General features: G+C 40.8%; 1 protein-coding gene across 1 annotated transcript; it reads left to right on the top strand.

Moving 5' to 3' along the window:
* The first annotated feature begins 1,217 nt into the window (after positions 1-1,217).
* DOK2 (docking protein 2) lies at positions 1,218-45,348 on the top strand. Its single transcript, XM_089658721.1, has 5 exons — positions 1,218-1,706; positions 21,345-21,632; positions 31,325-31,427; positions 38,598-38,767; positions 42,497-45,348. Exons 1-5 carry the CDS (start codon positions 1,644-1,646, stop codon positions 43,157-43,159), a joined length of 1,287 nt encoding a protein of 428 aa, XP_089514847.1. The 5' UTR covers positions 1,218-1,643; the 3' UTR covers positions 43,160-45,348.
* Positions 45,349-72,089: the final 26,741 nt, after the last annotated feature.

A 72,089-nucleotide genomic window follows, 5' to 3' on the forward strand; every position in this document is an offset into this window, starting at 1 on the left:
GTGGCACCGCACCATGGATCATGCGTTAAAATGCATTAACATAACACATCAGTGTGAATGGGTCTTTAGCCACTTCCCATCCCTTCACCATTTATAAACAGCTGCAGGTTAAAGTGGTTTTACCGGGCTCATGACTGCAGCTACAGTCATGATCCTGGTATCTTTTTCAGCAGCTGATTCTCCTGACACTGCCTTTACCGGCTCTCCCATCTGATTGGGGAGCCCAGTAAGGATGCGATCGATGGCATCTGATTTTCTGGCAACTCGATCATGCAGCTCATATTTGTTCAAGTATCGTCGTATTGTGTTCCTTGAAACAACCAAACCATCTTTTTTCAGAACAGCCTGTATTTCCTGAGGTTACCTATGGGTTTTTCTTCTGGCAGTTGTGGCTGCAATCTTTCTTGGTCTGCCTGACTTTAGCATGGTATCAAGAGATCCCTGAATTTTCTACTTCTTAATAAGTGATTGAAAAATATTGACTAGCATATTCAAGGCTTTGGATATCTTTTTATATCCTTTTCATCTTTATAAAGTTCCATTACCTTGTTACACAGGTCTTTTGACAGTTCTTTTCTGCTCCCCATAGCTTAGTATCTAGTCTGCTCCGTGAATCCACGTGAGAACTAACAAACTCATTGACTATTTATACACCAACACTAATTGCAGTTTAAAAAGCCACAGATGTGGGAAATTAACCTTTAATTGCTATTTTAGCCTGTGTGTGTCACCTTGTGTGTCTGTACTAAGGCCAAACATTCCAGGGTATGTAAACTTTTTTGATCAGGGCCATTTGTGTAATTTTTGTTATTATGATTTAAAAAGCAGCCAAACAACTATGTGATAATAAAGGGCTTCACATGATCCCTATCGTTTGGCATGATCAGTCATATTTTCAATATTAATGGCAAAATTTCATGATTTCTGCCAGGGTATGCAAACTCATGAACATAACTGTCTATGTAAAAGAAAGGTCCCTGGAGTTCAGGCTTCGTGATGTAAGCCATATAGACAGTAGCTTCGCTACTATGCATTGTTCACACAATTGTCACCAGATCTACATAGGTGTACACATAAATCATGAGACAGATGTTTGCAACACAGCAGTGTACTCAAATAGACTTTTATCTCTTATGACATGGTAGGTTTCACAGCGGAAGCATGTTGAAGAGAGGGAGGAACTGAAAACTGCAAGACAGAGGCAGAACGAACAAAAGTAGTAGAGTAGAGGAAGGCTACAAATGACAGAATGCAACATAGGAGATTGCAAAGAGAAACATAGAAAAAGACAGACTCTGTAAGACTGAATGTTTCCAAGATCTATCATAGAGAGTAATAGAATCGCAGAATGGGTCCATCATAGGTTCAGACAGATATTTAAGAGGAAGTTGATGGCAGTGTGAAGAGAGTGTTTCTGGGTGATACAAAGCTGTTTTTTTTTTTTTTTAAAGAGATGATGGGTGAGGATGGTATTTGGAGCTGGGGGAGTTAACTTTTGCTTTAATACAGAAGAGTGTTCATGGTTCAAAGGCTGCAGAGGGTGTTTTTAGGGATAGTGCACGGCGTGCAGTCACTAGTACTGTAGCAGACTGAGTGCAGTATAAGGGGACAGCGTCATAAGTGGGGAGACACAGGAGAAGGTGATGGAAGGGGGATTAGTAAAACAGGGCTCTCTGTATGTCCAACATCAACAACGCTTTGGAAAGGTAAGTGCAAAATAACTTTGTCTGTCCAAAGATCTAAATGTCATTTCTATTGACATGAGCGCTGAAGCCTGTAGACCATGAATGGGCTATTTATGCAAGTATATGGGAAGGCACCAGGATCATTAACAAAGCTGCTTGTCCCAATTTGACAGGTGTGCAGTTGAGCGGCCCTGAACGCAGACATGTAAAAATTGGGACGAACAGCTGTTTTTCAAGTCTCATGAAAAAACAACCCATTTACAGTCTACGGGCCTCAGGACCCGTGTGAATGAGGCCTTAGCCAATATATTTTTTTTATCTTAAAGTCCAATTGAAGTCTTGCTTTTTATCATTGTTAAGTAGTCAGACTGCATAATAAGTAAAGTACAGTATATGGCGTTTTTTTTCCTTTTTTGTTATTATCTGTTATGGCCTAAAACTGTAGAAAGCAGCCCTATGGCAGCAGTACGTTGGATAGCCAGACTGCTGCTATCACACAAAGCGCAACAGTCCAGGTCGCCAGCTGTCCAGTATACCCCATGCACATTGCTCCATTCAACAACACTACTCAGCATGAGTGTTTTTGATTGGAGTATTGTGCAGGGGTCATGTATGACCATTGGGGACCCAAACTGCTGGGCATTGAGTGGGAGCAGTGGTCCAGCTCCCTTGCATGCTTCCACAAGAAGTACCAAAATTCTTAACTTGGGGAGGTAAAATACATGTGAATTTGATGATTAGCATTTTTGTGCCAATATCTGTCTATATTGCGCTACAGCAGCCAATCATATTCAAACTTTTGATCAAAGACAAAAAAAATGTGCATTTGAATTGGATCTGTGGCTATGTGATAAAACAAATAGCATTTACAGTACATTACACAGGTAGGTTAATGAGACCTGGTGTTCACCTCTCACTTTGTTTTGAAAGGCTTCTCCAGCAATCTCTATCAGTCTAAGCTTCTATGTGGTTAATTTAAGCTAGGTACACACTTTTAGTGTTTTTTTCATTTAACCAATGGCTTGAATAAAAAAAAAAACGGACAGATTGCTGCATCAACACAAGCAATGTTGGTGCGATGATCTCCTCCGTTATGTCTTTGAATTCTACCAGTGGGACTTCACCCCCCAGCCAAAATACACTGATTGGACGCTGGTTTTTCAGCTTGTTCTTTTGACAAAAGCTAGTTTTTAGACAGGCTTCTATCAGAGAGACAGCTGTACACACTGGCCAGTTTCTGCTGAACCGGTTGATTTTTGGCCGGTGTGTAACCAGCTTTAGTAAATGAGTATCGCTTGTTCACTCAGCTCCACTGACTTCCATCCAATCATGTGCAAGCTAAAATCTTGTTTTTTTTAGATTTTCTTGCATGCGATTGGTATTCTTTGCAAAGTGAACTATAACTACACTCATTAAAAAAGTAAAAGTTCATTGCAAAGTGAAATTTGACTTTGCAAAGTGAGACTTTTTTTTATTAGTAAATCAGCCACAATGTCTTCGGTACTTGAATTTAGAGTTGACTCTGAGTAGTGTCCACAGGGATTGAGGTACAGATCTCTAGGGTCTGGAAGAAATCTGTAATGGATTTCCAACTCCCAACAAAAAGACCAGGGAGTTGTGACCATATTTCACATAGGTGCCTTAACGTATCTTGTTCAGTATTCTTTAAAGCCAACATAAAGTCATGTTAATAAATCACCAGGAGTGTGTAATAGCAGGGGCTCCCACATGCTTGAACATCCTGAACTTCAGCTAATCTTTTCTATTAACCTTCCCGGGAGTCCTGAATTTTGCAAATTTCAAATAGCTCACCTGGTCAGGGCCCTACCACGGACAAACGAGCGGGTCAAAAATCTTATACTAAGGCAACAAAGAATTCAGGGCTCCAGGGTGAGCAATAGAAAAGATGTACTGACATGCAGGCATCGGGAGGTGCATATTATATATGACAAATGCATTGCTGTCAACCATATGTTGAACCTAATAGGGAATGATCAGGCAGCATACATGATTATTGTATTGTTAAAGTGCAATACTATAGGGAACACTTAGAAATGCTAATTGTGCCTAACCCTGAAAAAATTACCCTTTGCTGAGAAATAGTGATGCACTTGTATGTGAGGGGGCATAAGCGCTCCTGTGTCTACAGCATCTTAACTGTATATTTGCAGTGCGAGATGCCTCTGATTTCTAGCCTCAGGAAAAAGGAGTGAGATTTGGAGGTGTCACTGCTGTGCCACTCACTGTTCTCCTTGTTGGAAGTTCTTGGCGAAGGCCTGCCTCACTGGCAATGACCAATGAGGTACAGATACAGTATGAAAGAATGCATGGTAAGTTAGTGAGGGGTAAAGATCTGCTGCAGGGAAACTAAGGCAACATTGGTGGCCAGTCATTTGCCCCCTGCCTGCCTTTTCAGCCTGCTCCGATCCGGTCACATGATCCCATTTGTCAGCAAGTGGTGGCTGCAGGGGAGAGGAGATAGCACTGGAAAACGACTGATAAAGTCTGGAGCTCATATGACCCATCCATTGTTGGCACTCCCTCCTCTCCCCTGCAGCTGACACAGGAGAGCCGCATCATATGACTGGACCAGAGCAGGCAAGTGTAAGCAATAGGTAACCATATACTATAAATCTTTCTTACACGGTTTAGTTAACTTAGATGTTAGTACGGGGGGATTGATTATTTTAAAATGAATTACGCTTAGTCTGGAATTCTACTTTAAATAATAATTATTACTAAGTCATTTATATGTTGTACAGCTTTTCTAGACTTATTGGAAGTCAGCGTTTTTAAGCCCTTTCTGTATTTAATGGACCAGTCCAATTATAACATTTAAGCTCTCTGCCTCTATGCACTCAATAGTTGGCAGTCGTTATCTCATTTATTCTCAGCCTGGGTTCCATGGAACTTCAGGGTTCCTTCAGAGGTTGCTAGAAGTTCCTTAGGCTGTGGCTTATTGACCTCCCATTTGATGGTGTCTGCATAATTCCAGGACCACCGCTATATGGCAAAACAAGCAACATGACAAAATTAACTTTTTAATTATATATAAGGGTGACATTCTGATCATTAATATAAAGGTTGCATTTTCCTTACTGACCACCAATGAATGGGGCATTTTCCTCACTGACCCCCAATAAATTGGTTTAGGTAAGAGTTCCTTAAAACCTGAAAATTATTGTAGGGGTTTCTGTGGGGTTAAAACTGTTAACAAAGGCTGACTTATATGTAGTGAGATTGAGCTGAGTAAAAGCAGGTTATAGGGAATAAGTTAAAGAGGAAGTTAACCTATCTATGTTAAACTAAATTCTCTAATATATATCCATGGAGTCCAGCACTCTCTTCTTTGCAGCCAAAGTTCTCATTCCACTGGTCCATTTCTGTGGCGCCATTTTCAAATTTCTATTTTTGTTCATTCTTTGTTCCAGCGCAGACACACCATAACTCTTTGCCAATTATTGGGAACTGGCAGGGGTGGCACACCATATCCCGCACATGTGCAAACACTCCATTAGTCAAGTTATCTGCCTGTTTCCAAATACTTGGCAGAGAATGGGATCTTTCACATGCGCAGACATGCCGCAAGTCCCTGCCAGGTAATTGGGAACTGCCAGAATTATGTCTGTGAATGAGCAGGATCTAAATATTTCACCCCACTGAAACACTGCCTGTTGGAATATTTAATGTGGTAACCCCAGGAAGCAGGTAGGCCTATCCTATGGCAGCCTCACCTAGAGAAAGAATCAGTGCAGAGATTCATGGAAAAAAGTATTTAACATAAAAAAATCAACTGTTTGCAATCGAGTAACAAGGAGGGTAACGATGAAGAGGAAACCTATTAAATGGGTGAAGGTCCAATTTATATGAGCCAGGAGATAATTCAGATACAAAAAAATGAAAACCTATTTAGCATGAACAGGCCAGATGCTATGCCAAAAGTTCTGATGTTTCCATTTAGAGGCAGAGATAATAGCTAGAGACATTACAAAAGAGTATGGGGATATTTTTAAGGCAGATAAGTGGGTCCTTGCGGTGTAAGAAGCTGATTTCCAGGGGTGGAACTCATCAAGAGCTACACAGAAATTGGAGTATCCTTTATTGCTTCAACTACCTAATAAAAGATAAAGAATCTAAAGCAAGCCATAGATGATTCGCTTTTCTTTTGGTTGCAGGAAAGAAAATCACTTGATTACCCCATTAACATGGTCATTTGTTGATGGGGGAATCTTCCCGGCCAGGGAGCCTTCCTGGCCAGCAGAACACAATGATTACTGCTAGCTTGTATAGGCTATATAAAATCTGACATGCTGGTTGTACCCAAACCGATTGATGGATCGATTTGGATACAACCAGCCTGCCCTTAGATGGATCAATTCAATTCATCTATGGCCGGCTTTAGGTGGCTTTTCTCAATTAGGGATCCTCTAGAGGTTGCTAGAGTTTCCTTGAGCAACGTCTGCCTCTCTGATGAGTAGAACCGAGACAAGTTTGTACAGCGCCCTGAGCAAGGATGCTGAACTGTGCCCTCTCTCCAACTCCTAGTGCATGCTGTAGAATAGGTGTGCCCATTCACTACCCCCTTGCACCAGCTGTCCATGGTTGGCATGGAGTGAACACTGCACATTCGTTGCCATTTTTCTTGATTTTTACAGCAGTAGCTGTCAAAGTAGACATGAAGCTATGGCCTGGCTCTGTTTACCAACCACTGTTTTAGAGCTTGAGTGCAGTAAGGCTCCCCCTCACTGCTGCACCCTGAGCAGCTGCCACTTCTGCCCACCCCTTGCTCTTGCTGATCAGTAACCGCTGACAACAATGAACTTTTTACCTATCTGTAAGGGGGAGCATTCCCACAAATATAGGGAGCATTCTTCCCAATGACCATCACACTGTGAGCTGTAGACATGGTAAATATTAGCAAGGGTTCATTGAGCCCGGAACGTCAATTCAAGAGTTCCTCTGTGTTGAAAGGTTCAGAAAGCGCTGTGTGACAGTGTGATGCCCAAAATATACACATAACTTCCCTTTAGTGTTGTTTGCAGATATGAAGTAAGACTAGGAACAAAAAAAAAATCGTTCTAAGTTTCCAGGACTTTGATGTAATAAATTCACAGTTTTGTGAACTTGACTTTGATAGTTTTTTCTTATAGAGATTTACTGGGGAAACAGCTTGTAAGAGTCTTTGAAAAACATGATATTTCATTACATCTATTTTAAGCACTCTTATTAAGAAATGTCATCATCCTAGGATTACACATGATTGCTCCATATTATTTCTAATGTTGATGATTCTGACCACTAGGGTGCTGTTTGGCCGTGTGGAATTTAATTTCACTTCTCCATAGTGTTGCACACTGCACTTATTGGTAATGTAGTGTGGATGGATTGCTTTACTTGCTACTTTTAACTTTGCTAGTTGATGCAGACCATTCAGCTGTGTTCAAAGTCTGCTGGAAAGAATTAATGAAGATTTATAGAAGGGCCGTAATATACTGTATTTTTGTAAAAAAAAAAATGCTGCTTCCTTTCTGTACTATCCACGTTGGCTGAATATATATTTACTCCTTTTTGTGTCAATTTTAACCAAAAAAAGGCCTTCTTTTTTTTCAAAGATACATTAGAATACTGGGGAAGGGGGAGGATGCCTAATAGTATAGGCTAATTCTACCTTTCATATCATGCACCCATGTTTAGGATATCTCATGGTGCCATTCTGCAGCCCCCCTCTCCCAAATCTCATTACCCCACCCAAATCTCAACGTTCTTCCCAATTCAACATTCTGTATATTTTTTCATTCAGAGCGCAGCCGTGTCATCCATTGATAGATCCGTCTACAGGATCTGTTAATGGAAAAACTACAGGTTCCATTTGCTAATGTAGCGGAGTATTTCAATGGAACACAAGTGCAGTAATGTAACTGTAATCCTAGGTTTACTTCCTCCAGTTCCATTATAGAAGGTCTTTATCTCAGTAGAGTCTGCAGGAGCCTGTGTCTTTCATGCTTTTGCAGGCTGCTTTGAAAAAAAAAAATATTAAAGGTTATTTTTTTTTATTTTTGCAATATGGATGCATTTATTTTTTATTTTATTCTTTATTTATATTTTTTTACAAAAAGTGGAATATGTCTTCAAATAAAGTTTATTATAACTTATTTAGCTTTCATCTACCTGGGGTAGATTGGTTTGCATGCCTCCCCTCCCCAGTTCTTGAGCCTCCTCCAGGCTGTAAGGTACAGGGTTAAGTCCAGCACACATGATGGGAAAATCAGACAAACAATACTGCTTTCTGAGCGATCATCCGATAATCTGATCGTCAGTACAAAGTTTTCGAGAGCCAAACGCGACAGTTCATGCAAAATTATCCTAAGGGACAAGCTCAAAAACATTTCTTGTATGAAACCAGAACAATTTTTGTTTAATCAGTGCAGTATTCGGCCAAAATAAATTGAGTGATCAAGTGCTTGGAAATTAAAGAATACATTACAATACAATGCAATACATTACATCACTTCTGAAGTTGTATTCTGTTGTACGAGAATTTTTGGAACTTTAGTGACCTATTCATTTGCGATATAAGACTAGCATGCAAAAAAAACCAGACAAGCATTCATCCGATATTCTTATTGTGTGCTGGTACCAGCATAGCTTGGATACAGTCATAGCACTCTAGTATAAGACACAAACCTGTATACCTGTTTTTAAACAAAACAAATTATCACTCTGTTAACCCTTGGGTTTTATTAACTCCTTAATACTTAATATATTTCTTAAATTAATTATTTCATTGGTTTTTTTTCCTAATTGTTTGTATATAATATAAAATTTCATTTATTCATTAGTGCTGCTTTGTCCCAAAAACATAATGCCTTTTTAAAAAAAAGGACTAACTGCAGTGCAAAAAAAATGCACTTTTTGTGATTTCTAAACTACTTTAGTTGCCAGGTGGATGAAGGAATTTTCTTGCCATGATATTATTATTCTGTTTTAACATGCTGCTTATTACAAATTTACACACCCATCCTGTTCGTTGTGGTAACCCTAGGGCTGGTGTAGAGTGGCAGGTATTTTTGACCACTGGCAACTCTATCAATCTTGAGGGAGGTGTGGGGGGGATTGGGTGCTAGAGGACCTTGTTCCAGCATTGTATGCAAAGTTCACATTTTGTAACTTCCGTAGAGTTTCCATATAACAGTTTGCCTGAAAATATATTGCCACATTTTCTTAAGTGGCCATTGTTACTATGAAAGTCCACTTTTGATTTATTTCAGGTACTTATATAGCGCCGTCAATTTACACAGCACTTTACATTGTACATTCACATCAGTCCCTAACCCTCAAGGGGCATACAATCTAAGGTCCCTAACTTACATTCATACATACACATACTAGGGCCAATTTAGACAGGATCCTATTAACCTACCAGCATGTCTTTGGAGTGTGGGAGGAAACCCACACAGGCACAGGGAGAACATGCAAATGCCAGGCAGGAGGTGCTGTGGCTGGGATTCAAACCAACGACCCTAGTACTGCCAGGCGGGAGTGCTAACCATTTTGCCACTGTGCTGTCTGAAAACCTTCTTTCTTTTTCCCTACTTTTAGCTTTTGTTCATATTTCTCTTGATCTGTTCCTATTTCATATTCCTCCACTTTGTTCATCTATTCAATATTTCCATGTTAAAAAAAATATCCTTCATTGCTAAGTAACATACTTCATCATATTAGTCCTCTCTTCCGGTTTACAACAGTTGTCCAACTGACTATTCATTTGATTTCTTCGAATGAATAGTCAGTTGGTCAACTGTTGTAAAACCATTTTTCCCTTTTTCCACAACCTGTAAACCTGCTTTTCTACTTTGTATTTCTGCTTGTACTGGGTTCTCATTCCTTCTTCTTGTACATTTTCCAGTATGTTTTCTTTTTCTTTTACGCTCCAGGTTTTTTCTTTTTTTTTATTGGAATAATCTATTTATAATACAATAGATAAGTCTTCAGTTTTATTTGAGTTACATTTTATTTGTCCAGTGTTTGAATATGTTTTTACATATGTTCTTTATTCAAAGTAAGGCTCCATTCACACTAGGAGCTTTAAGAAATGAAGAAGAACACTGGATAAAAAATGCTCAATATTAGTGATTTTGCTGGCGCTTTTTGTTTTTGTGCTGGCGTTTTGCCAGTGTTTAGCAGTGATCAGTGGGTTGTTAAGGAACGGCTGACCGGCCACGTATTTAACGACTGATGAGTCATACCAGGCCACATGCCCGGAACAGCAGGGAATCCTGCTGACAGCTGATCAGTCATTGGTTGTTAAGGACATGTCAGCCGCTGGCTCCTTAGCAACCTGCTGCTTAGCAGCAGTTAGGAATCTGCAGGAGCATTTAATGTTTATTTCTGCTGGAAAATTGATCTCAAAAACACAAACCAGAGAGTTTTTTTTTCTGCTCCTAAACACTGAGCTTAAAAAATTCCTCTAGACTACAAAGTGTGCATGGACACATAGGATAACATTATTTGCTTCTAGAGGCAGATAAAAAAACTCTAAACGCTGCTGCTAGTGTGCATGGAGCCTTAGTGTTACTTATCATTCATGTTCTGACAGCAAATTTAAAGCCCATCTGCTAGCACAATAAATTTACCAGGGTTATAGCATATTATTTTGTGAATGGATAAGAGGAAAGTGAAGCAGAGACATGACCGCAGCATTAAGGGCTACAAAACTTGCCTCATTATTATCAGAATATATATTATTCTTGCTGTGATCACCATACTTAGTCTATTGACACTTCCTCAAGCTCCCTAACCTCGGTACAGACATAGAGCTGTAGGAAGAGCCAGCAGGAGCATGGCATTGCACCAGCAATTTAATGCTTTGCAGGTTTCCTTCCAAAAACATTGTGAAAATGTGCAAACGTTTACAAAAGGTAGATTTAGTCTTTAACATTTTTAGACAATAACAACAATTTCTCACTTCAAGAACTTAGGGCAACTTTCTTCATGGATGCCTTGGGTTCCTGTATATAGTCTGTGTATTGATTCCCATTAAAATGGCCAATATTTTTGTATATAATTTGTTTCAGCTGGTACATCTTTCCTGGTAATATCTTATCTTGTAGTCTTCATTTTGTATAGCTGCATGCATGCCTATCATGTTGGCATTAAAAATTGGAAAAATCTTCCAATGGAAACACTTGCTGCTGTTACAGCTAAGAGATGTCTCATTCAGGTTCTGTTAATCCTTGAGAAACATGGGGAACTGACTGATGTAAAACAAAATCTCCCCAGTTGGTCAAAGTAAAAAAACAAAAAACCTACTACTGTATACAAGCCAAGAAAAAGTTTAGACTTTAGATATACCTGAATTACCTAAATAATGACAGCGGCTAATCAATTTGTTCATCTCACTTCATGAGATTTCCACAGAAATGAAGGTGGTGAAGACAGGTTCATGTCTCCAGGTGGCTAAACACTTTCAGATTCTGTGCTGATAAAAATACTTTCATCTTGGCACTTAAAACACTTTTGTTAGCGAAGTATAGTTGCCCTTGAGTGCAGGTGTTTTTTACGGCACATTTCTATCATTGAAGTAATCCATAATGAAGGAAAGCTAAAGATCGTAGTACAATATGTAATAGGATACACTGAGAATTTAATAGTGTTTTATATGTACAGATATGGTTGGAGTTGAGGTGACATGCAGCAAAGAGTAAGGGATTTCTTTACTGTGAAAAAAGTAAGGAGTCCTGCTTTCTGATTGGATGATGCCATGTAATAAACTCAGCACATGGGCTCTTTTTAGGCTGGCCATTGGAAAACAAGAGTGCACATGATATAGGTGGACTCCCCTAAACTGGCATAACTTTTGTAGGTGTCATGGAGCTGGGCTGTTGAGTTAAGCAATGCAACAGAACAGGATATCCTGTTATCTGTTACTATTTATTCCCAGCAAGATCTGTATGAGAGATCTGGTATATGTGGAGGGGTTGCGGAGCACAAGATGGGTAACTAATGCTGCTGCACATAAAATGACAATATAAAAGTCCAATATAGTCTGTTAGTTACAAAAGGCACTGTCTGCAGCCATCCCCAGAGAATGCCAGCTCTGTATGCAAAAACAAAAAACAGGAGGAGGGAAGCGCCATCTAAGTGTAGTATTAAAATATAATTTATTGGCAAGTGAGGTACTAATAATATAGAATTATATAGAAAAAATACAGCTGTATGCCTCATCCTGCAGGACCCATCGGTGGACTTATCTCACTATAGATGGTCAGATGGAAGCTCACATGAGTGCTCCACGCTGGTCCTGGTGACTTCTTGGTGTCTATCCAGCGTCCCGACTTCCATTTGACCATCTACAGTGAGAGCAGTCCACTGACAGGTCTTGCAGGGTGAGGCAAACGGCAGTGTTTTTTCTTTATGATGGACGAGTACCTTCATTTATTGCGTGAGCTGTTATGACCTGTTTGCCAACAAATTATATTTGAATACTGCATGTAGGTTATGTCTATTTGTATGAGAGATCTGCCTCTCAGTTACACACTTTTTGGTGTTTGTTTCTACTGTAGCAAGAACAGTGCAGCCAGGGGCGGACTGACAACTCATGGGGCCCCTGGGCAATAAGGGGTCATGGGGCCCCTGTGTCCTTGCCCAAACTAAAAAAAGTCTATGAAAAAGGTACCAGGGGCATCTCATGGGGCCCCCTACTGACCCTGGGCCCTCGGACAGTGCCCGAGTTTCCAAATGGTCAGTCCGCCCCTGAGTGCAGCATAGAGATCCACTCTTAGAGCCCAGCTTGGCCACCTCTTGATGCCACTGCTGGCAGTATTTCATGATTTTATTTGCTTTCCTTTTTTAAAGTCGTATGAATTGCTGGATCCTCTTTCACCTCGATTCCCTCATCGCAATGAGCAGTTTTGGATAATGACATGATGACATCAGGAATACCTTTTGGAGATGATTTACTAAAAGCAAATAAGCCATTAACTTAGTAAGAGAATTTTAGCTTAGTAAATGAGGTAAAGCATCCAATCATGTGCAAGAAAAAATACAGTTTTTTTTTATTTTACTTGCACGTGATTGGGTATTATTTGCAAAGTGAATTTCATAACAAACCCTAAGCTAAGTGAAAATTCCCTTTCAATGTGAACATTTGGTAAATCAACTCCTATGCATCAATATACTGCAGCAATGAAAAAGATGTTAGCCAGGAATCCATGCAGAGGTAGAGAAGAGCTGAAAGAGGATCTTTGGAGCTTTGAAAACATTTTTTTAATAAGATGTTTTTATTGAAAAAGTTTTACAGTTTTGTACCACCCTCTTCTAGTATGGCTGCAAGGTAAATTTAGATTTTATCTCATTGCAGTGAGTGGAGCAGTGATTAATTGTGTTGGTCTGTTCAGGATTTCCTGAGCTTTGATTACTCCCATCTACCTTTTGAAAGAAATTTCCAGAACATAGGGCAGGGAGATTCAAATGATCAGTTGAATATTTATCATGCCCCAGCCAATCCCTGGAAGGAGGCACCTAGAAGGTGTCTGGGAAGGTGATAAATGTGCAGGACGCCTGAGCAGAGGGTTCTTTTCCCTTCAGAGAGGGTTCCAATTCTTTTGAGGCTGCTGCCCCTAGAAACAGCATTACTGAGACAAGAAATTAGAGTCTGGGCGCCAACAGCTGCTGGGCTTAGGGACTGGAGCAGATTGCCAAAGGAGCAAACTTGCTGGAGGGCACTGTCTTTGAGTCCTGATCTGGAGAAGGATCTTGTTATCTCCCTCATTGAGGATCTACCTCATTGTGGATACTGGGTGGCAGACAACTCCTTGGACACTGTGAGTAAAAAGACCATTAGTTGTGCAAGTTCCAGAAGGTAAGTAAGTGCCAGAGGTTACTATATGGATTGCTGTGGCAGGGTCCTACCACAGTCATTCCCTGTGACCATCACAAAAGCTGCTACTGGAATTAGTGAGAGATGTATGTCCTCCTATTGTTGCTACTGATCAGTTTGGATTATCCTGTTACCTGCCTCTCCTGTTAAAGTTCTTCAGCAATAAATACTAAAAAGACATCCGCTAGACCGAGCTTGAATAGTTGATGTGTGTTGGGCTATTCTTGTGTTACTGGCAGTCTCTGTACTAATTTGGGAGAACCTGTCTATTTCCTGCAGCCCCTCTCCGGGAATAGGCACTACTAATTTTTTTTGTTTTTGTATAGACAATATAAAAAGAAAAACAAACCTTCCCCAACAGAGGACCTTCTTTTCTCATGACATACACTAGGCAATATCCACCGAGACAAGTGACATTTAGAGAAACATTGTACAATGCATTATATAGATTTGGTATAACAACAATGAATACTATATAGAGATTGTATAGAACTATTGTATTTCAGCCCAAAATAATTGTCATGAGTTCATGATGGAACCACAACCTTGGTAATGTCACTGTTGCGCCATATTTTCTCCACTTGATGATGACTGTTTTCACTGTGTTCCATGGTATATCTAATGCTTTGGATATTCTTTTGTACCCTTCTCCTGAATGATACCTTTTAACAATGAGATCCCTCTGATGCTTTGGAAGCTCTCTGCAGACCATAGCTTTTGCTGTAGGATGCAACTAAGAAAATGTCAGGAAAGACCAATTAGAACAGCTGAACCTTATTTGGGGTTAATCAGAGGCACTTTAAATGATGGCAGGTGTGTACTGCTTCCTATCTACCATGACTTTGAACTTGATTGCCTAATTCTGAACACAGCTACATCCCCAGTTATAAGAGGGTGTGCACACATATGCAACCACATTATATTATTTTTTATTTAAGTTTTTTATTTTTACTTCTCTCCACCTAAAATGTTTCAGTTTGTTGTCCAACGGAATTGTACAGTTTATAGATTACATTAACGGTGGAAAAAGTTATGAAATGATTTATCTTTGTCTAATTTTGTATATCACAGAAACCTGACATTTTAACAGGGTTGTGTAGACTTTTTATATCCACTGTAGCTGTATATGGGGCAGGGTCATGACATGCTGCATTCACAGTCTTCCAGGTTGATCAACGCTGGATGTAATTCAACTTGGAAGACCCAGGACATCTAGTGTTGAAGAATAGATACTGCTGAGGACAACTCCAGTTTGAAGTTGAGTATTGCAGTCAGAGTAGTTTTTTTTTTTTTACCACTGCCCGAGGGTTATAGTAGAAAAAAAAAAAGACCAGAATTGGGCTTTAAGCTTGTGTGCTTAACTAGTTGGCTACTATCCTTTGGTGACAAAGGCTGCTGATGAATACATTCGTTAGGTAGCTGAAAAATACATTAAGCTACATGCTGGGTCCAAAATGTGTTCTTCAAATACTTTTTTCAACAGTGCTAGCCAAGCATGTTTTTTTATTTAACCTTATTCTATGTGGCCAAAATTTTTGATCAGATCTGGTGTTTTTCTTTTCAGCTCATGACTATTTTAGTGTCCTTTTTAATTCAATGAAACCTTTCATGAAAAGTCATTTTTACACCTCTTATTTTGTGTTCTATCAACTCAATGAAATCTTTTATCCAAAGTCATTTTTACACGTCTTATTGTGTGCCCTATCAATTCAATGAAATCTTCTGACCAAAGCCTTTTTTTACTCATCTTATTTTGTGTCTTTCAATTCAATGAAATCTTTTATCCAAAGACATTTTTTTTAACTTATGTCTTTTTTTGTGTTCTTTAAGTTCAACAAAATCTTTTCTCCAAAGTCAAGAGAAAATCAATTGATGTTTTTGAAAATCCTATTCAGTTACTATTGGGGCAACTTTTAGATTAGTTTTGAAATGATAAATAAAAGGATCAAGTAATGAAAATGTTGAATAAACCACAAACTTTAAATCCCTATAAAGCATAATTAGCCTTTTTTTCACACCTGTACAATCCTGTGCGCTTTTGCCAGGACCTGAGAAATTAAAAGTAATTATAAAGAAAGTTATTAGCTGATTTTTCTTAGATTTGATTGGAGTGCCAAATTATTGACTTGCAATGTGGTATGTTAAAAGGAATGGGAAATGTATACCACAAGCAAACGTGAATGCTTTCACATATCTTTGAGTTTTTACAGACCGTATGTTATTACAGTCTTGTTGACCATAGATGGATCCTTGGCTCTGGTTTGACAATCTATTGAAAGCTCAAAGGTGTTTTATTACTATCACATGGTTGTGGATTGAAAAAGTGAAGACTCCTTTTGTCTATTTGATATCATAAAGCGCATTTCCATGTGCTCTGAGGTGAGAGTTCTGTGAGCACTATGTTATGTGCACTATTTTACTTGATGGTGTTTGGGATATCAGCACAGGAAAAACAAATAAATTATGTGATCAATTTGTATATTATTACAAATTGATTGATTTTACATATATAGACTCATTATGGATGTTTTATTCAGCTATGTCACTCTTTTATTTTTTCTAGCTATTATTTAGCGGCGCTACATCCCTTATTTATTTTTAATTTGCTTTACTATTGTGGGAACACAATTTAATGTTAGCAGCAGCCACTATCATCACACCATTTTTATTTTCCTTTCTGCTTGTGTGAGGTTTTTTTTTTTTTTTTTTCATTTCCTCTCTCTCATTATTGAGGTAACGTAGGGGTTTCACTCCTATATTCACATACTGTAGATGGATCAAAATTTGGCTGGTCTCTGCTGAAACGGCCATATTTCGATCCATCTAGGGCCAGCCTTCAGGTAACAATACATCAAAAGCAGACAGCATCAGTGGCACACTTACTCAAGCAGCACAGACACACGTAGTGTGTCTTTCTACCAATTTTATAGCACTTTCAAAGTGCTATAAAATTATAGTTATGGCACAGTGGTCTATTTCACCAGTATAACTTACAATCTAATATCACATTTACATTGCTGCACAAACTGGGTGGTAGTTGATTAAAGTAGCTATGAAACATGTTTTTTTTTTTTTTTTTGCATTTAGAAATGATTCTGTTTTAATTAGTTTTGCATCTCAAATCTGTTTATCTTCTCCATCCTTTATGAAGCCACTTCATGTCATAATGTACATTCTCCAGCTGTGGCGTCATGTCATTTCTCAGGTGGGGGTTCCTGATGGTGTATATGCTTGTGCACAGGGGTGGACTGACAACTCATGGGGCCCCCAGGCAATAGGGAATCATGGGGCCCCTGTGTCCTTGCCCAAACTCAAAAAAGCCTATGAAAAAAGGTACCAGGGGCCCCTGGTTGGATATAGCTCAACCTTCAAGATTTGATCAGTCCCTTCTGTCGATATAAGAATGGATTCTGCTGTGATCGCCCCGGAGCCCTCCTTCCCCCCTTCTTCTTCCTTTTTTTTTTTTGATGTTGTTGTCTGTGTCTTTCCACTGTTTGTCCTCTTTTATCCTTCTGTCCAATCTGTCTTTAAACATATTTTACGGTTTGTGTTTGCTGTTTTCTGGGTTACATCTGCAATACTATCTTTGCAACCTAGATCTCTTTATGAATCCAAGTTTAGAACATGTATCATTCTTTGGAGGGGTCTTTTTCTGTGCCTCTCATGTTTTCTATAATGTTGATGCTGTAAAACAATTTCATTTAGAGTCTTCATTGTCGGTGAACCACAAAGGTTTGCTTATTGTTCTCTTCCCATTCCCTTCCCACATCCTTTTCTAAAAGACTCTTATGTAAACATTTCAGTTTATGCCTCTATCAATGTATACCTTGAAAAGGCTTCCACTTGCCCAGTACAATTTATATTTGCTGGTCATTGAACTTGTATTCCGAATGTCTGTTTTTTCTTTGCTTAACCCTCAATAAAACTCTTTGTAAAAGAAAAAAGGTACCAGGGGCATCTCATGGGGCCCCCTACTGACCCTGGGCCCTCGGGCAGTGCCCGAGTTTCCAAATGGTCAGTCCGCCCCTGCTTGTGCAATGAGCATCAGCACAGCTGATAATAGTTTTCACTAGAAGGGCTTGTCACAAGGCGACAACAAAGCTAGGGAGACAGAGATAGAGCATTGTCACCCCAACTGCCTGAACAAGGTCCTTCATGGCAGGATTACCAGCTAGTGTTTTAATGAAAGCTGCAGATTTAAATAGATTGGACATGACCTTTAAAACATGTTAAAGATTATAGAAAGTGTTAGTGATTACGTTTAGATTTTTTTAAAAAAAGTAGAACTTTAGATTATTTTAAAGCCCAGCACTGTAAAAAAAATCATACAAGAAAGCTTTTGCTGCAATACTCAACACCCAACCAGTGCTGTCACCAACAGACTCACTGCTTCTCTTCCAGGATAACTAACAACCAATGTAATTGAACACATTATCTTTAAGCCTAGTCATAGGCACACTCCCAGGGGGTTTGTAACCGCATCAACTGGTGCTACAGTACAATACTGTAGAGAGCAGTCCCACTTTCTGAAGTGTTAAAGCAGGTGAATGTTGGTGCATGGAAAAGATGACTCCGGGATGTCACATGACCAGCCAGAAGACACTTGTATGTAAGGTATGTATAAAGAAAAATGTAAAAACTTGCAGAGGGTAAGGGTTTAAAGGGATTCTAGAGGTAGCTTTTTAAAATTAAAATAAAAAAGATATGATACTTACCTGCTTTAATAGCATTGCACAGAGCAGTCTCTTACCTCCTTTTCTGGGGTACCCAACTAAAGCTGTCCACTCCTCTTTTCTGAGTGCCACCTGAGCAAAGTGTGTGCCGAGGGGACACTCGTGCAGGCGCTGTCCCTATCTAGATTGTGTGCATCCATAGACACACTCAGCGTGGCATGGCCACACCCCCTCCACTCCCTTCTCACAGGATTTGACTGTGAGACCAGGAAGAGACAGCTGCAGTTCTGTGGACAGTCGACTGTCTGGAGCGCTCAGGTAAGTGTTTGGGTGGGGGAAGTTAGTGGTTTGTTTTACCTTAATGCAGGGAATACATTAAGGTAAAAAAACAATTAGAATTTTAAACCACTCTAATTTACTTCATTTTTGTTTTAAAGAGACCTTGTCACCAACTTAAAACAATTACAGAAAAAGCACAGAAAAATCAAGTATTATAAGTGCTTCGTTGCAGTGTCTTTCCTTTTCATAAATCATTTTTGTATTCAGTTGCGATCTGGCTTTCAACTTGCTGGAAAATTTGACTATCCAGTTCCCTACATTGAGACATGTATAGACATAACGGCAGTTGTTTTACTTATTTTAGTCTGCTGCTTCCTGCAGAATCATTTCGGAGAGGAAGTCCCAGTCCTCTCATATTTAATATATTAGTACAATTTTCAGGAACTTTGCTTGTCACACATTGTGAACATCTGTGGTCACAGAAGATTATTTTGCATTATAAGTGTTGTTTAATGATGCCACAAAATTAGGTATTGAAAGTTACAACCACCATTTCTCACGAGATAGATGTCAAAGTGGTGTCCAGAAAACATCTCTCTGTCATGCAGCTAACATAATCTCATTTGGTAGCAATCAAGCAGCTTTGGATACAGGCAAGTACCCCTTGATAGAGTTAGAACCTCTGTCAGATGTTTATTATTGTCCGTGTCTCCATAGGGGAGATCCACAATCACAAATTATCATCATGACTTTTAGAGATGAAGTTTGGGTTTGCCGCTACCATGGGTTTGATTTGAACCCTGCAGGTTCAAGATTTGCCATCCCAGCTAACTTACATATGTGCTGCCCAGGAGATTTGTTTTCTAAACCACAATGAAAAAACAAGACTAGATCTAACCCAAAAGAATAACCGGACTTATATCGGCATAGCATGAGAGACACTGCTCATAAAAACATACATTTTATAACAAAATATAAAAACAAGTATACAGTGAAATATGAAATACAGAACAAATCCCCCAGAAAACCAGAGTGACGAGAAGTTCCCTGAATGCATAACTCTCAAAAATATTGTATAGCACTACCGTCTTAGGAGACGCTAGAAAATTTGGGTCCCCCTATAGCCCTGCACAGCCAGGCATCACACATCTTCACCAGGATTTGCATCCAGAGCCAGAAATCAGTCCTTGAGCTTTGGATTTGTTGTTTTATTTAGGGAATTTGTACTGGGATAGTGTCATAGGCAGGTGACTGCCACGGTCAGGGACGTAGTCAAGGTGAGCCAGTGAGACAGCAGTGTGGTCAGGAGGCAGGCTGCGGTCAGTACCAAGTTAGCAAGCAGAGCAACGTCCAGTGGCAAGCCAAGGTCAGCACCAGGAGATCAGCCAGAGAATAGTCAGAGCCAAGCCGAGGTCAGAATCCAGAATCCACAGAGCAAGGTCAGAAGAAGCTAGGTCAGCAATGGAAGATCAGCCAGTATAAACAGGAACACAGATCACAGGAAGCTGAAGAATTAGCATGAGCTGCACTACTTTCCTGACAGATAGGGTTAAGGGTGTACAGGATGCCCAAAGGAACTGATGAACTGAGGACAACTTCCTGGAACTATTTACAAGCCTTCACTGCAACACAGTCTTGGTTGGAGAGCTAGCCAGCATCTCCTAAATGTACCACCCCCGACCCTATATGAACTCCGCTTCTTCATCTAGAAATCTGGAGGTATCCCTGAACAGAATCCAATTCCTGTCATTTTAAGTGCTAGACAGTCCCAAGTAGGTAGCAAATCTGGTTTCCCACCAGAGTGCTCCTTCCCTTATCTTCCCAGGGGGTGCGGGGGTACTCACTCAGATCCTCTCCTGTACCATTGGTGGGTTGGCAGCTGCTTTCAGGCCTATCAGCTGGACCTCCTTTGTGCTTTCCTCCTTTACAGCTCCAGGCCTGCAAGTAGGCCTCCTCACAGCCTCCTATCTTCAGCCCCTGCCATACAGGTGGTCCTTGCTCTGAGGGGCCAGTGAGCTCTGTGCTTTCCTCCTTTACAGCTCCAGGCCTGAAAGTAGGCCTCCTCACAGCCTTCTATCTTCAGCCTCACATCTTCCTCGCTATCTTCCACACAAACTCTCCTGTAGGCTCCAACACCTTGCCACTTGTCAAGCCTCCTGTTGGGGATTGGTTAGGATCCCTCAAGTGTGCAAGCCAGACACTCCTTAGACCCACCCACTGCCTCTAGGCCTTACTCCAAAGCTCTAGAGTAGGGGGAAATTCCAAAGCGGCTGGCTTGCAGAGCCTCTCAGCTCCTGACCACAATTTGACCCTCTGACTAAATGTATCTGAACTTTTCTAAATACATATAGTAACTTTCCAATATACCCAAACAGTATACATAAATATCCCAAAGAAAAATGTGCCACAAAAATTGAACCAATATAAATGTCCAAAAAATATAAATGTCCAAAAAATATAATAAATGTCCCAAAAAAATGTCCCAAATGTCTCTGTACAAATATTTTTCAAACTCCAAAGTGGACTCGTATCACTCTTTGATCATCCAGTGTAGAAATTCCAAAAATCCTTGTGAACCTCAAAAATATAAACTTATGATAGTGTATTACCCTTTGACTAAATCCAAAAACAGTGAAAATAGTGTATCATGCACACTGCATAACGTGCATACTCTACTCACACGTGAGGAGAAGGAAAAAAAAATATATATAAATATATTTGGTCTGGCTACACAATCTGGTGTTGTATATACTATATCCTTTACCTTGTGTAATGCACTTTTGCCTTCTATGGAGTAGGGAAGTGAACCTTCTCTTTTTGTTATTACAGAAGTGGAAGAAAGTATGGGGAGTTTTGTATGGAGCTACACCCACAGGATTGGCCCGATTAGAGATGTACGAGGGTTTTCAGGCCCCCGAGATTGGCCGCAAGCAAGAGTGCTGGAAGTTACTTCAGCTCAGTGAATGTGTGAGCTTATCAGAGCGCCCTAATGAGAGCGGCCCAAAGGACACCCGGGTCTTCAGCATCGAGACTACTCAGAGGGTATACCTTATTGCCAGTGAGGCCTCCGAAGAGCCAAATTGGGTGAGGGCACTCTGCGGCTTGGCATTTCCTCAGGTAAGACCTAGACCCAGCAAGCATGTCAAAATGGCAGGGGTTAGGTAGCATGCATCTTTTTTCTTTCTACTTTGTATGTTTGTGTTGTCTGTTTGTACTTTGAATGTTCTTGTAGTGTCTTCTGAGAATGGAGTTCATTCTTTTAGGTGCTGTGTTATTAGCAAGTATTTTCTATTACTGGTTTGCTTTACTAAACCTCACTTCCATGCTTTACCATTAACCGCTTCCCAAATATTGCTACATGGCGGCACGGATGCACAAAATCACGTATATATACAGTACGTGAATGTGCATTTCCAGGAAGGGGGTACGCGCAAGTCACGCACACTACCCACACCACCATTCACGGCCACAGCTGTCAATCACCGGTTCCCAGACGGTGATTACCCACCAGAGCGATTACCGAGCATCTCCGATGGGGTGGAGGACTGTTTTGTTTACAGTTCTCCTCCCTGTCAGCTCAGGCACACTGCTCTGGATGGCTGTGCACAGAGCAGGGTGATTACAGTGAGGCACGCAGACACCGTCCCCTAGTAAAACACTCCATGCACACAGTTATCCCTTTGATCGCCCCAGATGTTAACCCTTTCCTGCCCAGTGCCATTAGTACAGTGTCAGTGCTTTTTTTTAGCACTGATCACTGTATTGGTGTCACTGGGGATGTCAGTGACACCAACTCAGTTCCCCCCAGTGTCAGAATGTCCGCTGCAGTCCCGCTATTAGTCGCTGATTGCCGCCATAAATAGCAGGAAAAAATTAAAAGGTTCCAGTTCCAGTAAAATTCCAGTATCACAGATGGGGGAAAGACCTGTATGTAAATAATACAGATCTCTCCCTTGTCATCTCCAGCACACTGCTTTGTATGGCTCTGCATTGCAGAGCCATACAAAGCAGTGTTCTTACAGTGTAAAGCACACACACAGCACACAGTTATCCCTTTGATCGCCCCCAGATGTTAACCTCTTCCTGCCCAGTGTCATTAGTACAGTGTCAGTGCTTTTTATTAGCACTGATCACTGTATTGGTGCCACTGGGGATGTCAGTGACAGTTAGTCAGTTCCCCCCCAGTGTCAGAATGCCTGCCGCAGTCCCGCAGTTGCTGATCGCCACCATTACTAATATAAAAAATATATTTTTTTAAATTTCAGGAAATATACTGCCATTTGTAAACACTATAACTTTCATGTAAACCAATTAATTTACACATATTGGGATTTTTTTTCTAGCAAAGACATGTAGCAGAATACATTTTGAACTAAATTTATGATGAAATTAGATTTTTAAAATTTTGTCATGTTTAAAAGCAAAAAGTCAAAAATATTTTTTTCTCAAAATTGTCGGTCTTTTTTTTTATAGCACAAAAAATAAACACACAGGCGATCAAATACCACCAAAAGAAAGCTCAATTCGTGGGAAAAAAAGGATGTAAATTTAATTTGGGTGCAGCATTGCATGACCGTGCAATTGTCAGTTAAAGTAGCGCAGTGCCGTAACGCATAAAAATGGCCTGGTCAGGAAGGGGGGTAAATCCTCAGGAGGGCAAGTGGTTAATCTAACCCCTAAACTTGATCCTTAAAGTGTTATTAAACCCAAAAAAAAATATTTAATTTATTGCAGCTTATCAATTCTTAAGCAGGCCATGCATATAGTTAAATACATAGTTACATAGTTAGTCTGGCTGAAAAAAGACAAAAGCCCATCCAGTTCAACCATTAAAAAAAAAAGTTATAATGCAATACCCACAGTTGATCCTGAGGAAGGAAAAAAAAACAGCAAAGCATGATCCAATTATGATGATGATCCAATAAAAATTCCTTCCTGATCCCCCGAGAGGCAATCGGATATTCCCTGGATCAACTTTCCCCATAAATGTTAGTATCCAGTTATATTCTGTGTATCTAAGAAGGAATCCAGGCCTTTTTTAAAGCAATCCACTGAGCTGTCCAGAACCAACTCTTGAGGGAGTCTATTCCACATTTTCACAGCTCTCACTGTGAAGAAACCTTTCCATGTTTGGAGATTACATTTCTTTTCCTCCAGACATAAAGAGTGCCCCCTTGTCCTTTGTGATGACCTCAGGGTGAATAGCTCTACACCGAGTTCACTATATGAACCACTGATGTATTTATACATGTTGATCATATCCCCCCTTAATCTCCTCTTCTCAAGAGAGAATAAATTCAGTTCCTCTAATCTTTCCTCATAGCTGAGCTCCTCCATGCCTCTTATCAGTTTGGTTGCCCTTCTCTGTACTTTCTCCAGTTCCCCAATGTTCTGAATTGGTGCCCAAAACTGAACTGCATATTCCAGATGAGGTCTTACTAATGATTTGTACAGGGGTAATATGATATCTCTCTCTCTGGAGTCTATACCTCTTTTAATACAAGAGAGGATTTTGCTCGCTTTAGAAACTGCAGCTTGGCATTGCATGCCATTATTAAGCTTGTGATCTGATAGAACCCCCAGATCCTTCTCCACCATTGATTCCCCCAGTTGTACTCCCCCTATTATGTATGTTGTATGCATATTCTTAGCCCCCGAGTTCATAACCTTATATTTATCAACATTAAACCTCATTGAATGCATGCATGATTCATTTTCTTTCATTCAACCATCTTGAATGTGTGGACGGGGGATGTTCAGTGTTTCCGGCTATATTATAAATATTATGCTTTTCCCATTTGTTTGTATTAGTTTCATGTGCATGTATTTACATATGCTTTTTCAGTTTATGTGAAGCTTATAGAGGAATTTGAGTTCCTTAGCATTGCTCTTGACAATTTAGGTGAATTTCACAATCGATTGGAGGTATTTATTGTAATTTTATTAATTTTTTCTTTCATGTGTTTTTATGCATTTATTGGTATATATAAGGTTGTGTTGGATGTCTCACACATTTATTGGATTATATAATTTTGCACATTTTTATTTAGTGCTACACACATTAGTAGTTATGCTGCACTTTTTGATATTGATTTCGATTGGTGTCTGAACACACATTGATTAGCTGCAACACAATAATAAATATTTTTTTCTGATAGTGTAGTACATGTAGCTTTCATTCAGGAAGGTCCATTTGTTCCAAAATCAAATGTTGAAAGCAAACAAAATTGTTAAGTACTTTGGAACAACATTAATCAAGTCATCGAATGTACTAAGAATTTTTATACAAATTTTTGTACAAACATTGTACAACAACCCTGTACAATACAACTGAACAACCCAAAAGAATAATTGGGACTTTATCAGCAAAGAGACATTCGTATGACTAAAATCAAGATATTTATTGTTACAATAGTTTAATAACAGCGTTTAAAAGATAAATTGGCTGACAAACATCAAACACTAAATCTCATCTCTTAAAGATACATCTCTGTTATCCCACAGACCCTACTGCATGACATAATATTCAAATGAAATGTCCAAACAGGGTGAGAGATATTTCCAACAAATCCTTCTTTAGGGGAGGGAGATTATTCCTGTCTATAAATGTGAATATCTGTTTTGGAATGCCAGTAAAGTCCTATTATTATTATTTTGGGTTGTTCTGTTGAATTCTTACATCAGTCTTTGGGCTATTTAAAAACATGTTTATTTGTCTATGTAGCCAAACATAATACACATAATATATATCCAAACATAATGCACTGTTACCTATTACACTTGACTATGGTGTGCAATAATGTTCTCACATGTGTAAAATTTAATTGTTTTATTTCCTGGACTCTATCAATATTTCACCATAAGACAGACAACAAAAGTAAATCTGGTCTGCATGTCTACATGCTTACATAGCAGATTTTTACAAACATTATTTGTATTTTACTGCTAAAATCAGCAGGAAATTCCCTCCAGCCTCATGACAATCCCCTGGAATGACAAGATTGGACTATACAGTTTAGTCTGAATCAATATAACCTTTTTTTTTTCTTTCCTGTAACAATAAGTGTTTACTGAGTTTTGAAAGCTTAAATGATGATCAAAGGGAAACAATCTAAAAAAATGCTGCAGTCTCTAAAGCAACGATAGTTAGATATGCCAATAAAGCTTTATTAAGGGGCTTTTAAAAATGTTCTTCTTTTTTTTTTTTAAACTTTATCAACAGGAGGTCTAGTTTTTCATTACTTGTATACAAAACCTCCTACAAATAAATATTATTTTATGTAAGTAATCAATATGTCAGGAGGGTTTCTAAAGTAAGTCCAGCTGTTCCTGCATGCTAGTTGGTAGCTTGTGTACAGAATTCTAGGTAGATCGAAAAGACATGGCGCACGCCTGGGCACGTAGGTTAAAGGAGGGGTTGTAGCATACATGGCAAAAAGTACAAAAGTTTGTAAGTCTTTTTCTATTCATATGATCTCTTCTCTCTCCTTTGTCCTGTCTGTCATCTGTTGTTGCTCTTTTTTTTTTCCTTTCCCATCATTCGTTGTTCTGCCCTTTCCTGTCAGGGACCCCAAACCAAAGAATCCAGACTCACAAGAAGCACCACAAAAGTTAATTGCACTGCCACTATTTACCCCACACCTTCTATTGTATCATGCCTTAATAAACAGTATAGAAATAAGCTGCTACTTGGGATTATCTTTCAGTGGTTTCTAATATAAAAATGAATTTTGTCTAGAACAGTCCTCCTAACTCTAATTTTATACACACAATGATGTGACACAAATAAAATGCATCATCATAGCTAAACCCTTTCAAGTCCTGGGGTAATCAAAAAACCAGTGACCGGACCAAATTTTGAAGCTTTGGTATTTTTTAAACAACTTTGCATGATTTTCACACCTTTGTTTAGCACATATGGGGTCCTCGGTTGGTAATATGTTTTTTTATTAACAGAAATATGGACAAAAGTGAAAAAATGTGCAATTTCAGTTTGCTTATTGGATAACATTAGGGACAGGTCAAGGCAGAGGCAGAAGAAGCATCTGCATTGGGTACCATTCTGCATGGGATGCATCTGAGATTGGAGCCTCTCCTGCCTCTGCATCACCCAGCTATGTCCTGCACTGTTCTAGGCTGAGCTCAGTCCTGCAGATTTCATCAGGAGAGGGTGTCTTTCCCTGTTTAACCAGCAGCACTCTGCTGTCAATGTGACAGCTGCCTGCTCTTTAAAGAGAGCTCTGAAGATTACGCAGGGAACGCTGTGCTCTCTCAACATGGAGCACTGTTACAGAATGTAGGCAGAAAAGAGGGAGAAAATGCCAAAGATTGGTGTGTTTGTCTTGGGTAAAAGCTTCAAATGCTACAAAAGAGACCTGAGGCACTTAGAAGAAGACCTGGGACACATGGGTGCCAGGGTCAAGGAACAACCCTCTTACCAAGCAGTCTCATTTTTACTAGTGGGGATGGTGATGTGTTCCTCCTCCAAGTCACTCAGCAGTCAGTGCAGCCCCATTTTTAGCAGTCTACACAATTTGTATACAAATTGTACACGTCCCTAAAACAGTTCAGAATTACAATCATACAAAATGTATAATAGACACAACTTTAGATAGTCAAATGCCAGAAGTACAACACAAGTTTGTGCAAAATATTTTGCCAGGTTACAATGACATATTTCCAGTGTGTGAGTATAACCTGCGCAGAGGACTGATCTATTAGACTGGCTGCTGCTAGCAAAATCACAAATGTGTACCGGTGAACAAATTTGTGAGTGCAAACATAAAAATTGCTGCGCTGCCTCTCCCAAAAACTACTTTAAATAATTCAATAAATGAATGAACTCCATACTACACAAAGGGTTCCCACAAATGTGCATGTGCTATAATGCCCTGTGGGCTGGCAATTACATCCCTCCTCTACAGTGACTAAATCTTAAATAAACCAATAAGTAAATACAAGGTGCTTAAATGACAATAGTGCACAAAAAAAATAGCACATATACAATGCAATGAAACTATGTATACAGTGAAATTGTATAAAACGATATATATATATATTAAAGTCCCAATAATTGTGCAAACATATAAAAGTTACAAAAAAATTGAAAGTTCCAAAAAAACCCCAATGAAATCCCCATCCTCACCCGGTGTGAATATTAAGTGATACAGTAGTAAATCTTCTTATCCATAGCAATTTTCTGTGTGTAGTGCTCCAATTAGTGCTCCCCCTCCAGAGCCCCACTCACCACAGATAATTGACCACCTGGAATGGTAGCTCAAATATCGCATGTGATGTTGCAGTGCTCTCCTGCAGGAAAGTTGGCCGTCTGTGTGGTCTTGACACCTCTATACACTGATGACAGACTCCATAGTGGAAACACCTCTAGATCAATTGTTTGCGACAAAACTCCTCCAGAACCTCCACAGTACTCCTCCACCACTGTAAAAACATCAAAGGGAAACTTCAATAGCTTAACACTGTATTTATTAGATAAAAAAACTATTAAAATTGCACTTACATAAAAACCATGTGTATGGCACTTTAAATCCCAGCAAAAAGCAATTCCTTTTCAGAGGACAAGTGTAGCGCTATCAAGCCCCGCTCTACATGTTTCATCATATGACGTCATCAGAAGCGCCTCACAACCAATGGACCCCAATACTCCCGTCTATGTTGTAAAGAGCCAACTATCAAAGCTCACTTATCAGTGTATGCAGCTTCACATGCAATATCCCCCTACTGTAGTTCTGCTTCAGCTCACTTGCAGTAATCTATCCAACTAGTTGTGGGGGAGCAAGGCCCAGTACATCCAGCCAGCGGTCTATTTTAAGAATCGCAGCTGGACCACCAGGCAGATCTTGGTTTTCGCATAGATTGCTAACCTACTGAAATATTCATCTACAATATTCCATTTTTCTAAACATTTAAAAAGCAAAGACTACTTTTAAAAACTGTTTTTTTTTAGTAATGAACATAGTAAATAGAATATAATAAAACTACTATATATCCATAAACAAAAAAAAAGTTTCAATTTCAGTAGCTGGAATATTGGCTAATTCAGATATTAGATGATCTCTTAAAGCATATACCCAGAAATTGTTGTTGGTTCCCATTCTGCTTTAAGATTGTTAGAACTCAGTAGGACCCATGCTGTAGCCAGTGTAGAGATTTAAAAGAGAAGTTCACCTTTCGTAACATGTTACATGTTATACTCATATTTAGGGTATAACATGTTGTGAAAGCACTGGCCCCCACTTCTAGGGTTGCCACCTCATCCCTTTAAAACAGAACACATATTTATTACATATTTATTACACAGGTTTATTACACAGTTTCTGAGGCTAGTTTAAGGTGGTAATTCAACTCACGTAGTGTCTTATCTGCATTAATCAGCCGCAGAACCTCTGTAATTAATATGTGTTCTTTTTTAAAGGGATGAGGTGGCAACCCTACCCGCTCCCCCTAGCTGTCAAATTTAAAAGGAATGTGGCCATGTGGGGCTCTGCCCGCCTGGCCATGTCACTCATTCACTGTGTTCTGTGAATGAGAAACTAGCGGCTGTGGGCTTGGTAGTTCATTGAATCTTCCTGTCAGTATATCTGCTTGCTCATACATCCAGTACGGTCAAGCAGATATACTGAGAGATCTGCAGGAGACCTTCATGGCACCAGTGACCTACTGATCACTGTGCAATGCTTTACAGGCTCCTGCAGCAAAAAAAAAAATAGTTTTTTTATCATTTTGTACCGAAAGGTGAACTTATCCTTTATTGTAACAGGCAGGACTTTTTTTCAGGGAACGCATGCACCTTCAGCACTAAATTTATGTAATGACAAGGGATGCCGGGGTGTGCTGGAGGGTCTAATGATGCTGACTGCTGGCGATCTATTGTTGCAGGGGGTCTATTGTGTTGGGGAGGTTTATTGATGCTGGTGGGAGATCTATTATTGCTGGGTAGCCATTTGTTGATGGGATGAATCTACTTTTGAGAGAGGGGTCTATTTATTGCTGATTTCTGGAGGATCTATTAATGCTGGCTGATGGGAGATCCACTGTTGCTAGGATGGATCTATTGTTGCTGGAGGGGGGGTGATAATAGGGATCTATTGTTGCTGGTGGGGGTATATTGTTTCTGGCTGCAGAGGATCTGTTTTACTGCTTTTCTTGCTATCATTAACAAATTCTGTACACATTACTTAGCACCCCAAAATGATACAGTACTTGGTTCTGTATTATCTGAAAGGGTGGTACTGGGAGGGGGTGGAACAAAGAATATTGCTCGGAGGTGGGTAGGGGGCAGGATGACTTGGAAAGGGAGTGTTCCCACATCTATTGTCTGAGAAAAAAAGCCCTTGTAACAGGTCTTAAGTTGGCTAAAGACGGATTGAAATTCCATTAGTATGTGGTGTCAGTCGTTAGTTTGACTTCTGTTGAACGAACAATTCAAAAAACTTCTGTTGATCAGCAGCTGCAGCCACTGATCTGTGTGTGCTGACTGTACTGGGTCCTGCTGTCAGAATACAATATCCTGGTGGGGAGAAGGGAGAAGGCTTCTGTAATTCATCTCACTTTTTTAATGGAGGAATGTGTTTTTTTTTTTCCTTCAGCCCGCTGGCTAAAAAAAAACAAAAAACTCATCTATGGCCAGTTTTAGTTTTGATACAAGGTGCTGTTAGAGTCAAACACAACTACTTGAACTTTTTGGAGAGTTTTACTAGTATAAACAGTTTAAACATTTGAAATACAATTAATCATCTGATAGTTTGCATCTGATTACATACCAACCAATCCTTTCTTTCCTTTTCTACATTTGGTAATTTTTGTCTATAGCACCTTTCTCCCTGGGGACTGAAAGTACTTAGAAGGTGAGATAGCCATCTTGGGCCCACTCAAAAAGTCAATGAAAAGACTAGCATGTCTTTGGAGTGAGGAAGGAAACCTACATAAGGATAGCATGCAAACTTCATGCAGGTAGTGTTCTGATTGGGATCCAAACCAAGGACCAGGGGCGGACTGGCAACTCATGGGGCCCCCGGGCAATAGGGGATCATGGGGCCCCTGTGTCCTTGCCCAAACTCAAAAAAGCCTATGAAAAAGATACCAGAGGCATCTCATGGGGCCCCCACTGACCCCGGGCCCTCGGGCAGTGCCCGAGTTTCCAAATGGTCAGTCCACCCCTGCCAAGGACCCTCATGCCTCATGCTTCAAGGCAGAAGTACTATCCACCGAGCCACTGTGCTGCTCCTTTAAAAAAAAAAGACAGTTTAGGACCCAATTCTAATTTGGGCAACATATAAAAAAAGCACCCCCCCAGCAGCAAATTCTGCCTGCTTAATTCACCCGCAGACTCATCCACCCAAAGGTACTGTACAACTATTCTTCTGGGTTGAATCATGCCCAGCCTCAATCAACCCGCTTCCTGTGAGCCCAAGGTGTCAAGGCTCTGAGCCTTCCCTTGAACCATTACTCTGTGCAGCAATTAGGATCTGCCCAGAAAAAGAAGGCGAGAGGAAAAAAGAGGGTGAAGAGGACCTGTGACATCACTGGTCTGAAGACACCAGAACAAAAGGTATGTATACAGATTTTTGAAAGGGGTGTGGGGGTACTCCAATGGGGAGTGGGGTGCAAGGAAAGGGGATTCCAAGTCAAGAGTTGGGTTTAAATTCTCATTGGTGGCTCGAGGCAACAGAGAAAGATCCTCAGTATTTGTAAGTTATTACCATTGTGGGAAAACTTTTGTTGTCAAGGTGCAGTTCTGGTTAAACAGACAAAATTCTGTGCAGTTACAAAGCTCTCTTTGATTCCAGGAACGGCGGACTCTTGAGAGGTTAGGCAGTCAGCCCTTGCCTTCAGAAAGTCTACAGCTGCAAGAAAACTCCCTCTACAGCACAAGCCAGGAGGCCGTACCAGGTAAGAATAATTCCTTCTTATAGAAATGAGAACTGGACACATCAAAGGAAAGCTTCACTTTCCTTACAAAATATCATTTATATTGCTACAAAAGTCATTTTATACTTTAATGTTAGCTTTCTGTTTCATTTGCAGCCTGGGATGTGAATTTCCTAAAACTGATGAAATGTATTTCAATTTTGTTTTTATTTTTGAATGTGGCAACAGTAAATTTTTAGTCTGGAGCTGGATCCACCTAATTGTGTAATTGGCACTCTTCCACAAAACTGCACAAAGCTTGAGGTCAAATTTCAGCATCCACAGCAATTCCTTTACATTTACTGCTATGAGATACTTGTCAAGAGTGCTATGCATTTAAAGTTATATGTTGTCGTCCCTGGTTCCTTCTTTCCCCCTTTTTCAACATGCTAATGAATTTTTCAAAGAAAACCATTATGTTTTTATTGTATACCTTAGTTTTATGCTAGTGATGTCATCACTGGGTCTCTGTGCTTCTCTCTGCAATGCAGGCAGATGATAGATGGTTGGGTCACTGGCAGGGTTCTGTACATAGCTTGCTGAAAACATGACAACACCCTGCCTCAGTGCTCCTTTGGTAATGTCCACATGTGATGATGAGCCTCAATGATTAAAGCCACTGAATTCCAAGCACAGGCAATGAGCAGTAAGGCCTGGTTCACACTATTGAAGCTCTGCGACACGTGTTTTTGGGCCAGCATCCATTTGAATGGGCTGCTGTGCTGCACCATATTTAAAACATAGCGGCAGGGAAATCACGTGGTGTTCTTGCACCATGCGATTTCCTGGCGATTCCCGCACCCGCAAATGTGCTGCATTTTTAAATGTGTAAATGAATAAAGTGCAGCGCTATAAACGCACAAATAATATGAAAATATATATATGATAATTCTAATAAAATATATAAATGCAGAATAATAAAGTGCTATTAAGTGCAATTGTGCATATAAGTGAATCAATAAATGTCCGTAATATGTCAAAGATCAAATCAGCAAAAAATAGTCCTCAGGTTGATTTGCAATACATTCAAGTGAAAAAAGTGAAGATGTGCATATATTCAAGGAGGGAATCCACCATCTCAGATGGGTGTACACTCACCAGAAATTATATGTTAGCAGGCATTAGACTATCACATCTGGGTGCAGGAACAGAGAAGCAGCTTAGGGGTTAATCCTCCAGCATCATCCATGTACAGGTGGGGCGAGTATCCCTTGTCCTGGGAAAGATAGCTCAACCACATGAGCCAGAAATGCTAATATACAGTGAGGAACAGAAGTATTTGAACACCCTGCGATTTTGCAAGTTCTCCCACTTAGAAATCATGGAGGGGTCTAAAATTCACGTTGTAGGTGCATTCCCACTCTGAGAGACAGAATTAAAAAAGAAATTCAGGAAATCACATTGTATGATTTTTAAAGAATTTATTTGTCTTGCACTGCTGAACATAAGTATTTGAACACCTGGGAAAATCATTGTTAATATTTGGCACATTTTTTGTTTGCAATTACAGAGGTCAAACGTTTCCTGTAGTTCTTGACCAGGTTTGCACACACTGCAACAGGGATTTTGGCCCACTCCTCCACACAGATCTCCTCTAGATCTGTCAGGTTTCGGGGCTGTCGCTGAGCAACACGGAGTTTCAGCTCCCTCCAAAGATGTTCTATTGGATTTAGGTCTGGAGACTGGCTAGGCCACTCCAGAACCTTGATATGCTTCTTACGGAGCCACTTCTTGGTTATCCTGGCTGTGTGCTTCGGGTGGTTGTCATGTTGGAAGACCCAGCCACGACCCATCTTCAATGCTCTGACTGAGGGAAGGAGGTTGTTGCTCTAAATCTCACAATAAATGGCCCCATTCATCCTCTCCTTAATACAGTGCAGCCGTCCTGTCCCCTTCACAGAAAAGCACCCCCAAAGCATGATGTTACCAACCCCATGCTTCACAGTAGGGATGGTGTTCTTGGGATGCAACTCACCCTTTTTCCTCCAAACACGACGAGTGAAGTTTAGACCAAAAAGTTCTACTTTGGTCTCATCTGACCACATGCCTTTCTCCCATGCCTCCTCTGGATCATCCAGATGGTCATTGGCAAACTTCAGACGGGCCGGACAGGTGATGACTTCAGCAGGGGAACCTTCCGTGCAATGCATGATTTGAAACCATGACGGCGTAGTGTTCTACCGACAGTGACCTTTGAAACTGTGGTCCCAGCTCTCTTCATGTCATTGACCAGCCCCTCCCTTGTTGTTCTGGGCTGATTCCTCACCTTTCTTATCATCAGTGATACCCCACGAGGTAAGATCTTGCATGGAGCCCCAGTCCGAGGGAGACTGACAGTCATCTTTAGCCTCTTCCATTTTCTAACAATTTCTCCAACAGTTGATCTATTTTCACCAAGCTGCTTGGCAATTGGCCCGTAGCCCTTTCCAGGCTTGTGGAGGTCCACAATTTTGTCTCTGGTGTCTTTTGACAGCTCCTTGATCTTGCCCATGGTAGTAGTTGGCGTCTGACTGTGGGGTGGACAGGTGTCTTTAAAGAGCTCAGACAGGAGCTACTAAGTTAGATTAATGAGTGGAGTAGAGGTGGACGTGTTAAAGGCACAGTAACAGGTCTTTGAGAGCCAGAATTCTTGCTGTTTCTCAGGTGTTCAAATACTTATGTTCAGCAGTGCAAGAAAAATAAATTCTTTAAAAATCATACAATGTGATTTCCTGAATTTTTTTTTTTAATTCTGTCTCTCAGAGTGGGAATGCACCTACAATGTGAATTTCAGACCCCTCCATGATTTCTAAGTGGGAGAACTTGCAAAATCGTAGGGTGTTCAAATACTTCTGTTCCTCACTGTAGTGTAGTATTTATTATTCATATATCGGTTTACATGTATTAAAAACGTTCCACGTGGAGTAAGGTAAAAAAAAACCAGGTACTAACAGGGGTGGACTGACAACTCATGGGGCCCCCGGGCAATAGGGGATCATGGGGCCCCTGTGTCCTCGCCCAAACTCAAACCACACCCAAAAAAGCCTAAGAAAAAAGGTACCAGGGGCATCTCATGGGGCCCCCTAGTGACCCTGGGCCCTCGGGCAGTGCCCGAGTTCCCAAATGGTCAGTCCGCCCCTGGGTACTAAGATGGCCGCCGCTCCGTTCCTCGGCAGCGTGACGTCAGCAATGCAGGCTCCACCCTTTTTTTTAAATGTGTGACAGTCCTATGCGTTTCTAAAAAGCAGTGCATTTTGCCTGTTGGTGAGGGAACAGGTGTGATTCCCGCAACCACCCACAATATTGTAAACCCAGCCCAATGCTTGCCATACACTGATAGATTTTTTAATTTATCATGCAGACTGGTTTAAAATAATCCTCCGGTGATGAATTCACAGTGCTGGCTACTGTAATCTGTCAGCCAGCACTGGCAGCTCTGAGAATACCTGATTAGCGGCTGCATCTGATTGGACAATATTCCAACAATATTCTGCCCAACTCTTTCTATTGAAAAATGTCAGTTTTTCAATCAAAGCATGTTGGGAGGGAGGGTGCAAACATGAAACGTATTTCATCTGGCTTATCAGGAAGGAAAATTTTGCTCAGTGTACGGACAGCTTAAAGGGAAACTTCATTCTTTCAATCAACATGGACTATTTTAACCATTTGCCCTCCAGAGGATTTGCCCCCCTTCCTGACCAGGCCATTTCTTGCAATACAGCGCTGCGTTACTTTAACTGACAATTGCGCGGTCATGCAATGCTGCACCCAAATTCAATTTACGTCCTTTTTTTCCCACAAAGAGCTTTCTTTTGGTGGTATTTGATCGCCTGTGCATTTTTTTAAATTTTTTGCACTATAAAAAAAAGTGCCAATTTCTGAGAAAAAAAAAACAATATTTGTGACTTTTTGCTATTAAACATGTCCAGTAAAAAATAAAAAAAAAAATCAAATTTCATCATAAATTTAGGCCAAAATGTATTCTGCTACACGTCTTTGCTGAAAAAAAAATCCCAATACATGTAAATTAATTGGTTTATGTGAAAGTTATAGCGTTTACAAATGGCGGTATATATACACTGGAATTCAAAATAAAATTTTTTATACTAGTAATGGTGGCAATCAGCGACTGCGGGACTACGGCGGGCATTCTGACACTGGGGGGGGGAACTGACTTACTGTCACTGACATCCCCAGTGACACCAATACAGTGATTAGTACTAATAAAAAGCACTGACACTGTACTAATGACACTGGGCAGGAAGGAGTTAATATCTGGGGCGATCAAAGGGTTAGTTGTGTGCTGTGGGTGTGCTTTACACTGTAAGCACACTGCTTTGTATGCCTCTGTTATGCAAAGGCATACAAAACAGTGTGCTGGAGCTGACGGGAGAGATCTGTATTGCTTACATACAGGTCTCTCCCCCATCCACGGTGATCACCGGGTGCTGGAGGGGAATGACAGCCGAGGCCATGCATGGCGGTGCGGGTAGGCCCCCCTACCTGAAACTGCGAGACTGCGGCGGGCATTCTGACACTGGGGGGGAACTGACTAACTGTCACTGACATCCCCAGTGACACCAATACAGTGATCAGTTCTAATAAATAGCACTGCCACTGTACTAATGACACTGGGCAGGAAGGGGTTAACATCTGGGGCGATCAAAGAGTAAACTGTGTGCTGTGGGTGTGCTTTACATTGTAAGCACACTGCTTTGTATGGCTCTGCTATGCAGAGCCATATAAAGCAGTGTGCTGGAGCTGACAGGGAAGAGATCTGTATTGTTTACATTCAGGTCTCTCCCCCATCCGTGATACACGGTGATTGCTGGGTGCTGGCGTGGAATGACAGCCGAGGCCGTGAATGGAGGTGCAGGTAGGGCCCCCTACCCGAAACTGCAAAATCGTGTATATATACGTGATTTTGCGCACCCCTGCCGCCCTGTAGCAGTATTTCTGCTTTAGGGCGGTGGGAAAGCGGTTAATCCTTACGCTGCTAACATTAGTAAATAGGAAAGTATATCATATTTACTTTTTTTTTACAATTCTTCAGTATATTCCTGGTTTCCATGCCTAGGCAAATGATGTCATACATCCCAGCAGTCTTCAAGAGGGGAGGGAGGGTCCTCAGCTCAGCCTATGCCTGAGCTAAGGGTAGATGAATTCCAGGAAGTAAATGCTACTAGGGGGAAGTTTTTAAAAATGATTTCTTCGCAAAATAATGTATGGAGACATAAATGTATGGGTGAGTTTTCTTTGAATATTAAAAATGAATTAAATAGCAATTTTGGTTTGTGGTGCTCAGATGCAGTGTAGTTCCACTTTAAAGTGATTGTTCACCCTCACTTTGTAAAACAACCCATTCAGTTTAAAATAGAAATAAAAGGCAAAACATTTGTGTATAGATATAAAAAAAATTTATAAATACCTTTTTTCCCTTTTATAAGTGATCACATTCCCTCTGTTCTCAGCTGCATAGAAGCTGGGAGAAGAGAAACAGTAGCACATCTTCGCAGTGAAAGGCTGTGCAGGGGTGTGTGTCAGGACAATTCTGATCATTGGAGGAAAGCAGACTGAGTTTCCAGCATAGCTAGAAAACTGACCACACTGTACTCTCGTGTCTAGTGCGGTCAGTTTTTTAGTAGGAAAGTAGAGGGACTGGCAGGAACACCAGGGATTTCACACAAAGGAAGCAATACAAAGAGAACAGGGTATTTTTTCAAACAAATACATAGCACAGCAGGCACATGTTAGAAATCTGAAATGTTGGGTTTACATATCCTTTAAAGCTGAGGAGGAAAGGACATCCTCCAGCCAGGCCCTACCTGAATTTCAGTGAAAGTACAATAAGCATTTTCAGTACAGGATTGCTGGCTGTACAACTGTGCCAGACTAAAGGTAAAGCTGGAGTTCAGTTTTAACCTCTTTCCATCCGGCCCATGTACATAAATAGCCGGACAGCAGTAGTGCAGGGGAAGGTTGCTGTTTATAAATGGTGCCCGCATTCACAGCCTGTGCGCACTCCCTGGGAGCACATGGCACCGTTATCTGGTGCCCACTGTTTCCAGAGGACACACGGAACACCGATCGCTGTACGGGACCTCTGTGTGAGGTCCCGATTCATGTGATCACTGGTTGGCCAATCAGTGATCACATGAATAGTAGTAAGCAAGATGTCACTTCTGACATCATTGCTTACTACTCTTGAAATCTGTGAATGATCACAGAGGTCACATGGTACAAGGCTATTCACAACAGCCTTGTACCATGTGACAAGCTGTGACCAATCACAGCTCTCACAGTATTTCTCAATGGCTGCAAGAATGCAGCCAGAGAGAAGGAGAAATGATTGCTTTTACAGCCTTTATGGATGTAAAAGCAATCAGTGTAAAAAATAAAAAAAAAATCTTCATCACTCCCCACAAGTAGTACAATGTCACCATGGTGACACTATACTGCTAGGGTGACAGTATGTTAAAAAAATAAACAAAAAAACATAAATAATAATATATAAAAAAAAAATTACATTTTTGTTTTAAAAATTATAATTTTTGGTTATAAACTAATTTGGGTTATTTTTTTTTACTAAAAATATAACTGAATAAATTTTGGTCAAGATTTATGAAGAAAGATTATTTATTTGCAAAGTTTTATTAAAAAAAAAAACACTTTTTTTTCCCAAATTTTTGGACTTATTCATTTATATAGCAAAAAAATAAAAATCTCAGTGATGAATAAATACCACCAAAATAAAGTTTTATCTGTCTCCAAAAATGCTAAAAAATTCATATGGGTACAGTGTTGCATGACCACAGAATTGTCATTCAAAGTGTGATAGCGCTGAAAGCTGAAAATTGGCCTGGGCAGGAAGGGGGTGAAAGTGTCCGGACTTGAAGTGGTTAAAGGGATGTTAGGATAAGGGGCGCAAAATGTGCACTGATCAAGATTCCATTAGACAAACCCTAATACTTAAAGCCATTGATCTTTAGAGACACTCAGGACTCTTGAACAGCATATCTTCACATTATGGTGCACTTACCTCCTAAAGTGTCCTCCTCCAGCGATATGACACCCAGCTTTCCCAAATCTTTAGTAATCATTATGAGTATGATAAGCGCTCTGAATGTTTTCTATAAGCTCTTGAAATCACCCGCATGCTGTCTGCATTCACAGGTCAATTTGCGGTGCGGGTGAGACAGACGGAAGCTTCGACTCGGTGTGGTCTCTCTGGTGTGTACACACTTGTAGCAGAAAGCAAATGCCTGTTGCTGCGAGACCGTCAGGTGGGCAATCTCCTATACAGCTGGCCTTATCCATATCTAAGAAGATTTGGGAGAGACAAGGTAAATAGTTCATTCTTTTTAAAGCAACTACATTATGGCAGAAGGGGAAGTTCCAGTTTAATTCCTTGTCCCCCGCTCTCCATTAAGGATTGGCACCTTTGGGGAGTGGGGGGTGAGTAGACACTTGAATTTGACAGGTACCCGCTCCCACATCCAGTGCGATCGCCTAAGGCAATCAGAAACGGAAGTTGTCCTCCCCCCTCCCTCCCTGTAGTCTTCTGGGACACATGACAGGTCCCAGAAGTCTACGGGGCCATTCACAAAGCGCAGTGCTACTTGTGCATTTGCAGTGGGAACCCAGCTGTGAAGCCGCAAGCTTTCACAGCCGGGTGTGCACACTAAGGATGCCAGCGCCGAGGACAGAAGACGGCCAGTGAAATCAGCTGTGGTGAGGACACCGCTGGACCGAGGGACAGGTAAGTGTCTGTACAGTTTTTGTAGCTGTTGACTTTTATTTTTTTTTAGTCAACTGGAACTCTGCTTTAAGTAAAACCAGCTTGTCTATACATGGATCGAAATTCATCCAGTCCCTGCCGAACCAGTCAAATTTTGATCCATGTTTGACTGGCTTTACAGTTAAATGATACCCATAGACATGTGCTTTTCCTTTAGTAACAAATCGATTTTCGGATAAAAATTTGATTTTCGAAGAATAGGAGTGCATAGTGAATACCAATAAATCTGAAAAAAGTTATAATGAAATTAATAAATGCATTTGTTTCATTTGGATGATGTTACATGATGTGTTAGTAGTGCGGGCCCATGGGGAACTGAATTCAATTTTCAAATTCGTTTGATAATTCAGATTTGAGTAAATTTGTGATTTTAATTGAATTTGTATTTGTCACAGTCAGTTCAGTTCCACAGTCTAATGCAATTCTTAGGTTTGAAAAAGTGTATTCCGTTGCATCCGAAATGATTGAATTCTTCCAAATAGTTTCGATATACTGTATGAATATCAAAACCACCCGAAATATATAGCAATCTTCTGAAAGATACTGCAAACTTTTTCAAATCCACCTGGATCTAACATATATAGTGAAACAAAATTCTTCAATGAACGAATGCAATGAAGCGAATAACCGGTGTGCACATGTCTAGATACCCAGCTCCACCAGTCTGGAAGAGTGAGAACATAGTGTGAGAACATAGTGAGAGCCTCTTGGGTTGGTCTCCTGTTAGAACATCACCACTGTGCCCTGCATTCACTGTTTAATGGTGTGCAGAGTGTTGCTGATGTCATCAGGTCAGTGTTACTGTTAAATATGATTTAAACTGATATCTTATAGACTTTGAGACATACCTTTTAAGGATGAAAGCATTTCCCTTCTTGCAAAAAATTAATGTGTTTAATAACAAAAACAAACTACCACAGATAAATAACAAAATGCAGATTATAAAATAATAATGTTAAGCAGTATAATTATTAAAAAACGTATTGTCCTTTCTAACTGACCAATAAAAAATGAGGATGGGGGAGGTACTGTTCCTCACTTTAACACATTAGAATTTAACTTTAGGATCAAATTAATCAAACAATATTTCATATACCAATATAGTTATACATAATGTAATGTTCTTGAATGCCCTCCTCAAAAAACTCCACTCTCTTGGCCTCTCTCCTGGTTCTCCTCCTACCTATCACAGCGCACTTCAGCATTACCTATAACTCTGTCTCCTCCTCTCCTCTTCCTCTAGGGATCCCTCAAGGTTCTGTCCTTGGACCCCTTCTCTTCTCCATCTACACCTCCTCCCTTGGTCACTTGATAAACTGCCATGGCTTTAAGTACCATCTCTATGCTAATGACACACAAATCTATCTTTCTATTCCTCACCTCACCCCTTCAATCTCCTCTCGCATTACTAACCTACTAAGTGACATATCAGCATGGATGTATCACATACCTGGTGATGGAGGCCAATGGAGAGAGGGCTTCCTTTGCGGCTAAGTTCCGGACTCCCCTGAGAGTGGGACAGCGGGAGTCAGGCCCAAAGTTGCACAGGTCGCCTGTAGGAGTGCTGGTTGGTGGTCCACTCAGAAGCACAGCTGGTACACGGAGATAGGTCTGCAGACAGGAGGTGCCTGTGTGTGGTATGCAAGCCCTTCTGGGATTTAGATGTTTACTGGGTAGTCGGTTCAAGCCAAGGTCAGGTACCAAATAGGAATCAGAGCAGACGTAGTCAGATGGGATAGCCGAGGTCACACAGGGGAGTGAGAGAGAAAGTATCCGTAAGCCAGGACGAGGTCAGATCAGGGGTAAGGCAGAGTAGACAGGTCCAGGAGCAAGCCGAGTCGGTAACAGGAAATCACGGGTCAAAGTCACAGGGAACAGGGCACGGGGAGCTAGAGATCATCCAGCAACTTGAGGAAGTGATGAGCCTCCTTATAAAGGCCGTCTGGCACCAAACTGAGGCTGATGTATCCTTCTGTGGCCATGCAGAGTACTGGCAGAAATGCCAGATCTTCCAGAACGTCTGCCTTGTACAGGACCCTGACATAATGTCTCTCCACTTCCTCAAACTCAATCTTTCCAAAATGGAGCTCATACTATTCCCTCCAGCCCTGCCCCATCCCCTGACTTCTCCATCAAGATCAATAATACAACCATCAGTCCCTCCCCTCATGCCAGGATACCAGGTGTAATCCTGGACTCCCATCTGTCCTTTCAGCTCCAAATCCAATCACTGTCCAAATCTTGTAGACTTCACCTCCTGAACATCTCCAAGATACGACCGTTCCTAACCTCTGAAACCACTAAGCAACTTATTCACTCCCTTGTTATCTCTCGACTTGACTATTGTAACTCCCTACTCATTGGCCTACCTCATCGCAGGCTATCCCCACTTCAGTCTATCACAAATGCTGCTGCCAGACTCATCCACCTTACTAAACTTTCCAGATCTGCCATCCCTCTCTGCCAATCCCTCCAATGGCTTCCCATTGCTCAACGAATAAAATTCAAAACATTAACCATAACATAGAAAGCCATTTATAACTCTGCCCCAAATTACATCATCAATCTTGCCTCCAAATACCACCCAAACCATCCTCTCCCCTCCTCCCATGACCTCCTGCTCTCTAGCACCCTTGTCTCCTCCTCTCATGCTCATCTCCAGGACTTCTCCAGAGCCACCCCAATCCTCTTGAACTCTCTACCCCAATCTATCCGACTATTGCCTACTCTTCCCACTTTTAGGCGATCTCTGAAAATCTCATCAGGGATGCCTAGCCTGCCTTCAACTAATAACAAAATCTTCTTTTTCTCCTATCAGGTCATCCTCCACAGTTATTACATTTTGTACCACCAGCCCCTCCCTATTAGATTGTAAGGTCCAAAAAGCAGGGCCCTCCTAACCCTCTTGTATTGAACTGTATTGTTGCTGTATTGTCTCCCTTTATATTGTAAAGCGCTGAGCAAACTGTTGGCGCTATATAAATCCTACATGATAATAATAATCAAGAAATTGAAAAAAAAAAATTAACAAGGAAAGCATTTATAAAGTATATGCTTTATAAACTTTTCATTTCCCAGCTTTTCACAGCCTGCATAGCTACTTACAATAAGAAGAAAAACCATCAACAACTCTGTGAATCCAGTTCAGGCTTTTGATATTTTAAGTTCCTTTTTCCTGACATTATAAAATAAGGACAATTTTATTTTGAAGTAGGAATGATGGTGATGGTTAAAGATCAAATTCACTAGCATATTCTTCTTTCTTCACCAACAGACTATGTTTTCATTTGAAGCTGGTCGTCGTTGTACTTCTGGAGAGGGAAACTTTGAATTTGAGACATCCTTTGGAAGTCAGATCTTCCAGGCCATTGAAAGTGCTATTAAAACTGGTCACAATGATGCCTCCTCACCAACTGGCCATGAACAACACCATGAGGAACTTTCCGCTGTGCCAAGGCAACCTGCCCGCTCTGCTTCTCTGATTGTAGCTCCTTCACCCCAACCCTTGTGTCCTCAGAACAAGGTGCCCACTAACCCCACCATTCCAGAGAGCGAGTATGCTGTTCCTTTTGATAAAGTGGCTCAAAACCTCTTAGCCACGGGATTTGGTGGTCTTCTTGGTCCATCAGCACAGAAGAAACCAAGAAAACCTCAGAAGCCTGAGCATATCTATGACGAACCAGAAGTTCCTGTTAATCCAGTGTATGATGAGCCAGAGGGCATTAGGGTGGATGCCTGGAAAATTCAAGCTACTGATGCCCATGAAATGGGCTATGAATATCCTTATTTACCAGGATGGGATGATTATGCAGTGCCCAGAAGTGGAGGAAAAATGGAAGGTGGAAGAGGCCAGGACGATGAAGATGAGTGGGGAACACAGGCAAGAGGGGAAAGGGAATATGACAACATTACATTACGTGGAGTTCTGGACAGCTAAGGGGAAAGACTTTTTTTTTTCCTGCTACAGAATGTTCCAGTCTCATATATGGAATATCTCATTATTGACTGAACAAAGACTGCTGGTCGCTGACTCTGATAATAGACCACAATACCACAATACAAACTGCATCTAAAGCAAAGTATTGTAGTCCTTAGATGTTGTTGCTACAATTATTTTCCTTTTACAGGCTTTTTCTTTTTTTTTTTTTAGCTGGTGATCCTGCCAGTAACACACTTCCTGACCTAGAGTGACTTTGATCTCCCACTCTACTGTACGTATGAAGGAGCAGTAGAGGACAGAACGTGTTTAGGACAAGAGAACACCTCCCACTTCTCTTCTACAGAACATAGGGAGACAATGTTATATGTCCACAGAGAGCTCAGAACAAGGTTAACCGATAACAGTCAGCAGAAACATAGCACACAGGAAGTGATCAGTTCACGGTATTTCTGGCAGGAATATGTTTTTTTGGCATATTAATGGCATATTTTACAGATCAAAAGACAGAAAATAAAGCTGACCATACACTGCAAATTTTGGTCTGTTCTTGAGGTACTGGCTGAAATTCGCTCAGTGGGTGGTCCTGCCTGCACCACTCTGACAAAAGTCAATCTAATGATCAAATTTTGTTGAACAAAGTAGCCAGCTGGAAATTTTTCCATCGAACAGCAACTGCATCTGATGTACAAGTACAGGTACAGATGCAGCTCTATGCCCCTACCTTAATATAGGCCCTGCCGACCAAAAAACAGGATGTGCACAGAAAGGAATGGGCCGACGGCAGGGACGTAGATAAGGGGGGGGGGGTGGTCTGAAACTCCCCAGAGTAGAGTTACTAACCAGCCCAGCTTACACTGGTCCGAGTGCACATTGTGCGGTAACATCATAGCACTTTGCAGCTTTTCCATCAATTTGAAGTATACTGCAAGGAGAGGGAGATGGATGAGAGGAGGATCCCATCTTGAGTGCCCTGGCCTGCACAAGACAATCTACTGTTACAAAGGTCAGTGCCTGACTTCTCCATGCCACAGAGAGAATGCCTCGCAATCTGCTGAACAAAGTCCGTAGAGGGTCACTGATGTAAAGGGAGAGTATGAACCCTAAGGTAAAAGGGGACACTGATATAAAGGTTCTCCCTTATATCAGTGTCCCTCCTTACCACAGTGTATTCACTTTGCGGATGCTAATGTAAGGGGGGGGGGCTGTGGTGACCAGAGACCCCCTTACCTCTGAATTCCCCTTTACACCTGAGTTTGCAGTGTTTCCCTTTACATCAGGGTCTGCAGAGTTCCCTCTTGCCCTGTAAGGGCAAGATGTAATGAGAAAACTCTGGAGACTCTGATGTAAGGGGGGATTCTAATATAAGGGGGGACACTGTAGACTCTCATGCAAGAGGAACTCTGCAGATCCTGATGTAAAGGGGAACGCTGTGGACTGTGATGTAAAGGGGAATTCTTCAGACTCTGATATAAGGTGGTACTCTGCAAACAATGATTTAAGGTGGGGGGAGGCTTTGGTGACCAGAGACCCCCTTACATCAGAGTTTCTCTTTACTCCAGAGTCTACAGTGTTTCCCCTTACATTATGGTCCACAGGGTTCTCCTTTACATCAGGGTCTGCAGAGTTCCCCCCTGCTGCACCATAAGGGGAAACCCTGCGGACTCTGATGTAAAGGGGAACTTTGGGGACTCTGATGTAAGGGGGGCTCTGAGAACTCTGATGTAAGGGGGAACTCTGTGGACTCTGATGTAAAGGGGAACTTTCCATAAAAAAGCCCACCAAAATCCTCAGCACCAGGCCCATGATGCTCTTAATCCAGCCCTGGGTACAATAGGGTACAATAGCCACAGTGGAAAATTCGACAATCCAAGCTGTATAGTGTGGTTTGAGTAGTTGGTTAGTTATACTGTGTATGGCCAGCTTAAGGGAAAATCATTGTTAGCATTTATACATACCCTGGAATGTTTCCAGACTTAAAAAGAAAGAGTTTACATGTGATAGCCCCAGTTACCCTCTAATATGATATGAGATATTATGAGCACATATGCTTACTATTATGCTGAATTACATGAGCACCTAAGACCACCACTTACGTTATCAATGAATGACAGTAATCATGCTTTACTGTAATTATGAATATTGTCTTATTATTTCATTTCACCATTAAAATCTTGTGCAAAACCACATTATGGTGGATAAACATGAATGTTTTTATTTTCTGTAATGGAAGAAAGTCTGAAAACTAGTTTGGTAGTATGGGAAAAGATGTTCTTCTCACTCAGGGCTTGTTCACACTGCGCACCTTTCAATGCTGTGTAGGCATTGCATTCTCTGATATCTCTCCTGCCTCAGCACTATAGCTGACCATACATTGTGCCAAATTTTGGCTGGTTCCTGATGAACTGGCCAAAATTTGTTCTGTGGGTGGCCTTGCCGACCTTGCTTTGTTTGATAAAAGGATCGCTGATCGGCTTTTGTCAAAGAAGCCTGCTGGAAAATTTTTGGATGTACAGTGGCTGCATCTAGCCACGGTATAGTGTGGATGAGTGAATCTGTTAGATCAGTGTATGGCCAGCTTAGGTTCTCTGGAAGCCCCCTCCTCTATGTCCACACCATGCTCCCTGGCAACTCCCCATCCTCTATGTTCTCTCAGGCCCGGATCTAGGGGGGTGCTGGGGTGGGCTATGCCCCCCCAGATTTTAGTTGTGCACCCCCACAGTTCTGAGAATGAATTCACAAATCCATGAGACCTGATGGGGACAGTTGATGTAAGGAGCACTCTGATGCGGACACCTGATGTAAGAGGACACTCTTATGGGGACAGTTGATGTAAGGGGGCACTCTGATGGGGACAGTTGATGTAAGGTTGACTCTGATGGGGACAGTTGATGTAAGGGGCACTCTGATGGGGATAGTTGATGTAAGGGGACGCTCTGATGGGGACAGTTGATGTAAGGGGCACTCTGATGGGGACAGTTGATGTAAGGGGACACTCTGATGGGGACACCTGATGTAAGGAGGGACTGTTATAAGAAGTTTGATTTAAGGAGGAATATTTTTAAAATATTGTTGCAATTTTCATGCGTCAAATTAAGAATGACAATGCACAAGTTCTATGTGTTGTGTCGCCTGTGCCACTTGAAAAGTGATATGCATCAGTATTTATTAATGTCCGATTGGGTGAGCCAAAATAATCAAGCACTTGCATCAATGTTCTCAGTCAAAATTTGTTCTACAATATACACCATTACCACAGTGGTATAAATACTGTAATAAGGAGAGTTAAACAGTACAGAGCAGGAATGGAGAGGAAAGGTGGATGCATATGAATGGACAGAGCACCACTATCATACAACAAACAAATTAATTTTTGTGAGACCGTTTTAATCTTTCGATGCATATTACTCAAAATAAGTGTGTATATAGAAATTGGTGCATGCATCTCCATGCGGCAATCTTTGTTCATCCTTCCATTTATTTTCTAGAGGCCCCTTCACCGCCACTGTTTGCATGATGTAGACACATCCTATTGGCTGTCCAGTACAAGGTTGAGAAAAATCCAGGAATCAGAAAAAAGTGTGCAGATAATGATGTTAGCAATAGGGCACCGTTGGGGACCTCCGATGTGGGCACATCTGCATTAGTGGTCCCCTGTACCCAGAAATAGAACCAGTGATGAACCCAGATGATGGACTTTAACAATGAGCCCTGTAGATGCTGTCTTGTTGCAACTTTTGAGACACAGTGTCTCTGGCATTATATCCTTCTCATTCTTCACAATGCTATCTTTTCCATAGTTTATTGTCCCTTGGCTACCATAGTAGAGACAAACTCCCAAGCAGATATTAAATACCACCTGACATTCCCTATATATATATGTAGAACACTTGCACTTGCTAAGTCTTGCCTTCCCACTAAGACTACTCCTTAGATTAACTCCCACCCCTTGTCATAAGTGCGTCATGTCTGCAGGGCTGCTGAAAAGGCAGTACAGCTGGCCTTCCCGTACTGGGCCTGGGCCCCATCAGTTCAAAAGTGGGGCCTGGGCACCTGCTGAGGAGGAGGGTCGGCTGTAAAGCCTTATTGAAGAAACTGATCCTCTTGTACCTGTGCTGCAGGGGGATCAGCTCTAGTATCTGTGCTCCCACCCCCTCATGGAGGGGCCTAGTTCGGTAGGTTGTACGATGGCCCTGTGATTTCTAACAGCGGCCCTGCATGCCTGCACCATGACTTCACACATCAAGACAAATGACAGGTTATACAAGACCACTAGCTCCATTACCTCCTTCTCTGCTTCCTCTCTCTTCACTGTCTTGTCCATGACCAGGTCCCCTTGATGGCGTGAACATGATCTGATCCCATCCATCACTCAGCATCCTCAATTCCCTGGCCATGATCAATTTTTGTTCTACTTCCTTTCCCTTGGCCCTTTGTCCCCAACCAATGCTCAACCAAAACCTACCTGTTCTCTCAATGGTCCGCAATCAGTTCATGTTCAGTCCCCTCTATCACCTGTCCTTGATCATATCCTACTGTCCTTTCTCTCTTCCTCTTGGCCACAATTGTGATGATCCCATGATCGCTGCCACCAATATGTGACGATCCCACGATTGCTGCCACCAATATGTGACGAAACGTGGCGTCAGACCCCAGCCCTTCTCACCAAACTCGTGACCGAAGGACTAGCCAATCTAAAACCACGATGTCATGTGCATAACAATGCCACACCCAGCTGCACCCTGCACAACGATGTTCCAGCTAATTGGACCACAATCTATGTACCGGCAGCCTGAATGCGATTGTTACTGGGTCAGGTTAATTTTGCAATTAACCCTTCACACTGCCACCACCTCCTTTTTGTACAGAGAAAGAGGAAACTCTGCGATATCAGCTATAACACTATAATGGTTGAGATAATCGTCTGTATAACACGGTCACCGCAGGCCGGTTATACAGAGGGTTAAACAAACACAGTAGCGCTCTTTTAGAGGCAGGAATTCGTAAATTGCAATAAAGAGCTATAGAAACAGTTCAGCACTTTCAGAAGGAAAGATTTATTACTAAAAGGTCAAACAGGTGCAATAAAAATATTTACAGAAAAAAGATGTAACCAATATATATATATATATATATATATATATATATATATATATATACAGAGAGCAACAGCACAGCAAAGAGATAACAGAGAGAAGGTAGAGGGTTAAAGTACTTGCCAAAGTCCTGGGTTAGCAGATCAAGTTTCAGAGCGAAAGGGTGGTCTCCCAAGTTGGTTCTGATGTTAAATGGGAGAATTCTTCAACTTAACTGTCTTAGGCCTGACAGCTCATTTTGAGGTTCCCCAGCAGGGGGTGTCTCTGAAGTCAAGGACCAATACCCCGTTTAGGGCGGGAAGGTCTGTGCGTAGACCTAAACTAGAGCCAATATCTCTTGTAGTTCATATTTTGGCTCATAACTTTCCATATGCACAAGTGACACTCCACACGCGGGTAGATTATTATGCAGACACGCCTGAGGATTGATTAGATATGAAATATGAAATTCTACACTCAATGGTTCACAAAATCTACTTTTCTGCTCTTCTATGTATTCCAGCTAAGGAGACTGACCTATCAAACTCTTCGTCTCCTCTTGGCCAATCTGACGATATGCCTGGTTTTTATGTAAGTCTCTCATATTCCAAGATATGAGACATAGAGGAAAAATGGATTTTAAAAGTGTTTATCTGGTTCTTGCTTTGTTGGAATGCCTTGAACTCCTGGAAAGGCTTGCGTTATCTCTTACGAGGTGTGATATTGCACAGCTCTCTCAGACAACCAGGCACCTCGAGGCTCCCTGCTGGGCTCTGGCCTGCCTGCAACACTTCCAACACACATATGTCCCTGTGGATTAACAGAGAGGGAAGGGGGAGAATGAGGGACAACATGGAGATTTCTTAACAAAATGGAGGACTGCGTCAGTCTCTGGGTGTACGATTGCGACAACGATCATCTACTTTTTTCTGTCTCACTCTCAATCTGCCTAATTAGTTCACACACTACCTCTTCTCTCTTTTGTTCCTGGTCAGCTTCTACTTTTGTCTTCTCTCCATCTTTCATGGACAGCTGTCTCTTCTTTTATCTTTCCACTCCATGTAATAAATGACTACTACACTGCCTACTCTATGCCCACTGGTCCTTAACCACTCATTGTTCTGCCTCCTCTATCTTCCTTCTCCACCCCTGTGTTCAGCTGCCGTTCTGCCTCCTATTTCCACCCTCATGGTTCACGATTGGCTCATGTCCCCTGTGATAAATGCAGTGAGATAACACACTCAAAGCAAATACTATGTGTCCAGTTATTGTCTGACAGGGCACTTATGCATACCAGTGCGTTGATTCATTTAGAGACCAAAAATGAAGAAGGCAAAAATGAGATTAATGACTGATGTGCTGTCTGTTAGGGATGACTAGATCACATGACTGTCTGGACGCAATTACAAACCTTTTGGCTGGTAGGACCGCTTAATTATTTATTTATCTGTTTGCCTCCATTTTAGCTTTAAGCCCTGGTTTATGCCGCTGCGACTTCAGGTGCAAAATGACATTTACAAATGCACCTAAAGTTGCATGTAATGTATTTCTATGGCACTGTCTTAACTCATTACTCAGTTACTCCGTTTGTTTTGAAGTAGCGCTATTTCAAAAAAAGTTCCTGCACTACTTTTTTATGATTTCATTGCGACTTGCATTGACTTCTGTTAAATGAAGTCTCATGCCGCATTGAAATCGGAGGTACAAATCACACTGATCTGCAGCTTTGAAATCACGCTACTTCAAGTGAAGTAATGTGATTTCAAAGTCGCATTTAGTGCGAACCGGGGTTAAAGGTTTGTTGAAAATGTATCACAGTTTTCTAGCAATAAATCAGACTTAACTATACAGGTTATGGTGAGAAAGGACTAATAAGCAACCTGTATATAAGGGTATAACCAGGGGCGGACTGACAACTCATGGGGCCCCCGGGCAATAGGGGATCATGGGGCCCCTGTGTCCTTGCCCAAACTCAAAAAAGCCTATGAAAAAGGTACCAGGGCTATCTCATGGGGCCCCCTACTGACCCCGGGCCCTCAGGCAGTGCCCGAGTTTCCAAATGGTCAGTCCGCCCCTGGGTATAACTACACTTGGCTTGACAGCCAGATTTGTTTTGACAATACACAAACTATTAAAGCGTAAGTACACTTTTGTTAAGAAAAAAACATTCCTTTCTGGGTGATCAATGTACATTTCAAGGATATTAACAAACCATGTTGCAGATTCCTACCTTTTGTTCTTCTGAAGAAGTAGCTGTTGTTTCTGTGTCCATGTACAGGATGAATCTATATGGGAGTGACTTATTAGTTATCTATCAGATGCTGCACCTGAAGGGCTCTAATGGGAAAACTGGCAAGGTCTGCCTCCCTTTAGACGCGATTTCCTTTTGGAAATATCTTAGCAAAAATGAAATTTGTGTTGCAAGGGATACCAAAACTGGTACTGCAGACTTTTGGGAAAATCAGTAAACCAATCACTCAAGCAGGAAATGACATTTTCAGGGGGTATTATGTACACCATCTGTGTACAGAATGTCTCCACGTAGCTATAGTGCATTACATTTTACAGACAATTAGAGTGCTGCAGAGTGAAAAGGAAATCTTAATTTTTAATAACATTCAATTACAATATGACTTGATTTGCAATTGTATATGCTACATTGGTTTTTTGTATTGTTTGCTCATTTTTGTTTCTCCCATGAAAGTGGAGCTACCCTTTAAACAAACCTGAGACAAAAAAAAAAGAAGAGACAGTGCAACCCTGCATTACTCCCCTGTAGAGCACCCAAAAACCTCTAAATCCTTGGCCACCCTTGAAAAGGACCAGCTTCTATTTTTGATGGCTCTGACATCCTACTCTCCCCCATATCCTACTGCATTATCATTAACCCATAATTGTGATGGGTGACCTCACTAGCCAATAAATAATGGAAAAAGCAGGAAGGGGCAGATCAGGACTAATAATCATGCTGGTCACTGGCTGCATCACGCAGGTGCACAACAGGGAAGAAAAGCTGGTCTGTGGGCTCCATGTGAAGAGTTACAGTTGTATTTTTGGGGGTTACAGATTCACTTTGTGTGCAAGGGTATAAAGATCTCTGAAACACAACAGCAAGATTTTTAAACTGCAAAAGAAGTTTAGTTTGTGGTTGTTAAAAAAAATTTGATGTGGGCCAATACATCATGTGGTTGGCCTGCAGAGGTTGAGTCTCTGAAGTTCTGTGAAGCAGGCTTCCTTATGTTGCTGCCTCCTGTGCTTTTATCTCTGGGGTTTAGAGAATTTCATCAGCATGTTCTACACTACACGTGGATTTTGAACCTTTAAAGAGGTTACAGCAAAATAAATAATTCAAGCAGTTACAAAATGCAAGTAAACATGCACCCTGCATTTTCTACACCTATCACTAGGGGGCTGTAGCTTCCTATCTTTACAAACAGCTGCAAAGGCTATGAGTTCCTCCAAAATAGCTGTGTGTATGTTCAATGGCATCAGATGAGAAGGGTTCTCTGGAAGTCCTAGTATGTGTGTATATATATATATATATATATATATTGCTCAGCATTAATGAGTACACTCCAACAAATTTGTCACAAAGCCTTTACTTTCCTTTCAGAATCAACATTTTCTATGGGACACTATACTACAAAATACTCCCACAAAAGCAGGCCATTGACTGCAAACAAGATTTGTTCATTTGCACACACGAAAAAGTATTTTTCCTAACAAATTCCTTCAAGACCATGTTGCAAAAATGAATACACCCCAATGAAAGTCTTAGGAGCAAAGCTAAATTTTAGACAACAAAATCCTAATTAACAAGATTTCAACTACAGGTGATTCTAATTATTCATTAAACAGGTGTCCAGCAGACAGTTGATTATAAAAGGCATTACTTAACAAAGAAAAACCCTTTTCATTTCATGCTGTCAGTAATAACACCACATGGAAGAGAAATGTCACTAGGTCTGAGAAAGAAAATAATTTCTTTACACAAGAAAGATGAAGGCTACAAGAAGATCAAACTAAAGCTTTACTTATCATTCAGAATACTGTAGCAAAAGTGATACAAAAATTTAACAAAGATGGAACTGCAACCATCTTACAGAGATGTCCGGGCCGTCCATTGAAGTTACCACCTCCACAGAAGCATCTTCTGATGATAATGGTTGAAGAAAATCGCCATGCAAGTTCACTGAAATTAGCTAAAGAAGCCAAACTTTGGTGATTTTTTTCTCGTGACACAATACACTGCAGAGCAATGGCATACATGGGTGACGTCCACGAAAAAGGCCTCTCTTAAACCCCATGTACAAAAAAATCATGCCTAGAATTTGCCAGGGCCCATGCTGATTAAGAAGAAGACTACTGGGACTCTGTACCCTGGATGAGACCAAGATAAATGTTTTTGGAACAGATCTCCTGATCTGAACCCAATTGAACACCCTATGGGGAATTCTGAAGAGACAAGTTAAGCATCACTCTCCATCCATCATCCAGGCTCTAAAAGAGGTTGTTCTTGAAGAATGGAAAAAGATAGATTTTGCAATATGTCACCAACTTGTTCATTCCATGCCTAGCAGACTTGGTGCTGTCCTTCAAATCATGGAGGTCATACAAAATACTAGATGCAGTAGTTTTTGTTGTGGGGTGTATTCATTTTTGGATCAACTAATTTGAGTAAAACTGAAGATTTTGTAATCTAAGTTATATTATTAAACTTACTTTCATGTAATGAGCAAAACAAATGTTCTGTAAAACTCAGTTTTGTCAAAATTTTGGAAATTGTTGTGTTCATTGAGATATTGATTAAAATCTTACTGTTCAAAAGGGGTGTACTCATTTATGCTGAGCACTCTATCTATCTATCTATCTATCTATCTATCTATCTATCTACTGTAGATAGATAGATGCTAGAACATACGCTGTATATGCAGTATATCAAATATTAGGATTTGGCAAAAGTAGTTTTACATGATAAAACCAGAAACAGCTGTAAAGGTCCTTTATATAATTAATTTTCTGATATGTGAGAATGGAAAACAGGTCCGTAGTACTGAGAGCTTGGAAAAAACAGTTAACACTTAAAGCAGCACATATGCATTATAAAATTAAAGTGGCAGTAAAGGCAGAACATTTGAAGGTTTTCCTTTTTAACCTTACTGCATTCTATGCATTAAGGTAATAAACCATCTGCATGCAGTTCCCGCTCCCCCCCGACCCCCTTTAATACATATCTGAGCATGATCTCGATCCAGCGATGGGCACAAGAGCTCATTGGCTCAGTGGCAGTCAATTACAGCCAGAGAGGAGGGAGCGGGAGGTGGGGCTGAACCCCACTTTGAGTGTTTTATGGACATACAGAGTGTGGCTCAAGAGAGAGCACTCAGGAGAGCCCCCATAGCAAGTGGCTTGCTATGGGGGCACTCGGCAGATAGAAGGAGCCTGGCACACTGGCAGGGGACCCAAAAAGAGCAGGATTTGGGCTGCTCTGTGCAAAACCATTACACAAAGCAGGTAAGTATGATATGTTTGTTATTTTAAAAAAGGAACCTTTATTATCACTTTAAATATAGTGAGAAAATTTGTGTTGTAACCAGGGGCGGACTGACAACTCATGGGGCCCCCGGGCAATAGGGGATCACGGGGCCCCTGTGTCCTTGCCCAAACTCAAAAAAGCCTATGAAAAAGGTACTAGGGGCATCTCATGGGGCCCCCTACTGACCCCGGGCCCTCGGGCAGTGCCCGAGTTTCCAAATGGTCAGTCCGCCCCTGGTTGTAACATGCTACATTATAAAGATACATAGTGAACTAATAGCATTTGTAGAGTACAAAAGCTGTCAATAGACACCCCTGCAGCGCATTTCAACTCACATGCTATATGCTGTAGTGTGCTGATTTTTTCCTACTGTTGCTCTGCTCTAAATGGATGGTCTGCCTTAACACAATGCATATCAATGTGAAAAATGTCTGGGGTGGAATTGGACATAGAAGACAATTAGGCCCCATTCACACTATAACAGGGGTGGACTGACCATTTGGAAACTCGGACACTGCTCGAGGGCCCGGGGTCAGTAGGGGGCCCCATGAGATGCCCCTGGTACCTTTTTCATAGGATTTTTTGAGTTTGGGCAAGGACACAGGGGCCCCATGATCCCCTATTGCCCAGGGGCCCCATGAGTTGTCAGTCCGCCCCTGCACTATAATGTTCCATTTCAGTGCAATACACCATGTAGAGGGGTTAGATAAAAAAAAGCGGAAGTGATATAACATTCTTTTGCTTCCACTGTGTGATAAGACCCCTAGCTAACCGTGGGGAAGCCTCACTTTCATCATTCACTTCGTGAGCTGCTAATAATACGGAGTTATTTCAGAGCTTACTGAGCGTCAAAGGGGGCAAATTGTTGGTGCCGTTTAGCTGCTGAAGACTGAGATTGAGCTTTGCAGTCACATTTGCAGCACTTGTTTTTTTATTCAGGATCATTCACACAGGACCATGCTTTGTAACAATAAATTAGGGTAGTGGGGTGGCAGGAGGATGTTGGGAGCAGCAAAATTCTCCTTTGCCTGAGTAGACAAAACTCCATGCACTTGTCTTGCAGGTACCCATTCCACTGCAAGGATGTGCAGTTAACACTGGAGCAAATGCATATAGACAGGAAGTGCCTGAAAAGATATGTAACAGATGAGTGTGAAAACACTATTGTACGGGGAAAATTGACAATTTCTAATGATGCAAAACATTTTAGCAAACAATGTTACAATTTAGAGAACAGTTTAGATTATAGTTGCAGTTTAGATCTTCCTTCAAGTAAAATATTTACTGTACATGCAGGAAAATATATAGTATAAACAATATACTCCTGCAAGAGATCTATTGTATTATTTTCTATTTTACTATTCACAAATTGTACTTTATGTCATCAATAAAAGATTGACATTAAAGAAGATATTTTAAAAAATGGTCAGTGTGCAGAAAATGACATTTCCAGGCATATAATAACAATAATAGTACTGGAGCTTCATGGACAATAAGGTCCCAAAAATGGATAGGGTATACAGTGCTACAAGGGAGAGGCAGCAGCCATGGGAAAAACACTGTTGTCTCAGAATACTGGGGAAGCCATATGAGGAAATATGCTATCAGAATAGCTCTTTGTAAGAAACTACCCACATGGAAAAAAAATATATTTGAAATATATGTTAAAACTATTCTTCCCAAATATATTGTCAAATATTTAAAATGCTACAATTTTGGCAATATTCAATATATTTCAAAATATATATATTTCAATATATATATATATATATATATATATATATATATATATATATATATATATATACTGCATGTTGAAATGCATTTTTATTACAAAATATATGAAGATATAAATAATATATGAAATATTTTTAATAATACATTTCAAATATACTGCATACTGTATTTTTTTTATATGTTAAAAAAATCTGAAGAATATATTTAACACATATATGTTTAAAAATGTAAAAAATTTTTTTAAATATATTCTTCATATTTTTTTTAACATATAAAAAAGTAATTTTAACATATATTTTTAAATTTATGCATTCCAAATATGTAGATGTGTTTTTTAAAAGACATACAGTATATTTGAAATGTATTTTTAAAAATATTTTTCATATATTTTGTAATATAAACGCATTTCAACATGCAGTATATATATATATAAATATATTGAATATGGCCTAAATTGTAGCATTTCAAATATATGGCAATATGTTTGTGAAGAATATTTAAAAAATATATTTCAAATATATTTTTCTTTCATATGGGTAGGCAGCAGCAAGGATGCACACATATATTCATAGGAATAAATAGATCAAGTTTGCAAGGCCATGTACAAAATAATACTGGGTATTTTGGAAACTTTCCTTCTTAATTTTACACTGAATGGTCATGAGCAATCGACTATCCACAGTTCCTTTTGATCTTGGGGTTTTAGCAACAGAATGATGAAATTTGGGTGAGAATCAATTGAAAATACCTTTGAATTGGCATTGTTGTGGTTTTGGACTGGTTTCCACTATTGTTTTGATTATTCAATTCCCCAAAACTGGGAACATTTGAAATAGTGGGTGATTGATTGAAAGCTGGTGGAAAGCTTCCAAAACCTCTACGTGTATTTTAGAATTACAGCTGTGATGTAGGTTTTTTTGTTAAGATTAGGAATAAACCACGATTGTTATTTATGCTGATCACTGTTAGTACAGATTAATACTGACTTAATAACTGGAAATATGGAGATCTCCTCTTCACAGGTGAAGCCCAGGCAAACATAAAAGACACAAATGAATGCAGCTATATTTGTGTAGCACCCTCTTATGGTCCTGTAGGCTGACATTTCACCCCATGGTTGAGTCCTTGACTTATAGTAAGGTTGTGATCAGGGGCAGACTGAGAACTCATGGGGCCCCCGGGCAATAGGGGATCATGGGGCCCCTGTCTCCTTGCCCAAACTCAAAAAAGCCTATGAAAAAGGTACCAGGGGCATCTCATGGGGCCCCCTACTGACCCCGGGCCCTTGGGCACTGCCCGAGTTTCCAAATGGTCAGTCCGCCCCTGGTTGTGCTCAAATGGGAACCAGTCACTTTAGAGTTAACATTCAGAGTTTATTTGCCACAATGAACTCGGGCAGAGAAGGTTAGGATACAGGACATCCAAAGATCATGAAAGACACCAAGAAAATCACAACATTCACAGGTAAGAGGACCTTCAAGTCACACCAGGATCTTTTAATTCTTGAGAACTTGACTGTAGAGCAGATGCAACATTGGCTTACAGAGACACCAGACTCCCTGTGAGTTCCAGGCCAAGCTCCAGCTTCTTGGGCACTTTCAGCCAAAGTTCCTTCCCAGTATTGGCTCCACTCCTTCAGAGAAAACCACCTACACCAAGGCAGTGCAAGCCGTTGCCCAAGACTGTGTCTCATGAACACATGAGTGTCCTCCCTTGGCAGAAAGCTTACAAGAAGAAGACTTCCAGCAAGCACCCTTACCCAAGTAGGAAGCCTGGGGGGAAGGGAGCTTCATAAGGTCACACCCAAATATTCATATCCTCTGTCAGCATGCACCACTGGCAATAAACCTCCTAGTGGTTGGCCAGGGAGATGTAAGTATTTATTACCCAGCCTTAAGCAGGCCATAGACGGGTCGAACATTGGCTGTTCGATCAGCCGACGTTACCACCAATGTTAAAAAAATCAGCCGATTTTCGTCCCATCTACGGCCGGCATTAACCCCATAACTTCTGTCCCTTGCAGAGACAGGGGAGCACACCATACAATGTGACAGCAATACATAAGAATGAAGAAGAAGAAGCAGAAGAATTCCAGTCCGCTATTATATTTTATATGAAAATGTTTTGCAGTTGCAACAAATGTATCCTTTTGTATCCAAATAAAAACATTGTAATACATTATTTGGATTACAATGTTCTTCTTTTTCTTCTTCTCTGAGTTGCCCATCATTGCCCGGAAAATTGGGCGATCGTCAAAATCGGGCGCAAATTTTCCAACATGCCCGATAAAAAAAAATGTGCAAAAACCCCGAAAAACGGCTGACCAATTAACCCACTATCGGTGCGAAAATCGGCCGATTTTTTTATCGGACGATTTTCGACCCGTCTATGGCCGACATTACTGAATCATCTTGCACTATTTGCTGGGGCACACCCCAGCAGCAGGCAGAAGCAAAAAATAACACTGGGCTTAGGGGAGACCAAATGAATATCAAACTATCAATTCAGTTTAGGCTGATTAGAGCCTAGCAATGGTGAATTTAAACGTAGGCTTACAGCAAGGTGGCTACATATGCAAACAGTGTAAATACCTAAATCTGACCTGAAATCAGCTTCTTATAGTTCCTTAGATTGGCAATGGGATAAGCAACACAAGAAGCCAGTCAGTTAGTTGTGCTGTAGTGCTCACGTGCTATGAATATACTGATAGGAGGTGACAGCAAGATGAGCTTATCAGTGTACTGCTTCTTATTTCACTTTTGGGTTCAAACTGGGGATGGACAAGACCTGCAACTAGTAATGAACTGTAGTAGAGAAAAAGTCTTCTGCCTTGCCAAACAGGGCTGCTCTGTGTGGGAGAACAGTGTAAATCTCAGAAATGGATGGAAACAAAATCCAAATCCTTTAACAGGTAAAACATGTATTTTATATGTATATTTAGATGTTTGCCAGAGGTTCAGCTTTAAAACAAGACATCTTTTTGATTTCTTCTATATCATAGAGATATGAGTTCCTATTTTTTGTCAGGCTCTTGGTACCCCCCCCTCCCCCCCCCCCACATCCTGGTGGATCTTTGGCCCATTTATTAAAGTAGCACTTAGACAAGCAGTATCGGCATACAATGCCAAGTGATTATTAATCGTGGCAAGAAATACTAATTCGTGTCTAAGCTTTACACGATGCCCAGCATTTATTGTCAGCGAATGGACTTGTTCAATGACATTGAACAGCAGGGCAGTATGTTCATTATCAGTGTATGGTGATAGTGTGCATTATACAGTGACAAGTTCATTATTACAGTTAGTATCACACAGTATGATGACACAGGGCAGTGTGTTCATTATCGCTACAAAGAGCTTCTGCTCCTCACTATACAGCTCATTACCATTATCAGCTCAGCATCACACAGCTTTACTAGCAGCTCCTGTAGATACTCAACACAATGTACAGCCTGGGGGTGAGGATAAGACACTGTCCTCAGGAAAGGGAGCAGAACAGACTGCTGGATGGTGAATATTTTACACCTTGTGAATATTTCAAGTGTTTTTTTTCCTCTTGCATGTAAATAATTGACATTCAGGGGTTATGGTCCAACCAGCGAACCCTAGAGGCCAAACATACATGCAATGTATTGCGTAATATGCTGACTTGTGCGTCATGTCAGAGATAGAAGTGACTTGAGAAAAGGGGCTGATCTGGCTGTGTAATATTGACTTAGGGAAATGCTCCGCAAGCTGTATCGTTTGTAGGCTATGGTGGATGTAGCAATACTCTGCAGGCCCAGTTCGCAGTCTGTATTAAGTCATGTGTTAAATCAAGAGGAAAGAAAAAGCATATTTGTAGCACAGGGAAACCAATTAGGTGTAATTGTAGGTAGCAAAAATTAGGAAGAAAGCTGGACCTGTAAGATGAGATGGGCCTCATAAATACCTTCTGATCTCACAAAAGGATAACTTTCTGATGTTGCTTTATGTTGAAGTCATAATTAGTGTTTTTTTTATATGTTTCTGCACACTTTCCTATGACGACCCAGTGCTCTTGGGTATAGGCAGATATCTGCAACAAACAGGAGGATTTGGACCACCAGCAACTTCTTGCGTCATCTGGTCTCACAGTCTGCTAGTTTTGACGATCCTCCAGTTAGATTATACCAATGCCCCATTTACCAACTCTTACAATGTTCCTCTGTACTACTAGCCTAGCAAACACATTATGCACTTCTGTTGACTGCTCTCTAAGGTAGTGGTGCACAGAAATGAAAATTCTGGTGCCGAAACCAAAAATTCAAAATGCACTTGGCTGAAAACTGAAACCGAAATGCGCAGTTTTTAAAAATTAATATTTAAAAAAAATATATATATACTTTGTTAAAAAAAGAAAAATATATACCCCAATTGTTTTGTAAAATATGAAAGATGATGTTAAGGTGAGTAAATAGATACCCAACATGTCACGCTTTAAAATTGCGCACGCTGGTGGAATGGCGTGAAACTGCGGTACTTAAAAATCTCCATGGGTGATGCTTTAAAAATTTCTACAGGTTAGCAGTGTAAAGTTACAGAGGAGGTCTAGTGTAAGAATTATTGCTCTTGCTCTGACGTTCGTGGCGATACCTCACGTGTGTGGTTTGAACACCATTTACATATGTGGGCATGGCATACATATATGTTCACCACTATGTGTGGGGGCAGGGACAGGGGCACGTTAAACTTTTATTTATTTATTTAATTTTTTTTTGGTTTTTTCCACTGTCCCTGTAAAAAAAGTTTAATCACTTTTATTCTTATCACAATAAATGCTTGCATCCCTTGTGATAGAAATAATTAGTGACAGGTCCTCTTTATGGAGAGATATGGGGTCAATAGGATCAAAAAAAAGCATTAAAAAAATGGCCAGAGTCGGAAGTGACATCGCTCAGGTCCTCCAAGGGCATAGAGATGAGCGGAGGCCATATTTCCTTCACTAATTTCTATGCCCAGAGGTGGAATCATTCGATGATTTCTCAGGTAAGGCTGAGAACTACTGAGCAGTGGGTGGCGGCGGCAGTGGCGGGCGGCGATGAGGAGCGGGGTTTCTTCGGCACCTGTATCGGTGCTTTTTCATATCGGCTGACGGCCAAAAGTGGTGTTTTTGGTTGAAACGTTTCGGCCACCAAACTTTTGGTGCATCCCTAATCTAAGGTTGTTGGAATACAGTGTGCATTTATTTTGTGCAACAACTACGTCAGTATTCAGTAGAGATTTATTCTTCAACCAGCAGCTATTAGGGTTTATAATGCATCTATGATATACTCTATAACTTTTCCCTGAAAAAGTTTCCTGTCTCCTTGTTTCAGTGATGCAGAAAAGCACATGTGGACTGTGCACTGTCTATTCTGTAGGGCTATATACAGAATTTCTAACAGGTTTTGGGCCCAGTCCCTCCGGCCCAGTCATAGCTGGCTACAGCTAATAATTGCAAGATACAGCAACAGAAAGAAGACTGCAACAGAATAAAGGAAAATGTCCTATAACATAGCTGCAACAAAGCTTTCATTTACAAAAATGACAAACCAGAACTACCAGTCTTGGAAATTCAAGATGAAAATGCTGCTAATAAGAGAGGGTATGTGGTAATATATAAATCAAGTCAGGCCAGAACACCGTTCAGGTGAGTGGACAGAGAAAGATCAGAAAGCTCAGAGCACAATCTCTCTTAGCATAGAAGATGATCAAATCACACATACTGTATATGTAAGTGTGAAATGGCTAAAGAAATGTGGGAAGGATTACAACAGGTGCATGAAAGCGCTAATCTCAGCAACAAAATGTATTTGATTAGAAAAGTATTCCAAACCAAGCTAATGCCAGAGAGGTATAAGAGAAAAAATAAAGGATTTTTATGTCGCTGCACTGTTACTTAGTGGTTTACCAGAAAGGTATGAAACGCACTTGATGCAATGTCCAGATGGTGAACTGACATTGGAATAGGTTAAAAGCAAGTTTATGGGTGAATTTAGGCTTAAAACATTAATAAAGCATTAATAGTGAATGTACTTCTGTCACAGAATCTGCTTGAACCGCCTCCCTCCCGCCATATAAGGAAATGACAGGCGCAAGGTAGTTCTCTCATTCTGGGAGGACGTCATATGAAATCCTCCTACTCTAACCGCGCGTGCACGGCTCCGGGGGCGTGCAGCGAGGCGATCGCCAGTGCTCTGTGTCCCTCAGACACAGCGGATCACCAATCAACAGAAAGAGCTGAAGACGTTGGCTCGGTCATGTGATCAGCTGTGTCCAATCACAGCTGATCACATGTAAATAAGGAAATGCCGGTTACCGGCATTTCTCTCCTCACGAGCTGTCACGCTGACAGCTCGTGAGGAGAGCTGGTGATCAGCATTCTTCAGAGGGAACACGTACACTGATCATCAGGGCACTGATGATCAGTGTGCCCTGATGATCAGTGTAGCCCCAGCTGTGCCACCTGTCAGTGCCCATCAATGCCAGCTGTCAGTGCTCATCAATGCCACCTGCCAGTGCCCATCAGTGGCACATCAATGTCACATACCAGTGCCTACCAGTGCACATCAATGCTACATATTAGTGCCCATCTGAGCCGCCTTTCAGTGCCACCTATCAATGCCAGTCAGTGCCACCTATCAGTGCTGCCAATAAGTGCCACCTATCAGTGCCAGTCAGTGCCGCCTACCAGTGCCAGTCAGTGCCGTGTATAAGTGTGCATCAGTGCCACTTATCAGTGCCTGTCAGTGCTGCATATCAGTGCCACCTAACAGTGCCAGTCAGTTCCGCCTATCAGTGCCACCTATCAGTGCCATATGAGTGCAGCCTTTCAGTGCCCATCATTGATGCCAGTCAATGCCCATCAGTGCCACCTACCAGTGCCTCCTCATCAGTGCCCATCAGTGCCACCTATAAGTGCCCATCAGTGCAACCTATCGGTGCCTATCAGTACAGCCTCATTAGTGCACATCAGTGAAGGAGAAAAATCACTTATTTACAAAATTTTATAACAAAAACTAAGAAAAAACTATTTTTTTCCCCAAAATTTTTAGTGGTTTTTGGTTTGTTTAGCAAAAAATAAAAAACCCAGAGGTGATTAAATACTACCAAAAGAAAGCTCTATCTGTCTCAAAAAAATTATAAACATTTCATATGGGTACAATTGTACAATTGTATGGGGGCAATTGTCATTCAAAGTGTGACAGCGCTGAAAGCTGAAAATTGGCTTGGGCAGGAGGGGGGTATAAGTGCCCTGTAGGCAAGTGGTTAAAGATGAAAAATATGAATAAAAACAGCAAAATGCAACAAGAAACACATGAATACTATATGTACAAGAAACAATGCCTTTTAGAAGCAGATTGCAGAGTCTGTAAAGCTAGATTGCGAAAACAAATTAAACTACAAAAGGCCAAAAGTGTGAAGGAAGAAACTGATTTTTCTCAAGATAATGAATATGTGTTTCAATCCAAAAGTTGCACCTCATCTTCGCAGGCATAGTGTGTTAATTCAGAAGTTATGAGACGATGACAAATTACAGAAATTTCTTTATTCAACCTGACCAGAGTAAAACAGAAAAAAATTACCACAGCTAATGGGCAAATAATGGAATCAGAAGGAATAGGAGATGTTTTTCTTTACTGTCCTATTTGCCAGAGTTTCACCAGAAAGATACCTGTGAAAAATGTCCTGTATGTCCCTGCTATGGAAAATAATCTTTTGTCAGTAAGAAAGCTCACAAAACAAGGCAATGTAGTGACCTTCCAAAGTGACAGTTGTGCCATCACAAAAGGGAATATTTTACTTCCAAAGAGTAAAATTACAGATGAACTGTATCAGCTGAACTGCAATGAGGTGGTTAATACTGCATTCACACATGGCACAGATAACTTGGGCACAGAAGTCCTGACATAATAAAGAAATTAACTGAGAATGACTATGCAAATGGTTTAAAAATTAGTCCATGTTATCAAACTATGAAATGCACCAGCTGTATAAAAGGAAAAATGACAAGAAAAGCATTTCCAAAGCAGAGTAACAGCAGAGCTAAAAAACCTCTGGACTTAATTAATTCAGATCTTTGTAGTCCAATGGAAAAATTGACTCCAGGATAGAAGAGGTATTTTCTCTCTTTTATAGATGGTTACTTCAGGTATACTACATTATACATGTTAACAACAAAAGTAAAGTACCAGAGAAACTTGAACAGTATCTGGCTCAAGCAACAAATTTAGCAAAATGATGAGTGTATTACGCACTGAATATACAAATGATAACAAGCAGGCCATTCTCACAAAGCATGGCATAATATTTCAAACTACTGTTCCATGCAGCCCAGAACAAAACCGAGTTGCAGAAAGAATGAACTGCATTCTATGTGAGAGTGGAAGACCATGCTGTTTGATGCATATATGCCAACCGCATATAGAGGGGAGGCAATTATCACCACATGCTATCTCTAAAATCAACTACCAGAAAAACTCCAAATGTACCGTGGAATGGAAAGGCCCCAAATTTGAACCATCTAACACGTTTTTGGAAGCAAAGCCTATGTGCACATCCCAAAAGAAAAATGTACAAACTGGGATGCTCACGTAAAAGAAAGTTTTCTTGTGGGGTACAATGAATCTCAAAAAGGGATACAAATTTCTACACAAGACACAAACAAGGTAACCACCAGTAAAAAATGTAATTGTCAATGAAACTTCAGTGTGTTCAAAATTTCATGAACTAACACAAATGCTTTAAACTGAGTGAAATTCCACATTAGTGTCACATGAAGATCAGCAACAAAGTAACCCAGAAAAAGAAATCAATACAGACAATCCAAATACTGTAAAAGAAGAAACCAAGGCACAAGATGCTTCAATCAGAAAATCCACCAGAAGCAATAAAGGAATCCCAGCCAAACGTCTTTCCAATGTTGCTCGCGTAGCATTAAAACCAGAGCCATGGAATGAGATGCAAAGACTTCCAACCCTTGTGAAACAGATTTGTAGAACTAAGATCCAAAATGGGCTAATATAAAGAGTTTTGTAGCTGCATCTATTATTTTTTTTAAATAAAGTTTCCTGTTTCCTTGTTGCAGTGAAGCAGAAAAGCATGTGTGTGTGCGCAAAGGTGCTGGATCAATATAGTCTCATCTCTATGCTTGCCACTTGACCTCACTCAAACAGCAGGACCTGTTCTGTGCCAGAGAGGACCCTTTGTCATAACTGTAGGAAACCACAATACAAAGGGAAACCCTTACCATTTCTTACATTATACATAATGGTTCCAAGAATAATCAAGTTCAACACCCCAGTGCAACAGTCTAATGAAATGCTACAGTCTTTAAAAAAATATTAAAGAGTTATAACTGCCATTGTCTAAGAGAAGAAATCTTTTATGTTTTCTGTGAGGCCATTTGTTGGTTCTATCAATGACTTACAAGCAATACAAGCTTAATAATGTCTGTAGAGAACCTCAGCTCTGCCTACTGGCATATCCAAGCTTTTTGAGCAGTCCAGACCCTTAAAATAAATTCATTTATTATAATTCCATTTGATTGGGAGATACTGGAGATATGTATGTCACTCATCACTGCTTTCTCCCCTTTTCTCCAGTTTTAGCAGTCAAAGCAGACACTCCTGCAGCAACCTCTTGTAATATATTAACAATTAAAGGCACTGCTGTGTATCTGCTAAAGGGCAGCATGTTTCTGTGGTGTCAGGAAAGCAAGTTTTCTCATGCACAAATGTGAACATAGGCTAAATGTCTCAATTACATTGATGGTCAGAATCCTTCCATTCACACTAGTGGTCAGTATGAATGTCCCCCTTACATTGGTGGTCAGTGTAAATCCTTCCTCACGTTGGTGGTCACTGTGAATGGTCCTATTACATTAGTTTAAATCCCTTTTCATTGGTGGCAAATGTAGAAACTCCTCTTTATATTGGTAGTCAGTAAAAAATTCTAACTTGCATTTGTGGTCAGTGTCAAATCCTCCTTTACTTTGGTTGTTAATGTAAAAGACCCCCTTAAATTGGTGGCCATTGCAAATTCCCCCATACATTGGTGTCCATTGTAATAGTTTATTGGTTGTTGGTGTAAAATCCCCCATTACTTTGGTTGTCAGTATAAAGTTTTCATTACATTAGTCGTCAGTGGAAATTCCCCATGACATTGGTGGTCAGTGTAAATTTCCCTGTACAATGGTGGTAAGGGCAAAATTGCCCTTACACTGGTGGTCAGTGTAAACCCACTCTTACATTGGTGGTGGATGTAGAAATATCACCTCCCATCCCCATCCAGCACTGCCACTGATCCCATCCCCCTCAGAACTATCATTAATCCCATCCCCCAGCACTGCACTTATCCCAATCCCCTGCCACTGGCATTGATCCCATCCCTCACCACTACCAGTGATATCATCAACCACCCAGCACTGCCACTGATCACACTCTCCCTCCAGCACTACCACTGATTCTAGGAGTGTTAGAATCCCTAGGAGTTTTCTCTTAGTGGGACCCCTCACCTTCCCAGTCCATGGTGTGCAGGCAGTGAGGAGATGATATGCAGTAACCTTCAGCAACCAATTAGTGAGCTGTAATGATGTGCTGTAACCTCTAGCAATCAATAAGTAAGTGGTAATGATGCACAGAAACCAATAGCAACCAATCAGTGAGCGGTAATGATGTTCAGTAACCTCTAGCAACCTATCAGTGAACACTAGTGATCTTCTGTAATCTCTAGCAACCAATCAGTGAGCAATAATGATGTGCAGTAACCTCTAGCAACCAATAAGTGAGCAATAATGATGTGCAATAACCTCTAGCAGCCAATCAGTGAGTGGTAATGATTTGGTGTAACCTCTAGCAACCAATCAGTGAGTAGTAAGGATGTGCAGTAACCTCTAGTAACCAATGGGTGAGCAGTAATGATGTGTAGTAACATCTAGCAACCAATACGTGAGCAGTACTGATGTGCAGTAACCTCTATCCGCCAATCAGTTAGCAGTAATAATGTGCAATAACCTCTAGCAACCAATCAGTGACCAGTAATGATGTGCAGTAACCTCTATTAACCAATTGAGCAGTAATGATGTACAGTAACCTTTAGCAACCAATCAGCAAGCAGAAATAATGAGCTGTAACCTCTACCAATTAATAAGTGAGCCGTAATGAGTGCATGGGGGGGGGGGGGCACCAAAAAAATGCTTGCCCAGGGTCCAATCAATATTAAAGATGGCCCTGGCAGTGCCAAGTGAGGAACACCCTGTTTTGTGTGTACACAAGGGAAGCTGCTTGCACAGAACTCAAGCAGGACCCAGACATTTGTGTCTACCACTGTAGTATCACCATTCACACAGAACCTGAGCAGGACCCATAAAATTGGGGCCAGTAGCTCCGACTACTACAGTTATTTACAGCTTTCCCAGCGCCTCACCAAGTATGAGATATGCATACTTAGATTATGCCAAGCTGGACCAATGTAAGTAGGCAATACAGATAATTCCTGGAGTTCAACTTTAAAAGATAAGAAAGCAATTAAGTAGGTGAGCTACTGTATATATGTACTCTTTCATATTACTAAATAAGTGTTATCAGAAACACAAAGGCTGGTGACAAAAGTAGCTTGACTGAGAAGCTTGATTTGGTTTGTCACAGCTATGCTATGATGAAGAACAGCATGTAATGGGATGTTCGTCAGCTGCCTTTCTCTCTAGTGAAACTTTGGTGTAGTTCTCACTTTTCACCTCTAGTTGCCTCCATCTGTCTTGAGTTTCTTAATTGGAATCATTTTGCAGGGTAAGTGCTTCAAGGGGGGAACCCTGGAATGGAACTAGAACTCCTTCTGCTATGGACTGTGAGTGCCATCTTGGAAGAGCCTGTGTTTGACTGGACAGGGCAGGCATTCTCTATTCTATAGATGGCCATATTTGAAACACAGGGGTTATATATATCCTCTGCTGTGTCATTCGGGGCCTGATGTGTGGGAAATTTTAGGTACGAACAGAGCCCTGTTTGCAGAGTAAAAATGGGTTTAGCATTAGATACAGGATCCTAATGTGGAGGAACATTTTAGGGACCCTCCTGGACAACCTTGGTGCCCACATGGTGTTTGGGCAAAGTACGTTTACCAGTATTGCAGATGATTAGTCAACGCATTTATACGCACTGCTCTGCTAGGACAGCGTCCCTTTGGGAAGGTCAAAATCAAGAAGCATCAGGGGTACACGTTTTAAGGACGCACATCTTACACAGTCTCTTATATGTAACCACTGCCTTACTGTTCTGCTTTAAGACTGACATATATAAATGGCTAGAAGCACATTTTACAAAATAATTTTAGCGGAGCTTTATTACATTGTCAACATACAGTAGGTGCAAAATGAAATCTAAAACACGACTCATCTCATTGAATCAGAATTCGTTCCTCCAACTCCTTATATATTGGACTCGATATATGATACACTGCCCTGGTATTGTAAGCTGCCTTGAATTCATCTGGTGAATTCACATTAAATTAGTCACAGCCATGATGTCATTGTAAGACAACACACAATATCATAGTATTAAATAGAATTATGAGATCAGAAAGCAGCTCTACAACGCTGATATATTGAGTCACAGAGAGGGGCAATGAATTATGTTACTGGATTGTCAGCCCTTGTGGCCTAAACAAAGTTGCTTTGCCAGGATCTGTTTCCCTTGTTCAGCATTAAGTCCATTAAATAAGAATAACACATAAATAATAATACAACAGTCCACTCAGCTTTCCCTGGGGACCACTCAGAAAAATGCGATGAGAGCCCACGTTACTGCGACGTCGGCTGATTGATAGGTGGAACTGGCCATTAATCCAGGGATCAGCTCTTCGGAAATCAATTAGAAAGAAAGGGCTGCCGAGTGCAGAGAGAGAAGGGAGCAATGCTCTGCGCATCTCTTGGGGAGCTCTGCTATCTGCAACTTTGCAGGAAAGGGGTTAACGGTGCAGAGCTCTGCATTTATGGTGGTAGGCCAAATAAGGATAGCTATAGACTGGCAACTGTCTCCTTAGAACAACAGGCAGTGACATATCAACTGGTTCCAAAGACTCTTGCAACAAATCCAGGAGTCAGTGCAATATGGCCCATAAAAGAGCACCTCCAATTTGTTGAGGAGCGTATCATCACTCTCTAGCACAAGAGATGAGCCGATAATAACAGGTGATTCTTGAATTTGGAAACACTGGTTGATTTTATCAAATTGTCTATGGCCAGCTTCAATTACAGAGGAATTCCAGATATGGATATTTTTACATATTTACATTGCTCCAACTTGGATATACCATACTTGTGGGATCCCTCTAAAAGCTGGAAATCACTGTAGTAGACACCGCTACCCCAGTGATCTCCACTAACTTTCAGGTTCCATGTCAAGTGACTGCCCTTCTACATTGTGAGTATAGGAGGTTGGCCACTTGAATGAAGTGGCGAGGGTGAAATCACCACCCTCTTGACCTCATTCAATCAGAGAATGCTTTGGTTTCATTGCAATAATGCAAAATGATCTCTGAATGGGGCACATGCTGAGTGGCCGATCTACTATGTCCACAGTGAATCAGGGCAGCCACTCAACAGAGGACCTGGATCCTAGTGGAGATTACTGGAGTAGCAACTTCTAGAGGGTGTGGTATATGCATAGTTACATTGGTCCAAACTTGTCCAATGTAATTATGTAAAAATATCCATACCTGGAATTTTTTAATGGAATGAAATATAGCAACAGTAAAATTGAGTGGGGTCATTTTAATAAAGAGACAATAAGGGTATTTACCATCATGTGGCGAGTGCTGCCAGGTTGAACTAAATGCTATCTTACACATCTCTTAGGAAACTAAATATTAATGATAATGAACTTAGAGTTTAATTGCTGTTTGTGTCCCTGCTTGGGAGATTCATCCTTTCTGTATTGGTAACCACTGTGAAAAGACTGTAAATAAGGAAAATCCAAAGGACAGGAAGAGAGGGGAATTCTTCCAATAGAGATTTCCTTCACCAGTGACAACTGCCTAAGATAGGATTTTCCTGACTTTGCAGAGACTTTCTCTCTCTCTTCCTTTTGTGTCTATGAAAAATTTAGTGAAGGGATCTTCCCAATAGGGCATAGACAATCTTACAGTCTTTGCTCTTGTCCATTCAGTTGTATGTGTAATTTAAGCTTCAGCTATTGAGCTTTGTAAGCAACTGACTCCCTGTCATTATAGTATAGCTCCCCAAGAAAGAACACACCTGAAATATAACACAGTAAAAACTAATTTCTCTCACTGACCATGATGCCAAACTTCGATCCATTCAGTAGAAATTGTCCCATGAAGCCCACTGGAAAGTTGGCACTTCTGAGCATGTGGATCTCCTGGTTCCTCACTGTGATCTCCATTTCACTGCTTGGCAGCTGCAAAATGTCGTAGTGTGTCAGTCATAAAAAAAAATAGAAATTGTGAAAGCTTTTGAACCATGCAGGTGTGCTTCCAAAGCTTGCACTACAATATATTTAGTTAGCCAAAAATGGTATCACCCTAGGTCCAAACTTCAGCTTCTTTATCCTGTAATGCATGGATTTCACCAAGGAGGAACCAGTGACGGAGGTGAAAGAGAGAGTTTGTAAAAATGTAACACCAGAATTTAATTTAAAGCCCAATTCTACGCTCCTTGCTTTCCCAAATCAAACCCTTTGTGGCCTCCACTTACAAGCAGGGCCAAGTGTTTGGTACCCGGAGAGGACAGAATGCATGGAGACCAAAGAATGCAACAAACTGTATTAACAGTTCTGACAAAGTGGTAACAGTGCCTTTTTACAAGGCTGAGCCAGACATAACAACACTTACAGAGGGTCTTGCAGACACAGTTCAATATTACAGAAAGTACTGGAGACAGCTTATTATGCCTGGTGACATCTGAAAAAGGAGGTGGCTGGAAGGCAGTCTGGCAATGAGGCACTGAAGGCTGTACGAGCCCCTGGCTGTGACACAAGTGGCAGTCCCTATGCTGTCCCTCCACCACGGGAACCTTTCCCTGTGCTAACTATGCTGTCCCTGACCAGTGGATTCTTATCTATGACCTAGCCACTTCACAAATGCATGTCAACTGCAAGGGGACAATGCTGTTTATTAGCACAATTCACATTAAAGGTGGCCATCAACTTCATCCAGGGCATCAGCATCCAATCAGACAATGGGTCTCCCGATGACACCTATAGAGGCCTCAGAGGAACGCGAGTTCCTCCTGTCCTCTGCTCTCTCTTCTTTATTTTGATACTTATCTTCAGACTAGGCTTGTAACATTGCAGAGTCCTTTTCATCCCTACTTTTTCTCCAGGCTGGGCAGTCATTGCTCATGCAAAGAGCAGCAGTGATGTCCTCTGATTCTGGGTGTGGGGCTAAGGTTGTCAACTCATCCCTTTAAAACTGAATACAGGTGTACCTCGGTTTACGAACGCCTCGGTTAATGTAATTTTCGGTTTAAGAATGAAAATCGATTGAAAATAATGCCTTGGTTTACAAATTTTTTTCGCAGTACGAAGTATGTTTCCCCAGGATGCATTGCGCCTGGGAGGTTTATAGTTCTGGCCTTTAAAGTGCACTTTATAAAGAGTTTTGAACAGATAAGACTTTTTTTTACTTTTTTCTGACCTCTGGAACGGATTAATTGGTTTTCAATGCATTTACAAATTGTTTTGTAATCATGTCCCTGCACAGTATTTATGCCTTTAAAGTGCACTTTATAAAGAGTTTTGAACAGATAAGACATTTTTTTACTATTTTCTGACCTCCGGAACAGATTAATTGGTTTTGAATGCATTTACTAATTAATTGTTAGTACTTATGCCTTTAAAGTACACTTTATAAAGAGTTTTGAACAGATAAAATACTTTTTTTTACTTTTTTCTGACCTCCGGAATGGATTAATTGGTTTTCAATGCATTTCCGAATTAGTTTTTAATCATGTCCCTGTACAGTATTTATGCCTTTAAAGTGCACTTTATAAAGAGTTTTAAACAGATAAAAGACTTTTTTTAAACTTTTTCTGAAATCGGGAATGGATTAATTGGTTTTCAATGCATTTCCGAATTAGTTTTTAATCATGTCCCTGTACAGTATTTATGCCTTTAAAGTGCACTTTATAAAGAGTTTTAAACAGATAAAAGACTTTTTTAAAAAATTTTTCTGACCTCCGGACTGGATTAATTGCTTTTCAATGCATTTCCAAATTAGTTTTTAATCATGTCCATGTACAGTATTTATGCCTTTAAACTGCACTTTATAAAGAGTTTTGAACAGATAAAAGACTTTTTTTAAACTTTTTTCTGACCTCTGGAGCGGATTAATTGCTTTTCAATGCATTTCCGAATTAGTTTTTAATCATGTCCCTGTACAGTATTTATGCCTTTAAAGTGCACTTTATAAAGAGTTTTGAACAGATGAAAAGACTTTTTTTTACTTTTTTCTGATCTCTGGAACGGATTAATTGGTTTTCAATGCATTCCTATGGTAAACCGCGTTTCGGTTTACAAATGTTTTGCAATACGAATCGTCCCGGAGAACGCATTAAATTTGTAAAC

This window comes from Staurois parvus, unplaced genomic scaffold (genome assembly GCF_062004578.1).
Source record: "Staurois parvus isolate SC_StPar_1 unplaced genomic scaffold, SC_StPar_1.0 ptg001090l, whole genome shotgun sequence".
NCBI classification, from domain to species: Eukaryota; Metazoa; Chordata; class Amphibia; order Anura; family Ranidae; genus Staurois; species Staurois parvus.

What these genes read in the sequence shown, in the direction of transcription:
- DOK2 (XM_089658721.1), top strand. Translation starts at nt 1,644, where the DNA reads ATGGAAGGGGGATTAGTAAAACAGGGCTCTCTGTATGTCCAACATCAA. An exon ending in GCGGCTTGGCATTTCCTCAG is followed by an intron (nt 21,633 to 31,324) that starts GTAAGACCTAGA and finishes CTTTGATTCCAG; the next exon opens with GAACGGCGGACTCTTGAGAG. An exon ending in AAGCCAGGAGGCCGTACCAG is followed by an intron (nt 31,428 to 38,597) that starts GTAAGAATAATT and finishes CTGCATTCACAG; the next exon opens with GTCAATTTGCGGTGCGGGTG.